Below are 70,679 nucleotides of genomic sequence, written 5' to 3'. Positions count from 1 at the left end.
TCGAGGAGCTGACTTGGAGGAATATTAGTGACAAGAAACACAGGGAAAGCTGGGATGGGCTTCAAATTAACAAATTACAACCTGAATAAATAAGACAACTGTGTCAAAGTAGGACAAATCCTGCAAAAATACAAAACGCACAGTTACCCATATTTATAGCCACAAACTAACCTTAAGTGCAGGTTTTCCAACTCTGGAAGGACAGAAAACGTACAAATGCACAGAAAGCACATGTAAACTATTATCTGATATTTAAAACAAAAACTATCTCCACACCAGCTCACTGTTTTCCTTTCGATTTAACTTTATACAAAAAAAAAAAAAATCAAATAATGGCTCAGAACACACCCATCAGTTTTCTAGAGTTACTCAGCGAAACACTCATGTTGTGGACTGTGATGAACATGCACATTTGAACCTACATCCAGCCTTCTTGTTCATAAGGTGAAAAAACCCCCCACAGAAGCAGAACATATAGGAATTTTACCATCCAACCTTTTGAAGTTGAGATGCTCAAGGTCCCAGTCCCGCTTCTTCTTTTGGTGTTGAACAGTGCATGACATAGAAGATCATAGTGTGATATTTGTAACATTTTCAAGCATCAAATGAAGAATCTAATGCTCATTATTCACCTGGACTGCAGGGATGAAAAAAACAAAACAAAACAAAACAAAAAAACAAAAAGAAAAACAAAACAAAACAATGTCTCAATGACAGAAAAATTATTTTTCTCTCCTATTTCTTTGAACCAACTGCTAACCCAAACCCCCCTAATTCTAAGGTTAGTCACAATTTTTTTAAAAAATGTAGTGACATTCCCCCATTAATTAATCGCAATTAATGTGACTAAAACTGACAGCCCTAATCCTAACTATATATGAAAGCTGTTAACCTCATTTGAAAGGTTAAACATGCTTTGCAGCTTCAGTTAAAATTGATTTGGCGGAAAATTACATAAATAGTAGTATTGGCCTTCATTTATCAAACAAACGTACGATGGCGTCTGGCGTTATGAACAACAGGATCGGCATTTATCAGTACGATCATGGTCGTACGGAAAGATGAAATCTCTCCACAGGTCTGACATGGTTTACACAAGTTTGAGTCACTCCGCCAGGTTTTCCAGCGGAGTGATTAAAATAAAAATATTTTTCGAAAGTTCGAAAAAAATATGAAAGCAATATAAAACAAAATATAAAAAAATATTGTTTTGACATACTGTATATTTTCCATTTGACCGTAAATTTTTATTCTTATCAAATAAAATTAATTGGAAAATAGATATACATATAATTTAACGTATGTATGAAAGAAAATTCAAAAACTGTATCACAAATGGATGCAAATCTGAGAAAATGTGCTTTGGATCATAATAGTTTTTAAATTTCCCTTAGTAACTTTTTTGTATTAGATTAAAACTCTACCAACTCTGTTAAAGAGTGTGTAGAGTGCGACGGGTGATGTTTTGGAAAACGGTCAGCCTCCAGGAAGAGCGTGTTTGGAACGGAAATGTCCGGGACCGTCTGCAGTAGGGCTGCACGATATTGGAAAAAACTGACATTGCGATTTTTTGGGGGCTTTGCGATATATTGCGGTATATATTGCGATATTAAAAATGTAAGAATTTTCACCAGATGACCTGAATAGCTCCATTTGAGGAGATACGTGGTGTTTCATACCGCTTGTCGAGCGTGTGGATCATTTTTTAAAATCCCTCTTTAATGATTCACAGTGTGCAACGGCACCATGACTTTCGCTAGGTAAAAATCATCATACGGTGTTATGCCAACAAAGGCTTCTGCAATTGGTTTTTGAGGAGATGAAGTTTCACCTGGGGTCTTTGGTTTTGCACTGGAAATGCAGGAGCTTGTGATGGCGTTTGAAATGGTCCAACAGGTTTGACGTATTACCTCGTGTTGAGGCAACCACGACGAGGCACTGTCAGCAGAGAACGTTTTTTTGTTCCGTATCGTCTTTTTTTTTATAGTCGAAATACTTCCAAATTTCACATGTTGACCTTATTTTGGGGACTAAATCCTTCGTCGCTTCCTCCTGCATGTCGCCTGTGTTCAGAGAGTAGTCTGAGAGTGCCCCCCCCCCTCCCCGCTGTGGAGGAGGGAGGGGGCCGGTGAGTGCCGATTAGGAGGGAAGGAGAGAGAGCGGCTGTGGGGAGCATGGAGGAGCTTGCTGCTCTTACGAAGCAAAACAAAAGTTAAAAATAATAATAAAAAAAATATTGCACATCCTGCGATGTGACTATTGCACGTGCGCACATGGCGATGGCGATGTTCTAACGATATATTGTGCAGGCCTAGTCTGCAGCCTCTGACCGGATGTCCTCTCCACAGTCAGAGGAGGTGCTGAACACCGGAGACGGGCGCATCGGCCTGCTGGGAGACTGGAGAGAGGTGCCCCGGTGTGGGAGTGCCATGCTGCTTCACTCTGGCTCTCTGCCAGTCTGCTCTCACCTCGCAGCCTTGATCAGATCAATCTGCCGACACTTCCCTTCGTATGTTTATCTATTGATCATCACAGTCCAGGATTCTTTTGGACAAAAAGAGCCGGTTTTGCAATTTTACACTAAAGATTCTCTGAAATGAAAGACAGAAATCTTTAAGAACAAAAAGGTTCACAAGCAACAAGTGAGGTTATAGGGAGAATTTAGAAATATTTTATTACATTTTTAGTCCTTGTAGCCATTTTTACAATTGTTTGCTTCACTTTTTAATGGATTTTTCTGCTTTAGATGTTTTATACACCTTGGCTGTGTTACAGCTGTTTTACTTAAGCAGGTATTTTTTTCTTTTTTCCCTGCTTTGTTGCATTAATTTTTTCCTTTTTCCTTTTATCACTTTTTCTTGTTTTTTCCTTGTGTACTCCTTTATTCCATTTTTTCTTATTTTTTATTCCTCTTTTCTTTCCTTTCTTTTACTTTTTCATTTTGTTCTGTTAAAAAAATGTTTGTACTAGAAATTTAGTTTCATTTCATTTCACCATTTTTACACTAATTTTCCAAAAATAATTAATAAAAATAATTAATAAATTTCAATAGTTACTTAGTACTAATAATGAGAATTTAGTTCAACTAAATTTTAGTTTTAATTCAAATGGGCTACTTTTCTGAAAATGGAAAAACCTTTGATGGAAGGAAATAAATACAATTGGAACACTTTTTAATTTTCCAAAAGGAGATGAAATAGTAGAAATGTTACTTGCTGACCAGAGTTGATTAGTTGATTCTTAATTTCTGAAACACGAAACACTCGACTTCATAGATCGATATCGGATCGATATCAGAGCCTCTGCACCTCCTTGGTTCCTCCTGAAATGTGCGTCACGGCTGTTCCCGTGTGACCTGCGGTGACGTGCCGCTCTCGTAGTCGTGCTCGTGTCTCCATCCAGCCCATCCCATCACCGCCGGGACGCCACGCTTTGTCGCTAATGGAGATGTGAACTGCATTTTCATGTATTGTTTTTTTTTTTTTTAATGTGTTAGCCAGTGGCAAATGTTATTGTTGACTTTTGATTTCTGCAGTGATTCCTAGTGTATACCTGAGTTTCTACAGTCGTTATACTGGAGTGTTTCTCTTTTCCTGTTTCCAGCTAACGTTCTGTGGTAGATGACGATGCTGTGATAAAAATCTGGGGTTGATTTTCTGTCTCTGTGATATGCAACAACTGTTCTCACGCATTCTTATTTTTTGAGACCCTGTAAAAACCTTCCTGTGCCTGTTGTTTTCTCTTGCTTTCCTGATTTTTTTATCTGAAACCAACCTTCTCCTTCCTTTATCCTCATCTCACCTCCATCCCAATCTTTTTCTTTTCTACGTCTGCCAGGTTTTTGCGCTGCTTGAACGAGTCACAACATTAACGAGTTTGAGTCAGTTAGCGGCGAAAAGCCACATGTCCTTGAGCCTCCAACCCATGTAGCTGCAAATTAAAAAAAGAAAAGAAAAAAAAAGATGAACCCAAGTGCTTTTGAACCCCCGCCTACTGTAGTCGCTGTCCTGTGCTTAGCTCAGCCAAAGCTACCTGGAAACACGGCACCCTCTCCCCCGGTCTCCACCATTAAAGAAGTGATTCTTGCTGCGGGAGAGGGCCGTCCTCCCTACACGTGCACGTGCACGTGCACTGCTGTGGGTGGACGGTGTCCACTCCCTCGAAGACATCGCTTCTCTTAATGGAAACTGCTCACTGTTTGAAAAAAAAAAAAGTAAAAAAAAAAGAAAAAAGCATTTCTGCGACTGGTCATGAAGGCAACACCTGGTGCAAAACAAACAAACAAACAAACAGAAGAAGTTTGTGCTGAGTCAGCGCTGTTGACTGGCCTGCCGGCTTCATTGGGCTGACGGACACCAGGCAGAGGCGTTCATGGCCGCGCTCCCGTTATCTGCCCACGCGTCTCTGCTTGTGTCTGACGGGGCTGCTGGCCCGGGGCCCCCCCTCACCCGGGCCCGCCCCCCCTCACCCTCTGCCATGTCTCCTGCAGGTGCCCGAGTGGACCAAGTGCAGCAGCCGCGAGAAACGCAAGGAGAAGAAGGTGGAAAAGTCGTTCTACTCGGACTCGGAGGGCGAGTCCGGGCCGACGGAGTCCGCCGACAGTGGTAACTGTGGTGGTGGTGGGGGGCAGGAGGGGCCGGGGGGCCGAGGGGGGGTAGCTGGTTCTGGGAGAGCCAAGTGGGAGTGTGTGGACTACGTCCCGGGTGTCATGAAGACTCGGCTTTTGGCAGACGAAGCAGTCGCTTCATGTTTGACTCCTGCCTCCCTGACCCCCTTGACCTCTGACCCCCTCCTTCCCCTCAGAGTCGGACTCGGCCAGCGGGTCGGAGAGCAGCAGCAAGGAGAGCGGCTCGGGATCAGAGAGCGAGGAGAGCGAGGAAGGCTCCGATTCCGAGGAAGAGGAGGAAGACGAGGAGGAGAAGAAGAAGAAGAAGAAAGAAACGAAGAAGCCCGTTCAGGAGAGTGAAAGGTAGAACAAAACCAGAACCAACGCCCGGGGAGTTTTCTGAAGAGAGCACATTAAATCACGTCTTCCAGATTTATTCAGATCCAGATCATGACCCATCGCTGCTGAATTCCTCTTCTCCACTCCTCCGTCTGTCTCACTCCATCTGATCGCTGTGTTTGGGTTTCAGTGAGCAGAGCAGCGAGGAGGACGAGCAAAAGCACGCGCCAAAGAGCAAACAGCGGAAGAGCGAGTCGGAGTCGGACAACGACGAGGAGAGCGAGTCTGAAAGCAGCCAGTCGGAGTCCGAAGACTCCGAGTCGGAGGTGGAGGTGAAAAAGAAGAAGAAGGTACGGATGAAGCCTGACAGAAGGAACCCCGTGGCACCACTGCAGCTTGAAACTACAAACGAGAAAAATTATGTTAAAAACTGATTTTTATGAAGTGATGATCCTGATTGGTCGATCTCTTTCCAGCCAGTTGAATCTAAACCTCCTTCGAAACCTGTGAAGAAAGAGAACAAGAAGGAGAAGAAGGAGATGTCTCTGCTCGACCTGGACGACTGTGAGTGTCTTCGTCTCCGGTCCCTTCTAGTTTAGCTTCTGGGACATTTCGCCGGATTTGGGATCAGAGAAGTGAACCGTTTCTTCCTGATTCTTCTCTGACTTGCTGCCCCTCCTCAGTCGAACCGGCTCCCTCCCCTCAAGTCACGCCCGTCAACAGCTTCCTGTCCAACAGCCTGGTGACGGACCTGGAGGGCCTGTCCCTGTCCGACTCCGTCCTTTCCCCGGCGGTACGTCTCGCCCCCCGCCTCCCCTCTCGCCCTCGGCTCTGCTCGGACTGACGGCCGTCTCTCTCCCCTCCCAGACCATCGCCCCGTCCAGCGCGCTGAAGAACTACGAGCTGCTGCACCGGATCACGGGGGGGGGGGCTGTCGGTGGAGTACTGCTTCAGCCGCCAGCCCTTCAGCCCCGACGCCAACATGGTGGCCGTGCAGATGCAGTTCACCAACAGCGCCACCGCCGACACCAAGAACCTGCACATCGAGGACGCCAAGCTGCAGTCGGGGATGAGAGTCAAGGAGTTCCCCGAGATCGGTGAGTGATGAGGAACGCCGGCCGCCGAGTCCTGAAACCTGACACCTGGACGGCTCTGAGAACTCGCCGGGCTTTCCACAGAGCTGCTGCCTGCAGGGGAGACCGCCACGGCCGTCATGGGCATCGACTTCTGCGACTCGACGCAAGCAGCAAACTTCCAGCTGTGGTGAGAACGACTCACTTCTGGACTTGATGTATTTTGGATTTAAGAGTCTGTTAAGCAGTGAAAAGCTTTCATCTGACTGATGGAATGTTCCGGTTTGGTCGCAGCACCCACACCAGGAAGTTCTTCGTGTCGATCCAGCCTCCGGTGGGCGAGCTGATGCGCTCCGTCTTCCTCACAGAGAACGAGTTTAAGAAGGAGCAAGGTGAGGCCGGCACGGGCGGGGCGGTGGAAACGGAAAGCCTGCTGAGCTTCTTCCTTCTTTTTCAAAAGTGTTTGAGAAAGTTCAGAAGATTTGTAAACAATACAGGACACTTATTTTGGTGGTTTTTTTTTATTTCTAAATCCTCCAAACTGGTGGGCAGCATGTGTTCTGAGGTGATGTTGGTTTTTCCAACATGGTGACTCTTTACTGTCGTGTCCCCCACATAGAGAAGCTTTTACAGAACCTGGGTAAGTTTTCCTCTATAGCTCCGTCTGTACGTCCACCTGCCCCCCCCCCCACCCCCCACCACCACCTCTTTCTTTTGGCCCCCCACCCCTCCTCGTTTCCAACCTGCTGCCCGGCCACCGATCCCGACTCACTTCTTGAGCGCCTAAAGAGGAAACTCCGGCTCACAGCTGCACCGCTCCGCCTGCTCTCACAGCCCGACGAGGTTCTACAGTGGACTTAGGAAAAAAATCCTAATTCTGATTTATTTCTCAGAAACACAAGATAAAAGAAAAATCTCCTGAAACAAATAATCTGAGATTTACTACTAAATTTTGACTTTTTTCTCAGAATTCTGAGTTTTTTTGTCCTAAATTCTGGGATTAAAATCAGAATTATCAGACAACCTAATCTTATTTGCAGCTTTTCTCTCAGAAAGTCAGAATTCTGAGTGATTTCTTGCTGAAGGTATTCTCGGATTTCTAGTTTCTTTCTCAGAAATCTGATTTAGAAAAAAAGTTACAAATCTCAGAAACAGTTCAGATTTCAGTTTTATTTCTGAAATCAGAGTCTTAATTCCAAATTGAGTCTTGGAATTCTGAATTTGTTCCCTCAGTATTGTAAGAAAAAAAAAATGAAATGATAAAAAATCAAGAATTCTGACATTAATGTCACAATTCAGAGAAAGTAGGGAACGGATATTTTTGGGGTTTGTCTCTCGACGCTCAGTAGGAACCAGACTGTGAGAGCAACAGTTCACTGTTTTTGTTTCTGTCTGAAACCGTCCGCTGCAGGAAGTATTTTACTGTTCTGATGTTTCCCACATTCTGAATCCAGTTTTTAATTTTTTTTAATGATTTACTGCCCCGCACACAGTAGTTCTTTCTGAATACAGTATGTGGAGCCCATGAGGAGCATGCAAGGTGGTGAAGCTGGTGTCAAATTACAAGATCTACAATCTCATTGCTCTTGAAAGGATGACGCTTCTACTGATAACTCTAAGACTTTCTCTTTCTTCCGAGAGTGTGATACTGCAGGGAGTAGCTCCCTGTTCAGCCCGACGAGCATTACATGATGTATGTGAACGAATTGGAGATTCAAATTAGACATTTTGATATTTAATAAGAAGTGGTATTGGTACTTGGTAGGTCAGTACTAGTATTTGTGCTTAAAAAATGTGGAACAATACTTTAAGCAAATATTCCAGATGTTTGCAGCATTGAGAGCTGATAAAGAAGTAGTGTCTTGACTCGTGTGTTCAGTGGGAAGCATCAGCACATTCACTGTTATTGGTGGAGTCAGTGAAGCAGAAGCCGAGGTCTGCAGTTCGTCTCCGGTACTCTGCATGTCCGATCTCCTCTCGTCAGTGACGTCTCCGCTCCCGGCTCGCTCTCTCTGCTCGCAGGTCAGCTGATGGGGATGAACGAGATCACGGAGAAGCTCACGCTCGACGCAAAGTGCCTGAACGAACACGCCATCGTCCAGAGAGTGACGGCTTCCGCCAACCTCAGCAGGGTGCCGTGCGGCTCGGACCGGGAGTGCAGGTGAGGCGTGCGATCGTCGCGACTGGTCCCTGTTTTTACGTGTTCATCAGACGATCTGACCCGTTTCTCCTCCTTTACTCTGCGACTTCTGATCTGCTGCTTTGACCTCAGTCCTCCCCTTCCTCCTCCTCTTCATCCTGTCTACAGGTTCGCCGGCAGGACGGTGACCAGCGGCAGCTTGGTGCTGGTCACCGTGGCGACGGGGGAGGACGGATCGGCCCAGCTGACGGTCAACTGCGAGAAGATGGTGATCGGCACCATGCTGGTGAAGGACATCCTGCTGGCTCTGACGCAGTGACCCCGCCTCCGACCCCGCCCCTCCCCCCTCGCCTCGTCCGTGTAGTGTCGCCCGCGTTCCTCTTCGTCCGTCGGGAAGTTTCCAGAGCGTTCGGAGCCGGAGGGCAGGAGAACGAGCGCAGCTCTGACGTTGTTCCATCCCGCGGGATTTAATGGGTCAGACTAGGAAACAAAAACCAGCAGTTCGTTCAGAAGCCCCGACATCCAAACTTCAACTCTGCTCTGAAGCTTTCAGGGTTTTCAGAGGATTTGGTTGCTCATTTGTCAAATTGAGCATATGATCTTTCCATTTAGGAACTAAAGCTTCCTCTAGAAAAAAAAAAAAAAAAACTGATTGTAATTGAACAAAATATCACAAACTGACAGTATGAACACGTCTAAATAATCTCTCTTCTTTATTTTGCGACTAACTTCATGCCTAAACTCACTGGAAACAGCAAAACATCTCCGGAATTTGAATGTTTGCACGACATGTGATAATTCTATTTAATTGAGATCAGCATAACTTGAAATTGTGGGCAGAAGGAGACAAGAAAAGCTTTGTGATGGGCTGTTGTTGCAAAAGTAGCCTGTTTAACCTTACAGTACCAATTTGCACCACAAGGTGGTGTCTTAAGTCACTGAGAATGAATAGAAGTGGACACTAGGCTGTGACATGTTGGACGTTTTTTTATTCAACCTCCACAGTCAGTGTTTGCGCTTTTACGTTTGCATGTCTTTCTCCCAATCTGAAACCGTTGCATCTAAAAAACAAAAGCCAGAACTAAAGCGACACGAGGTATTCGAAGGACAAATACTAAAGTGACGTAATAAAATATCTTTATCTCAAATTGATCTGTTAGGCAACAAATGAGCAACTAAATCTGCTGAGGAGAATCTGAAAGCTTTGCACTCACAGTTTAATTCAGTCAAAATTAAAGTTTGAAACTCATATTCAAAGTGATGAATCGCTTCCGCTTTTTAGAAATCAGTCCCTCCTTTTTTTGTTAAGTTTTAGCTTGTTAGATATTATTTTTCCCTCTATTTTAAAATGTTAAGAGTTGATATATTCCCCTGAAAGCAGGTGACTGTAAAACACATCCAGCTGAGATCAGTCCTGAACGTCTCATTGGGAGTCTCCACGGCTCTGCTGGCTCCCAGAATCCTCCACTTTGAAACAATAGATGCAGTGAACGGCTGATTGAACCCAGAGGAGACCGTCCACACGTCCATCACAGTCAAAACTGAGCGTGTATAAATGTTGTATTTCAACATGAAATATAAGATGTGGTGTGAGTGTGTGTGTGTGATGACACTGACAGACATGAAATAGCTGTTTTTTTTTTGTTTTTCTCACACCTTACTTGAAATTGTCATGAATTGTCATCAGAATGAGAAGTTATTGGATCAAATTTTTACTTTTGTTGCCTGAGGAAAAAAAACTTGAGCTTTGTTACTGTATAATATTTTATTATAATTACACATAAATTCACAGCAAGGAATTGCACAGATAATCCCCTTATGGTAGTTTTCTGTCATTTCACCCACATAACATGAAAAAAACTTAAATAAACATTTCCTAGGGAACTTCCTCATAGGAAAATTAGCTGACCTCTGAGACTCTATCTCGCCTTATGAATGGCAGCTTCTTCCAAATTTCTGGTCAGAATTTCATCAAATTTTGCTTTGAAACTGTGCTGACTTCTAAAATTTGAAGTAAAGTGTGACTGACAGTCCTTCACGTCCCTTGATTACAGGCGAAAGCTCATTTTTTGGACCCTGCTGCGTCCGGCAGCTGCATGTTTCTTAACTTTTTATCTTCTGTTGAAAAATGTAAGTGACACACTCTAGTAGGATGACTGCTGGCCAATTTTTGTTCCACCGTTTGACTTCTCGGTTCCGATGTTTCATGTCGGAGGTGTTCTGCCATCGATGTAAAAGAGAAACCGCCGGGTTAAAGATCCACCGCGTCACAGCTCACGCCGGGCCTTGTGTCATCCGCTTCCAAATATCCAAAAGTCGCTCTATCATACCCTGTGTGTGGTTGTGAAATGTGATCCTGAGGTATTACAAGTTTATTTATTATACAAATAAAAGTACGGAAACCGTCTCTGCTCCTGTTCAGTGAACGTCGTGAAACCTGTGGCTGTGTATGAGGAGGCGTTACGGTTCCAACATCTCCCTGCTTCAACACACCTGAGTCCCATGAAGTTTCCTTCACCGAGATGAGCGGAAACCTGATCAGGAACCACTCATCACAATCAGCTGTGTTGAGAACATAAGTTACAGTTGTGGCAGGGCAGGGGATTTTTAGTTTATATGTGCAGACAATGCCACCTGGGGAGTTTCGCCCCAGGAAATAGTTAGGCGCATGGGTGCAAAAACTAGCACAGGTCCCACACAGGTTCATTTTCACAGATATTTTTGTCATATTCCAGATGTTGGTTAAGTACATAAGTTGTTCTTGATTCTTGAACCTGGACCAGACAGCCAGCTGAGGCCAGAACACTGGGGATCCCTGCTCCTGTATTTGGTTTCAAAAAGGACAGAAAATGCATAACTCATAACAATATGCATTAAACTACATTTAGTAATAATTCTGTTATTTCTGATATGAAACAACTTTTCTTTGTTGCTTTTCTATCAGAAGCTGCACATCTGATATTTGCTCTGTTGGACTGTAGCTACACACACATTCTCACTGTAATTACTGAACGGGTGCAGGAAGCCTTTGGTTTGTCTGTCAGACTGTATACGTAGAATATGAGCAACACCTCTGGACAAAATATCCTGCAGTCTTGGTCAATTTATAATGTTCTTTTTTTTATTCTTTATTTGCATATTTCCTCAATGCACATGAACACACATACACACACACGCACACGCCCACACACACACACACACACACACACACACACACACACACACACACACCTTTTTTTTGCGGGGGGGGGGGGGGGGGGGTTAATTGAATTGTGCCTAGAAATTAGCTTGTTTTTTCTTTTGGTTTAACCAAATTGTGCCTGGAATGCAGCCCTCTTTTTTCTTTTTTATCCTAAATTTGTTGTGAATTTTTTCTTCTTTCCCTCTGTCTTCTTTTTCTCCGTCCCCAGTTTCCTTTCGATTTCATAATTTCTGTCCAACTGAGCGAACTGGACAGAAATCACTTCTTCCAGCTCTTCCGGCTCTTCCCGCTGCAACACATGAACAGCTTCCTCCACCAGCTCCACCGGCTCGACTTTTTAACTGGCTCTACAGTCTCTACTGTCTCCACCGGCTCTACCGGCTCTTCTGTGTCCACCGGCTCAACTGTCTCCACCGGCTCTACCGGCTCAACTGTCTCTACCGGCTCTTCTGTGTCCACCGGCTCTACTGTCTCCACCGGCTCTTCTGTCTCCACCGGCTCTACTGTCTCCACCGGCTCTTCTGTGTCCACCGGCTCTACTGTCTCCACCGGCTCTTCTGTCTCCACCGGCTCTACTGTCTCCACCGGCTCTTCTGTGTCCACCGGCTCTACTGTCTCCACCGGCTCTTCTGTCTCCACCGGCTCTTCTGTGTCCACCGGCTCTTCTGTCTCCACCGGCTCTTCTGTCTCCACCGGCTCTTCTGTGTCCACCGGCTCTACTGTCTCCACCGGCTCTTCTGTGTCCACCGACTCTACTGTCTCCACCGGCTCTTCTGTGTCCACCGGCTCTACTGTCTCCACCGGCTCTTCTGTGTCCACTTGCTCTACTGTCTCCACCGGCTCTACTGTCTCCACCGGCTCTTCTGTGTCCACCGGCTCTTCTGTTTCCACCGGCTCTACTGTCTGCACCGGCTTGACGATCTCCACCGGCTCTTCTGTTTCCACCGGCTCTACTGTCTCCACCGGCTCTACTGTCTCCACCCGCTCGACTGTCTCCACCGGCTCTACTGTCTCCACCAGCTCTTCTGTGTCCACCGGCTCTTCTGTGTCCACCGGCTCAATTGTCTCCACCGGCTCGACTGTGTCCACCGGCTCTACTGTCTCCACCGGCTCTTCTGTGTCCACCGGCTCTTCTGTGTCCACCGGCTCGACTGTGTCCACCGGCTCTACTGTCTCTACCGGCTCGACTGTGTCCACCGGCTCTTCTGTGTCCACCGGCTCTACTGTCTCCACCAGCTCTACTGTGTCCACCGGCTCTTCTGTGTCCACCGGCTCTTCTGTGTCCACCGGCTCAATTGTCTCCACCGGCTCGACTGTGTCCACCAGCTCTACTGTCTCCACCGGCTCTTCTGTGTCCACCGGCTCAATTGTCTCCACCGGCTCGACTGTGTCCACCGGCTCTACTGTCTCCACCGGCTCTTCTGTGTCCACCGGCTCGACTGTCTCCACCGGCTCTTCTGTGTCCACCCGCTCGACTGTCTCCACCGGCTCTACTGTCTCCACCAGCTCTTCTGTGTCCACCGGCTCTTCTGTGTCCACCGGCTCAATTGTCTCCACCGGCTCGACTGTGTCCACCGGCTCTACTGTCTCCACCGGCTCTTCTGTGTCCACCGGCTCTTCTGTGTCCACCGGCTCAATTGTCTCCACCGGCTCGACTGTGTCCACCGGCTCAACTGTCTCCACCGGCTCTACTGTCTCCACCCGCTCGACTGTCTCCACCGGCTCTACTGTCTCCACCAGATCTTCTGTGTCCACCGGCTCTTCTGTGTCCACCGGCTCAATTGTCTCCACCGGCTCGACTGTGTCCACCGGCTCTACTGTCTCCACCGGCTCTTCTGTGTCCACCGGCTCTTCTGTGTCCACCGGCTCAATTGTCTCCACCGGCTCGACTGTGTCCACCGGCTCTACTGTCTCTACCGGCTCGACTGTGTCCACCGGCTCTTCTGTGTCCACCGGCTCTACTGTCTCCACCAGCTCTTCTGTGTCCACCGGCTCTTCTGTGTCCACCGGCTCTTCTGTGTCCACCGGCTCAATTGTCTCCACCGGCTCGACTGTGTCCACCAGCTCTACTGTCTCCACCGGCTCTTCTGTGTCCACCGGCTCAATTGTCTCCACCGGCTCGACTGTGTCCACCGGCTCTACTGTCTCCACCGGCTCTTCTGTGTCCACCGGCTGTACTGTCTCCACCGGCTCTTCTGTGTCCACCGGCTCTTCTGTCTCTACCGGCTCTTCTGTGTCCACCGGATCACCTGTCTCCACCGGCTCGATTGTCTCCACCGGCTCGACTGTGTCCACCGGCTCTTCTGTGTCCACCGGCTCTACTGTCTCTACCGGCTCTTCTGTGTCCACCGGCTCTACTGTCTCCACCGGCTCGACTGTGTCCACCGGCTCTACTGTCTCTACCGGCTCGACTGTGTCCACCGGCTCTTCTGTGTCCACCGGCTCTACTGTCTCCACCGGCTCTCCTGTCTCCACCGGCTGAACCACTTTCACTGTCAACAGAAAATGTAGAGTCACAGTAGTGAGTTTGAGGGGTTTTTACACACTGTTTAAAATAACAATCAGCAAGTCAAGCTGCTCTGATCTGCTCTGATTTTGAGGAAACAATCAAATTGAAACGTGTGTTTGCGTCATGCAGGTTTGGTATCGAACACCGTCATCTCACCTGGCTCCACCCTGTTTCGCCCCATCGCCGCTTTCGCTCTGGCCGCTCTTGGTCTCTGCACATGTTCTCCTTCAACAAAAGAGAGAAATCAAGAAAGTCAATTTTACATACAATTTGAGAGAAAAAGAAAAGATTTTTCTTCCATGATTAGTTTCCTTCGCTCAGGAGGAGACCTTACCGGAGTCGCCAGCCATAGTCCATCCACGACATCCTTGAGACCATAACCCCAGACCCTGTGGCCGCAGCTGGATGGTTTCATCCCCTGGGTCTGGTTTTGGGCCGGTGGACTGGGAAACTCTTGATTCTGCAAGAGATCAATCAAGGAAAAGCCTCATTATCACCATTCAGATGCAGCAGCACATCACAAAAAAAGGCAGGAATTAATTCATTTCAATTAATGCGATTAAAACTGACAGCCCTGATTAAAGCATGTGTTCTCATTCAACAAAAGAGAGAAATTGAGGAGGAGACCTTACCAGAGTCGCCAGCCAGAGTCCCTCCACGACCTCCATCAATGGGCTCCAGCAGTTCAACAGGCTCTACCAGCTCCAGTGGCACCACTGGTGCTGCAGGCTCCAATGCCTCCACCTGTGGCGCTGGTACCAATGGCTGCACTGGTTCCACTGGTTTGACATGCACCACTGGTTCCTCTGGCTCCACCAACTGAAGCACTTTCCCTGTCAACAGAAGATGTAGAGTCACAGTAGTGAGTTTGAGGGGCTTTTATACACTGTTTAAAATAACAATCAGCAAGTCAAGCTGCTCTGATCTGCTCTGATTTTGAGGAAACAATCAAATTGAAACGTGTGTTTGAGTCATGCAGGTTTGGTATCGAACACCGTCATCTCACCTGGCTCCACCCTGTTTCGCCCCATCGCCGCTTTCGCTCTGGCCTCTCTTGGTCTCTGCACATGTTCTCCTTCAACAAAAGAGAGAAATCAAGGAAGAAGTCAATTTTACATACAATTTGAGAGAAAAAGAAAAGATTTTTCTTCCTTGATGAGTTTCCTTAGCTCAGGAGGAGACCTTACCAGAGTCGCCAGCCAGAGTCCATCCACGGCATCCCTGTGCCCATAATCCCAGACCCTGTGGGCACAGCTGGATGTTTTCATCCCCTGGGTCTGGTTTGGGTTCGGCGGCCTGAGAAACTCTTGATTCTGCAAGAGATCAATCAAGGAAAAGCTTCATGATCACCATTCAGATGCAGCAGCACATCACAAAAAAAGGCGGAAATTAATTAATTTCAATTAATGCAATTAAAACTGACAGCCCTGACTAAAGCATGTGCTCTGATTCTACAAAAGAGAGACATCGAGGAGGAGACCTTACCAGAGTCGCCAGCCAGAGTCCCTCCACGACATCCTCCAATGGACTCCACCAGTTCAACAGGCTCTACCAGCTTCAGTGGCACCACTGGTGCTGCAGGCTCCAATGCCTCCACCTGTGGCGCTGGTACCAATGGCTGCACTGGTTTCACTGGTTTGACAGCCTCCACCGGTTCCTCTGGCTCCACCGGCTGAACCACTTTCCCTGTCAACAGAAGATGTAGAGTCACAGTAGTGAGTTTGAGGGGCTTTTATACACTGTTTAAAATAACAATCAGCAAGTCAAGCTGCTCTGATCTGCTCTGATTTTGAGGGAAACAATCAAATTGAAACGTGTGTTTGAGTCATGCAGGTTTGGTATCGAACACCGTCATCTCACCTGGCTCCACCCTGTTTCGCCCCATCGCCGCTTTCGCTCTGGCCTCTCTTGGTCTCTGCACATGTTCTCCTTCAACAAAAGAGAGAAATCAAGGAAGAAGTCAATTTTACATACAATTTGAGAGAAAAAGAAAAGATTTTTCTTCCTTGATGAGTTTCCTTAGCTCAGGAGGAGACCTTACCAGAGTCGCCAGCCAGAGTCCATCCACGGCATCCCTGTGCCCATAATCCCAGACCCTGTGGGCACAGCTGGATGTTTTCATCCCCTGGGTCTGGTTTGGGTTCGGCGGCCTGAGAAACTCCTGATTCTGCAAGAGATCAATCAAGGAAAAGCTTCATGATCACCATTCAGATGCAGCAGCACATCACAAAAAAAGGCGGAAATTAATTAATTTCAATTAATGCAATTAAAACTGACAGCCCTGATTAAAGCATGTGTTCTGATTCAACAAAAGAGAGACATCGAGGAGGAGACCTTACCAGAGTCGCCAGCTAGAGTCCCTCCACGACCTCCATCAATGGGCTCCACCAGTTCAACAGGCTCTACCAGCTCCAGTGGCACCACTGGTGCTGCAGGCTCCAATGCCTCCACCTGTGGCACTGGTACCAATGGCTGCACTGGTTCCACTGGTTTGACAGCCTCCACCGGCTCTCCTGTCTCCACCGGCTGAAGCACTTTCCCTGTCAACAGAAAATGTAGAGTCACAGTAGTGAGTTTGAGGGGTTTTTACACACTGTTTAAAATAACAATCAGCAAGTCAAGCTGCTCTGATCTGCTCTGATTTTGAGGAAACAATCAAATTGAAACGTGTGTTTGCGTCGTGCAGGTTTGGTATCGAACACCGTCAGCTCACCTGGCTCCACTCTGTTTCGTGCCATCGCCGCTTTCGCTCTGGCCTCTCTTGGTCTCTGCACGTGTTCTCCTTCAACAAAAGAGAGAAATCAAGGAAGAAGTCAATTTTACATACAATTTGAGAGAAAAAGAAAAGATTTTTCTTCCTTGATGAGTTTCCTTAGCTCAGGAGGAGACCTTACCAGAGTCGCCAGCCAGAGTCCATCCACGGCATCCCTGTGCCCATAATCCCAGACCCTGTGGGCACAGCTGGATGTTTTCATCCCCTGGGTCTGGTTTGGGTTCGGCGGCCTGAGAAACTCTTGATTCTGCAAGAGATCAATCAAGGAAAAGCTTCATGATCACCATTCAGATGCAGCAGCACATCACAAAAAAAGGCGGAAATTAATTAATTTCAATTAATGCAATTAAAACTGACAGCCCTGACTAAAGCATGTGCTCTGATTCTACAAAAGAGAGACATCGAGGAGGAGACCTTACCAGAGTCGCCAGCCAGAGTCCCTCCACGACATCCTCCAATGGACTCCACCAGTTCAACAGGCTCTACCAGCTTCAGTGGCACCACTGGTGCTGCAGGCTCCAATGCCTCCACCTGTGGCGCTGGTACCAATGGCTGCACTGGTTTCACTGGTTTGACAGCCTCCACCGGTTCCTCTGGCTCCACCGGCTGAACCACTTTCCCTGTCAACAGAAGATGTAGAGTCACAGTAGTGAGTTTGAGGGGCTTTTATACACTGTTTAAAATAACAATCAGCAAGTCAAGCTGCTCTGATCTGCTCTGATTTTGAGGAAACAATCAAATTGAAACGTGTGTTTGAGTCATGCAGGTTTGGTATCGAACACCGTCATCTCACCTGGCTCCACCCTGTTTCGCCCCATCGCCGCTTTCGCTCTGGCCTCTCTTGGTCTCTGCACATGTTCTCCTTCAACAAAAGAGAGAAATCAAGGAAGAAGTCAATTTTACATACAATTTGAGAGAAAAAGAAAAGATTTTTCTTCCTTGATGAGTTTCCTTAGCTCAGGAGGAGACCTTACCAGAGTCGCCAGCCAGAGTCCATCCACGGCATCCCTGTGCCCATAATCCCAGACCCTGTGGGCACAGCTGGATGTTTTCATCCCCTGGGTCTGGTTTGGGTTCGGCGGCCTGAGAAACTCTTGATTCTGCAAGAGATCAATCAAGGAAAAGCTTCATGATCACCATTCAGATGCAGCAGCACATCACAAAAAAAAGGCGGAAATTAATTAATTTCAATTAATGCAATTAAAACTGACAGCCCTGACTAAAGCATGTGCTCTGATTCTACAAAAGAGAGACATCGAGGAGGAGACCTTACCAGAGTCGCCAGCCAGAGTCCCTCCACGACATCCTCCAATGGACTCCACCAGTTCAACAGGCTCTACCAGCTTCAGTGGCACCACTGGTGCTGCAGGCTCCAATGCCTCCACCTGTGGCGCTGGTACCAATGGCTGCACTGGTTTCACTGGTTTGACAGCCTCCACCGGTTCCTCTGGCTCCACCGGCTGAACCACTTTCCCTGTCAACAGAAGATGTAGAGTCACAGTAGTGAGTTTGAGGGGCTTTTATACACTGTTTAAAATAACAATCAGCAAGTCAAGCTGCTCTGATCTGCTCTGATTTTGAGGAAACAATCAAATTGAAACGTGTGTTTGAGTCATGCAGGTTTGGTATCGAACACCGTCATCTCACCTGGCTCCACCCTGTTTCGCCCCATCGCCGCTTTCGCTCTGGCCTCTCTTGGTCTCTGCACATGTTCTCCTTCAACAAAAGAGAGAAATCAAGGAAGAAGTCAATTTTACATACAATTTGAGAGAAAAAGAAAAGATTTTTCTTCCTTGATGAGTTTCCTTAGCTCAGGAGGAGACCTTACCAGAGTCGCCAGCCAGAGTCCATCCACGGCATCCCTGTGCCCATAATCCCAGACCCTGTGGGCACAGCTGGATGTTTTCATCCCCTGGGTCTGGTTTGGGTTCGGCGGCCTGAGAAACTCCTGATTCTGCAAGAGATCAATCAAGGAAAAGCTTCATGATCACCATTCAGATGCAGCAGCACATCACAAAAAAAGGCGGAAATTAATTAATTTCAATTAATGCAATTAAAACTGACAGCCCTGATTAAAGCATGTGTTCTGATTCAACAAAAGAGAGACATCGAGGAGGAGACCTTACCAGAGTCGCCAGCTAGAGTCCCTCCACGACCTCCATCAATGGGCTCCACCAGTTCAACAGGCTCTACCAGCTCCAGTGGCACCACTGGTGCTGCAGGCTCCAATGCCTCCACCTGTGGCACTGGTACCAATGGCTGCACTGGTTCCACTGGTTTGACAGCCTCCACCGGCTCTCCTGTCTCCACCGGCTGAAGCACTTTCCCTGTCAACAGAAAATGTAGAGTCACAGTAGTGAGTTTGAGGGGTTTTTACACACTGTTTAAAATAACAATCAGCAAGTCAAGCTGCTCTGATCTGCTCTGATTTTGAGGAAACAATCAAATTGAAACGTGTGTTTGCGTCGTGCAGGTTTGGTATCGAACACCGTCAGCTCACCTGGCTCCACTCTGTTTCGTGCCATCGCCGCTTTCGCTCTGGCCTCTCTTGGTCTCTGCACGTGTTCTGCTTCAACAAAAGAGAGAAATCAAAGAAGAAGTCAATTTTACATACAATTTGAGAGAAAAAAAAAGGTTTTCCTTCCATGATGAGTTTCCTTAGCTCAGGAGGAGACCTTACCAGAGTCGCCAGCCACAGTCCATCCACGGCATCCCTGAGCCCATAACCCTAGACCCTGTGGGCGCAGCTGGATGGTTTCATCCACGGGGTCTGGTTTGGGGCCGGCGGCCTGGGAAACTCTTGATTCTGCAAGAGATCAATCAAGGAAAAGCCTCATTATCACCATTCAGATGCAGCAGCACATCACAAAAAAAAAGACAGAAATTAATTAATTTCAATAAATGTGATTAAACCTGACAGCCCTAATTAACACTAGGAATACCAGGATTTTCTGGCCTCCCTCGGAAACCCAGATGGGCCAAGATGGTCCAGTGCTTTTGAATACACAAGTCGTTGTCCTACAGCCAGCCACCTTTCATTTGTAAATGCAGCCGATACCTTCCAGCCAGTTGGTTCATGCATACCTCTGAGGGGGAGGGGGAGGCATGAAAAGAGCCAGGAACTACTTTGAGATTTCCTCCTGAGTTTGGCAGAGAAGATTCTTTCCAAACACAATGAACTTTTTTACCCATCACAAATTGTGATGTAACTCCCAGGGTTTGACTGGGACCCAATTGAGACTGACAGGTTTCCCACAATCTCCATTGTTTGGAGTTTCTTTGTTGCAAACTGCATTTGGTCCTACAATCCAGGCAGGCACATCACCACAGACAAACAACTGTTCCCAACAAAGTCTCGCTGCTGTTTCTTGCAATACATTGCAACAAAACCAGACAAGGTTGGGATAAAGTTCTGGGTGGCATGTGACCTGAAGACTAAATATGTGTGCAGCATGAGCCCCTATGTTCGGAAAGACCCCAGCCATGCCAAAGGGGTGAGAGTGGAGAAGATGTGGTGATAAAGTTGATGGAGCCGTTTCTGGACAAAGGCAGAACGGTAACAACAGATAATTTCTTCACGTCTCTGGCACTCGCCAAACAACTCCTCCGACGGAAGACCACCATCCTTGGCACAATGAATAACCCCCGATGCACACTGGATGCGGTCCGGCTACGGAACGGCTCCGGTCCGGACACCGCAGCTAATCCGTAGTCATTAAAATCAATGCTGTGATGCACACCGGCCGCGGTCCGGCTGCGGTCCGGCTCCGGTCCAGCTGCGGAGCCTCTGCGGAGCTCCGGTCTCTTTCCGCAAAGATCCTATTTTTCCGCATGCCGGAGCCCTACCGCGTCAATTCAGACAGAAGCAAGTTGGGTGCAGGAAGGAAACGCGATACGTGTTCCAAAATAAGTCACTTCAAAACAAAATCTGTCGTGTTTTTGCCTTAATATTCCATTGTTTTACTTCTTCTGGGAGAATACAGAACAAACAACGTCATGTAGTCATTATACGCATTAGAAGAATGAACGGTTTTGCATTTCGTCACTGCTGAAAAGCCAAATGACTCCAAAATGGCTCAAAACAGCTCTGTGACCGGAGCAGCTCCGTGTTGCCAGATTGGGCTGGTTTGTTCCAAATCAAGCGTCTTTTTTGAACACGTCGGACGGGTTGATGAAATGATTATGTGTTTATGACGTGTTTTTTATCATACAAATACGGTTTTAATGTGCATTTTCAACCCAGACGGCGGTTTGGCTGCTTTCTATTGAGTTAAACGGGTTTCAAATTGTCTACGGGGGATAACGACAGATCTGGCAACCTCCTCCGGCTTGACTACGGAGACACCGCAGGCGGTGTGAATCACAGTGCTCCGGTGTACCGGGCCGGAGCCGTACCGGAGCCGTTCTGTAGCCAGACCGCATCCAGTGTGCATGGGGGGTAAGACTCGTTGGGAGCTGCCCTGATCAGCCAAGCAGACTGAATTCTGTGCATCATCAATATGTCACAGGAAGAAATGAAAAACATAAAGGGCGTCGACCTCTTACTTCAGTTTTACATTAGACGCTGATTCCGTGTTATATTTTCTGTAAGCACATACAGTACCTTGCAAAAGTATTCATCCCCCTTGAATTTATTGACCTTTTGTTAAATTTCATACTGCAAACATAAATATATAAAATTGCCAAATCGGCCAGGAAGGAAGATTCTTTCCAAACTCAATTAATTTTTTGTAATCCCAGGTTTTTCTTTAATCCGTGTATCATTCGTTCAATTGATATTCAATTTAGATTCAAAAAACAAAATGTTGAAAAATGAGTCGTTTTTCCTTTTTTTGTTTTTAAAATAAAAACAAATAAATGAAATTTGGTTTGTTTTTCAATATCCCGTTTGTTAAGATAGATCAAATAAAGGGAAGTTGAAATACGGCCACAGAGCAGACTTTAATGGGATTTTTCAATTTTTTCGATCTCCGTGACCCGGAAGTTCTATCGTCTGTGTTTTGGTTTTTGTCGGCGGGAAAGTGGGCGGGTCACGGGACCCTATGGGTCAGTTTAAGTCCAGCACACACTACAGAATGATCAGGCCGAATTTTGCCCCGATCTTCTCCTCCCGACCGAAGCCGACCAGGTCCGACTGTCGGGAGTATGATATGAGTTCGGGTCTGGTCTTCGTGTAGTGTTCAGTGTGTTCAGAGAGATTTTTTCCAGTCGGAGCTTCTCGGGAGGCGTCGGAAGGGGAGATCATAGATAATGAACATGTTTCATATTTCTGATCGCAAATCCCGTGGTGTGTGGTGCTCTGAGAGGCGCTGATCAGCTCCGAGCTGACCTGTCCACACCCTCGAAATAAAGCTCCCTGATTGGCTGGTGCTGCTGCTTAAAAAAAAAAATCCCCTCTCAGCTGTCAGAGATGGAGACATACGTGAAATATATTCACTATATGACAGTGAAAGAGAAAAGTCAGAACTCCTAAACTCAGCAGTGCAGATAGTGAGTGGTTAATCCTCAATAACTGGATCAATAATAAGGGAAAATTCATTCATTCCCTCTGTTCATTCATTCACATCGGTATCACTCCTTCAGCGCAGACACCCCCCCCCCCCCCCCCCCCCCCCCCCCCATTTGTCAGAAAATGTAAATGCTCTAGTAGGCTACTGAAGAGGGAACCATAGTTTGAGATCATTTTCATATAATTTACCCTCCACATTAGATAATAATTCAGCTTATTAATGTGTGCGTTTTTTTTTTACTTGTGGAGCAGTAGAATAAAGTTATTAGTAGCAGTCTGTGGTACTTTTTTAAATCACCAAATATCTTAAATCATTCGTTTTGTCCCCAGATTGGATAGTTTACACCAGAATAAAATCTCATTGAGCTTTGCTAAGTTTCATTATACGTCGCTCTGTCGCTCTGAAGGCAGGGAGTCAGGGAGGGTTTTTTTTCATGTATTTTTTTCCTCATTCTTCCGTGATGGTCAATAATGTAGATGAATTATTACTTTGGAATTATTGCAGGACTGGCGATGCAGATGAATGAATCAGATTGGAGTTTGGGTCTGAATGGAGGAAATACAGTTTATCCAGGAGCGATCCAGTTATTGAGGATTAACCTCTCACTATCTGCACTGCTAAGTTTAGGAGTTCTGACTTTTGTCTTTCACTGTCATGTCGAGAATATATTTCACGTGCATCTCTCTGACAGCTGAGAGGGGATTTTTTTTTTTTAGCAGCAGCACCAGCCAGTCAGGGAGCTTTATTTCGAGGGTGTGGACAGGTCAGCTCGGAGCTGATCAGAGCCTCTCCGAGCACCACACACCACAGGATTTGCCATCAGAAATATTAAACATGTTCATTATCTATGATCTCCCCTTCCGACGCCTCCCGAGAAGCTCCGACTGGAAAAAATCTCTCTGAACATACCGCACACTACACGAAGATCAGACTCAAACTCATTAGCATACTCCCGACAGTCGGACCTGGTCGGCTTCGGTCGGGAGGAGAAGATCGGGGCAAAATTCGGCCTGATCATTCTGTAGTGTGTGCTGGACTTAAACTGACCCACAGGGTCCCGTGACCCGCCCACTTTCCCGCTGACAAAAACCAAAACACAGACGATAGAACTTCCGGGTCACGGAGATCGAAGAAATTGAAAAATCCCATTAAAGTCTGCTCTGTGGCCGTATTTCAACTTCCCTTTATTTGATCTATCTTAACAAACGGGATATTGAAAAACAAACCAAATTTCATTTATTTGTTTTTATTTTAAAAACAAAAAAAGGAAAAACGACTCATTTTTCAACATTTTGTTTTTTGATTCTTAATTGATTATCAATTGAACGAATGATACACGGATTTTCTTTCCTACTTATGAAACTCTTCCCCTTTTCTCCTGATTTTCAATGCACAGCTCAACGGCCACTCACTGGCCTGCTTTTCTTTTGTAAACGCAGCCGATACCTGCCAGGTTGTTGGCTCATGCACACCTATTGGGGGGGGGGGGGGAAGAGCCAGGAAGGAAGATTCTTTCTCCAAACAATGGATTTTTTTTTTTTTTTGTGGTGGGGGTTTGGGGGCCAGAGTGTGAGGGGGAGGAAGGCACTTCAGTGCAGGAGGTAGCCTTATGAAAAGGGCACCTCAAACCTCCCCTCAACAGAAGGACTGATTTTGTGGCACAGAGAAGAGTGTAGTTTTGCGTCTGTTTCTCTGCAAGATCATTGGGACCATTGCAGACCAGCTACATCTGTTCTAAGATTGGATTGCACTCAGATAGACTCTGTTTAGTCATTAGCTCAACATTTGATCATTGAGGAAACAATCAGACAACTTTTGAAGCCACTATGAGAAAAGAGGGTGAATAATATTGCACATCTCACTTTTCAGGTTTTTATTCCTAACAAAAAGTTGAAAATATTGTATAAATTTCATTTCACTGCACAATTGTGTCCCATTTGATGTTGGTTCCTCACAAAATATGCCAATTTTATAACTTTATGTTTAAAGTATGAAATTTAAGAAAAAGGGCAAAGAATTCAAAGGGGGTGAATACTTTTTCAAGGCACTGTACATACTATGTTATAACAAATATTGTTTTCATACACAGGACCCATAAATAAACTGGAAGAAATATCTCTTATTTTTGTAACTATGAAATACACACACTAATAAAATGTGCAAACTCCCCAATTCTCATGCAAACTGATACCTTACATCCACAACAAAGTTTTCTCTTCTGAAAATGGTAATTTGTGTCAAACTGATACAAACTATCACATGAAGAGAGTTTTAGAAGCATCAGCTGAACATTGGCGTGTGTGCTCCACTTCTCCCTCTGTTTGGGCCACATTCCCGCATGATGCATTGTGTAGTGGCTGCATTTACAAATGAAAGGTGGCCGGCTGGAGGACAACGACTTGTGTATTCAAAAGCACGGGACCACTGTGGCCCCTCTCTGGGTTCTGGGAGGGGTTGGGCCAAACTGGCCCCTGCTTGGTAAACCTAGTGTTAAAGCATGTGTTTTGATTCAACAAAAGAGAGAAATCGAGGAGACCTTACCAGAGTTGCCGGCTGGAGCCCATCCACGGCATCCCTGTGCCCAAAACACCAGACCCTGTGGGCCAAGGTGAATGTCCTCATCCAACCGTTTCTGCAGAGGGAAAACAGAGAGATAAATATGCATTCTGTAGTCTGGAAGAAATGTGACACTCAGAAAAAGAGTGCTGGTCTAGTTTCTTCAAAGATAAAGCAGTTCTGAGTTTATTTCCAAGTAATTATTCACATGTAATAATTGTGTTTGTAAGAACTGAATGCTCTTGTCTTACCAGTGGCCTGTAGGCCTGACCAGGCTGGGTTGAACTCATGTTCAGGAGAAATGAGTGGCTCATAATAGTTGGAGAAAAGTCTTCAAAAGACACAGAAACACACCAAACCTACGCTGCTCGACTCGCTGGACTCGCTAGACGGACAGAATGACCCTGTTTTCCCCTGGTCTCAGAGAACCTCAGGGAAATTTAAACTTCTGATGACGCCAACAGTCTGTTGCCATGGAGACACCCAGCTGTTCTGCGCATGCTCCGCTGGGTAGCACGTGCATAGATTTATACAAATTCAAAAAGTTCTTATTTGTGGTCTATTAGTGTGCATCTAAATATGTTTTCACTCACCAAAGCTGCGGACTCACTTTGAAGAAAGGCGCACGGCGGTTCTTTTTTTCAGATAAACTTTGACGAGCTTCATTCATGTTGATTTCCGACTGTTAGCCTTAGCTTTAGCGTCTCCCTCTATCTGTCAATCACTAATCAGGACCGTCTGCGATCAGGACCCGCCTACATCTGCAGCAGCCAATCAGATCTCAGTTTGGAAATGACGCTGCAGTCTCAGCCCCACTTGTCAAAAAAAAAAAAAAAATACAAATTGCTCTTTCAAAGTCATTTTAAAACAGACACCATGCAGGTTAACGTTTTTCAAAAAAAATAGACAGGTTGTCTGATTTCTTTAACCCTGAATAATCATCCTAAGGGTTTTCCTCAAACCTGTCAATGGCTCAAGCAGTGACCTCTGACCCTGTACAGTCTTGGGCAAATCAGTTTCCTCACACAGGCCTGAATCACATGCATTGCAGCATTATCCGGAAACGGTTGACAGGTGAATCTTCAGGCCACTGCTCAACTACTGAAGATAAAAAAAATAGAAATTTATTTTGACAAATTTAAAACTGTCGTTGTGTCCTTGGGCAAGACACTTCACCCACCTTGCCTATGTATGAAAGTTGTGTGAGAGTTGGTGGTGGTCAGAGGGGCCGATGGCGCAGATTGGCAGCCTCGCCTCCGTCAGTCTCCCCCAGGGCAGCTGTGGCTACAGTAGTAGCTTACCACCACCCAGTATGGTGTGAATGAATAATGCAATGTAAAGCGTCTTTGAGTGTCCAATAAAACGCTATATAAAACCAATGCATTATTATTATTATCATTATTTTATTCAGAATACAAAAATACACATCTCAGTGACTCCAAATCGTAATAAATAGTTAACCATGCCTCCTAACCATAAAAAGGCACAGAAAACAGTCACTTCGTAGTCATAAAAATGATCAACTACTTTACCAAAAACCATCCAGATAGTAAGACAGGTGACGACCGTAACATTATATTCCAAATGTGAGAACACAAAACACGTCATATCATTTAACCTTAGGCAATACATTTGCAAATATTTGTTTAAACCTACATATTTTGGCAATCTCGACAAGCAGCAGAGTCAGCAACGGAGGACTGAATCTGTTTTTTTTTTTTCAAGAGTGCATCAGCATTTATTGTTAGAACAACTAACCCTGTGCACATCAGCACCCTCCCCGGAGGCGTGCAGGCCAGGCCCCTTCCTCAAAGGTCTCCCTGACCCACAGTGCACACAGAAATAAAACAAAAGAACACAAAACAGGTGGCAAACGGCACACAACAATAAACAAAACACAACCATAACAAAAGGAAATGCAGACAACCCCAAAAACACACATAACAGGCCCGAAACCGCCCCCAAACTCAGTCCCGTTTCCCAGGGAGCCACACGTAGGCGCTCTTTCAGACGCTGGAAGTAGTCCAGCTCGGGGCCTGCGGCAAGCTCTGGTTCCAGTGGTGGCCCAAACGCTAAGTCCACGGGGGTCCGCTGTTCCCGACCAAAAAGAAGGGCGGCCGGCGTGCACTTGGAGGAGTCCTGTACCGCGGATCGGTATGACCAAAGGACCAGGGGCAGATGGCGGTCCCAGTCTCGTTGGTGGCGGCTGGTGAGTATGGCAAGTTGTGTGGCCAAGGTGCGGTTGAAACGCTCCACTAACCCGTCGCTCTGGGGGTGGAGCGGTGCGGTCCAAGTTTTCTTCACTCCCAGCCGCCTGCAGACCTCTGCCATCACCTGGCTCTCGAAGTTCCGCCCCTGGTCACTGTGGAGCTCCTCCGGGACGCCGAACCTGCAAAACATCTCCTCCACCAGCAGCTCGGCGGTTGTGGAGGCACTCTGGTCAGGAACTGCATACGCCTCGGGCCACTTTGTGAAGTAGTCCATGGCGACCAACACATGCTGGTTTCCGGAGTCAGTGATGGGGAATGGACCCAGGATGTCCACCCCGACACGCTCCATGGGGGCCCCCACCAGATGTCGCTGCAGTGGCGCTTGGGAGCGTTGGTGTTGCACTCTTGAAAAAAAAAACGGACTCCGTTTCTTCTTTCTTGCAACTTTTATTCTCCCCGGAACAGTAAATTGATTTTCATTCTTACACTGCAGCTTCACAACACAGGAGTCGCGTTCCCTCCTTTTTTCTGCCACCCCCATGGCAACCGACAACAGACGTAAAGCAAAATAGTGTCGTGCATATCCAGTAAAAACAACTTAACGACAACACAGTGTTGCACAATATCTGCTGCACAATTTACACATTTTTCCAGGTCGCAACACCCTCCCCCACTAAAAAAAAATAAAAATGTTGCCAAACATTTCTTATTTTTCTACACACAAAAATAATAAAAATGCTGCACATTAGAACATAGAACAACTTTTCAGGCTGCGATTACACAAACTGTATTGTTACAGAGATTAAGTGTTACTGTATGGGGTTGTGTGACTCTTCTGACTCCATTACACTCAGAATAAATGGCAATAATACAAGATCACAAAATCACAGTCCACTTGTATTTAAGGATAAGCAGTCATCGAAGTATTGGCGGGCCCCCCAAATCCTCAGAAAGGGACAAGGAAAATACCATTTCCATCCTTATAACATGTTCCTCAACATTTTTTTCAATGCCACACATCTTGCATTCCTGTATAAATCCGCACACTCAACAATTTAATCATCATCGAGTTTTATCTGATTTATCACAGTTCTTTCAGTAGTCCCTCTTACCCACTTCTGTGCTATTTCTCTTCAAAATAAATGCTCAGAATAACAGTTTCTTTATCCTTAATCTCTGTGTTAAACTTATGCAATCCTGAAATGTATATAATGCTGAACAACACTGTCTTACATCTAATACTGACCATGAACTAGATCATTTTCAACCCTTCAAACGCCACCCATGAGCTCATCTCCCTCCAAATCGTGACACTTATGTGAAAGGATACATGACTGAGGAGATGTCGGGGTCATGGCTCGTGGTTGAAGATCTTCTCACGTCAGTCCCACAGGCTTCCAGCAGGTTATAGGTCGGCCGACCAAGCTGATTTCATTGATGTCAGATTGCAGAGAAATTGATTATTAAGGTCAAAATAGGATGGTTAGTTATAAATTGAGGTTAAATTTCTGCACATTCTGTGCAGACTGTTTTTTTTAAGGGCTCTTCTAAACCCTGTTCCCCGGCACCCGGCCTCTCTGTGCTGGACCCTGGTCGGCTGTTCCTGAGGCCGGATTCTGCTCTTCATCTGGTGCCTGGTTCCATCGTCCGAGTCTCCTCTCATCAGCGCTGCGACGGTCCTATCAGGTTTTTGCAATGGATGCTTAAGTATTGAGGGATGACTGGTCAAGATAGACTTTTATGAGTGCACTCAAGGTTACATTTATTTCTTTTGTTTCCTGAGATCTCAGTGTTTTTTGGGGGGATTTGTAATACCTTTGTTTCATATTTTTGTGTGTTTTAGCTGATAAAAGAATCACAAGAAAGGAAGTCATTCCTTTGCCTTGACATCAAGACAAAGAAGCTTCAGAGGAACGTGAGAACAGTTTATAAAGATCTGCAAAAGCATAGCTGAAAACATATTGCAAGCAAAAAATTATCCCCTGAGACAAAAATGTAAATACTGCTAAGGAAACAAATCAGCAGCATTGAACCTGTTTTGTGGCTCTTTAAATGAGAAACATCCCATATGGCGAGCACTCTGGGATGTATTTCTAAAAACCATATCACTGTAAGGGGCACGCAGGAGGATTAAGGCAGTGAGGCATGACAGTGTTAAAAATTATATGTCAATTTACATGTACAAGGGAGCATATTTGAGCCTAAAGAATAAATATCGTAGGGCCTATCTAAATCATCGACTCACAATTGGAGGAAATAAAAATCCAGTACTTCAGTATAATTTAATTGTCACCTTTCTTTTGCCAAAATAGTTCATCAATTGGAGAAAGGAAGAAGAATACATATTTCTATTTAAATTTCAATTTGTTGTCCTGTGCTTCATTTGGAGTGAAGTCTATGCATCATATTACTTTATGATAGCCTCCACAACCAGCCTCCTCATTGAACCTAGATTTCAATAGCCCTATATAAAGATATTCAGATTGCTTATCAATAGCACTACCACTGTAGGGGTACAAAGAGTAAAAATTTGTTTATAAATATGAGAGATTGATCCCTTGCAAGTTGGAAGTTTCACTAGGAGAACATCGAGCACAGAGTCCTCTGGTAGACCCGGGAAAGAGGGGAAGGCTTTCTTTCAGGACATGGCAGGAGGAGATTACGATGTAGCACACGTACTCTTCCATCCCCCTGGGATGGTTCCACCACATACACTGGGCTGTCAGGGCCTTTTCTTTCTTTGACCACATAGATCATGTCTTCCCAGTAGTTGCGCAATTTTCCAGGGCCTCCTCTGGGTGTCAGGTTCCTTACCAGGACGTTGTCACCAGGCTCGAGTGTGGAACTCCATGCACGCTGATTATAGTTTCTTTGTCCCCTTTTTGCACTCTTTTTCATGTTTTTCATGGCGATTGAGAAGGCTTCTTCCATGGTTTGTCTCCATTTCTCTGCATAGCCACTGTATGACTGGCGACTTTCTTTTGTTCTGTTTTTTGGGGAAGAGTAGGTCAACTGGCAGGGTTGGTTCGCGTCCAAAGAGAAGGAAAAATGACGAGAAACCTGTTGATTCGTGCACTGTCGAGTTGTATGCATGAACCACTTTTTGGAGGTGTTCTTTCCACTTTGACTTTTGAGTCTCCTCAAGTGTGCGTAACATACCAAGCGAGGTTCTGTTGAAACGTTCTGCTGGGTTTGCTTGTGGCTGGTATGGGGAGGTACGAGAGCGGTGGATCCTAGAATATCTTTGGAGCTTTCAAAACAAGCTGTTTTCAAATTCTCTTCCCTATTCATGGTGGATTTTTGATGGGAATCCAAAGCGCATGATAAAGTCATCGAAGATTTTTCGTGCAGCTGTTTTTCCAGATTTATCTCTGGTTGCGTATGCTTGGGCATATTTGGTGAAATGATCCACAATTACTAGTATGTACTCCTCCCCTCCCCTGCATTTTTCCAAATGTAGATAATCAATGGAGATCATCTCAAAAGGTGCAGAAGTCTCAATGGTTTGGATGGGTGTTCTTGTTGTTCTGTTTGGCTTTTTCCTCTTTAGGCAGCAACTCTGGTGACATGATGGTCAATTTCTTGTCTCATCTTGGGCCAGAAAAAACGTTCTCTGGCCAGTGCGACCATTCGATCTGCTCCTAGTTGTCCCATCTCTTCGTGGAGATGTTTGTAGATCAGATTTTTACGAGACTCAGGCAGAACTAATTGACTCCTGGACATTGTTTCTCTTCTCAGAATCCCATCTCTATCAATCTGCTGTCTTGGCCATTCCCGGAGAAGCTCTCGGACCTTCTCATTTTCTCCCAGTTTCTGTTTGTGATGTAACTGGGCATGTGTTTTCTTCAGGGTCAAGACTCTTCTTATCACTGGCTCTGATGATTGAGCAGATCTGATGTCCTCCTTTGTCATTGCTTTAATTGGTGTGGAAACAGTGCCCTCTTCAGGTATTGCATCTGGATTGCAGGTGACCGCTGAGATCCAGTTGATTTCTCCCCTTTCTTCCGCTCCCATGGCATGACTAATAGATTCCAGGACTTCCTGTTGACAATCCTCCGTGCACTCCTGAATGAGTTCTTCAATGGTCTCTTTTGGTCTCCTCGACAGAAAATCTGCATCCCCATTGGATGATCCAGGCCTGTATTTGAGAGTGAATCTGTAATCAGCCAGTTCTGCCACCCAGCGGTGCCCTGTGGCGTTGAGTTTCGCTGTTTTGGTGACACATGTCAGGGGATTGTTGTCACTGTACACTGTGAAATGGGGTGCGTGGAAAAGGTAGTCTGGAAAACGCTCAGTTACTGCCCATTTCAGTGACAGAAATTCAAGCTTTCCAGAGTTCAACTTGTAGTTCCTCTCTGCAGCTGTTAAAGTTCGGGAGCCATAAGTGATCACTCTGAGCACACCGTCCTGCCGCTGGTATAAAACTGCACCCAGGCCCTCCTCAGAGGCGTCCACATGGAGTACAAAGGGTTTTTTCAAGTCCGGGTATGCCATGATGGGTGGGTTTGTTAACTGTGTGACGAGGTTATCCAAAATGTCCTGGTGTGCTTCTGTCCACGTCACTGGATGAGATGGTGCTAACTGAACAGACGTTCTGTTGACTTTGTTTGTCTCGTGGTTTTTTTTCTGTTCAGACTTTGGTTTTGCTAACAACTCATACAGAGGTTTGGCTGTTCTTGAGAAATCTGGGATGTAAGGGCGGTAGTAACTGAGGAATCCCATCAGCTTCCTCACCTCTCTGACAGTTTTTGGTGGATCACGTGGCAAGGCTTGAACTGCTTCTATTTCTTTTGGATTCATCTTGTATCCCTCTGCTGAAACCACACGACCTACATAACAGACCTCCTGTTTGAAAAAGTCCCATTTTTTTGGACGTAACTTAACTGCTTCTGACGCTGTAACACTTGCCGCACATTTTGAATGTGTTGCTCAAAGTCACAGCTGAACACCAGCACATCATCCAAATAAGGAATGCAGATTTCATCTTGTAGGTCACCCAGACAACTTTCCATGTAGCGCTGAAAGGCGGCGGGTGCATTTGTCAGGCCAAATGGAATCCTCACCCACTCATACAGCCCCCACGGTGTGATGAATGCTGTGCACTTCCTACTTCCCTCACTCACGAAGCCCTGGTGGTAAGCTTTTCCCTGGTCTAACACGGTGAACCAGGAATGTCCTCCCAGGTTTTCTAGAATTTCTTGGATGCGGGGTATTGGATGGCGATCAGGTACGGTTTTCTCATTCAGCTGTCTGTAGTCTATGCAGAGACAGAGGCTTCCATCTTTTTTTCTAACCCACACCACAGTAAAAATATAAAAAATACTTTTTTTCCAACATTTTGAGATACTGTATTTTCCATGTGACTACACATTTTTATTCTTATAGAATAAAATCAACTGGAAAATAGATATAAATAAATATAAATTAACATATGTAATAAAGAGAAATCCGAAACTGTCCTCTCCACAGTCAGAGGAGGTGCTGAACACCGGAGACGGGCGCATCGGCCTGCTGGGAGACTGGAGAGAGGTGCCCCGGTGTGGGAGTGCCATGCTGCTTCACTCTGGCTCTCTGCCAGTCTGCTCTCACCGGCTTCAGGTGCGCTCATGTTCACCTCTGAAGACTGCAGGTAGTGGGAATGGCCTCACTCAAAAAAAAAAAAGTCCACACCAACCAATAAAATCACAGCACAAGCATGCAAATAAAACAAATATAAAAACACAATAAAAGAGGTCCATAACCCCACAGTAAAGTTTAACAACAAGAGAGATCAACTATTCAATGAAATATAGCTTAGGAATCTGAATTAAACATGTTTCTTAGCAACTAAACCTAACAGGCCGCGAATCCACCAGAGACAGACCAGACTGGACTCAACAAATACAAAATATCCAAGACCTGCTGCTGTTCTCCCCCCGACCCCCCACTCTTTAACGGTCTGCCAGGTAGCCCCACAGGTAGCCCCCCACCATCATTCCTGCAAGAGTGGCGAAGAAACGAAGAGCTTGTGTTGGAAACCTGTTGGTATAAAACATCAGGAGCGTAACGAGCTGCTGAAGCTGCAGAGATGCTCCCCAGCCCAGCTGAGAGAAGAAATCAGGCAGTTCAATGACAATGAGTCGCCAGAATTTGAGAGTCACTAAACTACATTTATAAAAGGAAAACCATTATTAAATACAGTATCTGGAAAATTAAAAAAGCAACGGGAGACTTCAGAGACTGAAATAAATGAGCAAAAAAGACTTACAATATTTTAGTTTATGCAATAAATAAATAAATAAATAAAAATGTATACACTGGATATGTAGTTATAAGAAAAATATGCATTTCGAAGGAGTTTCAGCTTTCAATAACTCTGCTGGTAAAACCCTGCCATTGAGCAAGAGAGCAGTTTTAACAGCTTGTGCACAAAGACGCACACGCGCTGCTGTGGAGCTGCTTCAGACGCTCAGACCAGCGGGGGAAATGCTGCTGTTCAGCCTCAAAAAGGTGTGTGACATTAATTTGGCCTGTGCAGTTTTACACAATATTGCATTGGCCGATGGAGTGACTTTCAATGCGCCGGCGCCACGAGAGGACCCGAACCACTTCTGAAATGTAAATATACTCTAAAGTTTAGCAAATGATTTATTTAATCAGTGATGTGATATACCAGTAGCCTCGAAATAACAAATCAGCAGAAGGGAGCTTAAACACAGACAGTGGACGTTTAGTGAAACATTTTATTTAGACTTCTCTAAATTGTCATTCATTTTGTTCAGTGTATTATCGATGATTGATTCTCTGCAGTCTGGTCACTACTGCCAGAAAAGGGCAGATTTCTGTTTGTCAGTCCAGGATGTCCGCCGTGGCGATGGCCCACCTCGGTCCAGCCGACTGAGGGGCCTGAGTCCCGGCGGTGAATCCACATTTTCACAGCACTATTCGTTTCTGTCACAGAAACACTGTTGAACATCAAAATCTCTTCAGAAATTCTTTAATTGTCTTCATGTTGCAGCTTCAAGCAATATACGTAATCGTCTCGACAGCCGACCACGAGCGAGCGTCCCCACGCCACAGGCGAGGAGAACAGCTCCCCAGGCAGCCTGTGGGCGGCCAGCATCCGTCCGTCCCGTCCATCCAGAACCCAGACGGTGCCGTCTGTAGACGCCAGGCCCACCAAGAGGCCTCGCCGTCCCGCCGCCGGGCCGTCCAGCACGCAGGGAGAGCCGTAGACTTTCCCCGTGGTCTGGAAGCTCCACAGCAGCGCTCCGTCCGAGCCGTCCAGGCAGTACAGGCGGCCGTCGTGGGAGCCGCAGAGCAGGCGCTGCCGGTCGGGGGTGAAGCAGGGCGAGGAGAAGACCGGACCCTCCGTCAGAAACTGCCAGCGCTGCAGAGGAACAGGAGAGAGAAGCACTGAGCTCCTCAGCCGGTTCTGCTCGATGAGCTGAACATATTAAAACTGGACTCATGAAGTCTAATTACTACCACTGAGACACTTTTGAATTATTTTTTAAATGCAATTTTAATTGGTTATGACCATTTTAGCTGTTCTACCACTGATTTTTAGCTTACATTGCTTGTCTGTTTTACTCATTTTGACTATTAGTTCTTTCCTTTTCTCATTGTTTTACTTTTTAATTCATTTTTAAAAGCCATTTCAGCTGTTATTGCCTTATTTCACCAGGTCTTTAGCCATTTTTCGCGCTTCACTTGTTTAACTTACTTTGCTATATTAACTTTTCACCTTTATATACCCTTCATTATTTATTTCAGTTACTTTACCTTCTTCTCCCAGCAATTTCACTATTTTAAGTCAATTTTCCCCCTTTTTACCGTGTGAACTGCTTTATCCCATTTTGGCTGTTTTGCTTTAGTTGAGCCATTTCTTGTAGTTTTTAAGTTTTCGGCATCACTTTCTATTGTTTCTCTAAACCAGTGGTGTTAAACATCTCAGTTCAGGGGCTTGGTGGCTTGACAGGCCTGATTGGAGCCTCTTTCGGGACAGTTCTGGCCCACAAGCCTGATGTTTGGCACCCCGACTCTACACCTACAAATAAAGAAGCAAACCAGCTTTGTTGGTAGTGAAAAAAACTTATTCCTATTTTATCCAGTACTTCTCTTTATTTGTCCCCTTCAGAATGTCAAGCAGCCACTGCAGAGTCGAGCCCTGAGCTGAAACAGTCCAGGTTTAGCTGCTCACCCGTTTCCCCGAGCTGTCAAAGCAGCAGATGTTCCCGTCCACCGAGCCGATCACCACGTGTTCGGAGCAGCAGTTTGGAGATGAGAAGAAGGGAACGTTTCTGCAGTGAGACCACAGAACGTCTCCAGTGTCCTGGAAGAGAAGCCAACCACTGTAGACGCCTGCATTTCCCTGCCGGGTGTTAAAAGTGGAGAGTTCCTTCACTCACCAGGTTGAGACAGAGCAGGCGTCCACCCAGCGACGCCACGTACAGCCGTCTGTGGGCCGGGTGGAGGCGAGGTGACGCAAACACAGCGCCGCCGCCGCAGTGACGCTTCCAAATGCACTGACCAACCTAAAAAAATACAGCATGCAATCATGTTTTCTGCTCAAACTCACGAAAACGTATCTCCTCAAACAGCACTATTGCCTGGTTAGCAGGTAACATGAGTGAAACGTGTGTATGCTTTAATTCTTCAGTTTTTCCTCCATAAAAAAAATGCTATAACCCTTAAATCAGGAGTGTCAAACATGTTTAGGATATCCTGACTGGGCTAGACAGGTAAAATAGTGTCATAATAGGTTTTAAATCCAAACTTCAAAGTTTTTCTTTGTTGTGACCGCCGATTATAAGTGATGGTAATGTCCATATTTTCATAAAAAATTACCAACACTGGTGACAAATTTCAACATGATGTCAATTTTAATGAAACCTTCTGGGTTAAAATGCAGTGAAATAGTCCAAAAAACTTCTATAGCTGCTGCATGATGCATGTTTTTATAGACTTTTAACAGGTAACTTGACGGTTTGGCTGGATTGGAGTATCTTGTTGGTCAGTTTTGGCCCAAAACTCCCCATGAGTCTTTGGCTCAAATCCCTCAAGACTTTGTGTCAATAGAAAACAATACATCGGAGCTCAGATGGAGTTCCACAAGGCTCCATTCTGGAGGCTCTACTACTCATATTTTCATGTCTGCATAAACTTAGATTTCAAAAAACAGACAAAAATCCATGGAAATGACATTAAGACAAATAGTGGGCAACATCAATCACACCCACCTGTGGATTCAGGGCGTAGACATGCCCATCATGTGAGCCCACTATCACCAGGCCGGTGTGAGGATCCACGGCCGGGCTGCTCTTCACAGCGTCTCCTGTCTCAAACGTCCACCGCGTCTCTCCGGATTCAGCGCACAGGAAGTACACGCAGCCATCGTAACAACCTGGGACAAATACAATCAGACTGAATACTGGAGAAAAGATGAATCCCAGATGTTAAAATAATATATTTGGAGGAACTTTGCTGACCTAAAATGACCAGGGTGCCGCAGTGAGACACGGCAGCAGAGGCCTCGATCCGGTCCCCGAGGACTCGCTCCCACAGCAGGCTGCCGTCGGACAGGGCTAACGCCTGGACCCTGTGGGAGTGGGAGCCGATGAACACAGTGGCTCTGGCAGCATCCGTCCCCTGACCTGTCCCGCCTCGGACAAGCAGCACCGGGGAGGCGTCCACACATTTGCCTGTGTCCGAGGACCAGCTGAGACTGAGACCCATGCTGGAATTTCCTGTTCTCGCTGTTTCAGGATGCACGTTTGAATTCACTTCACCCTCCCGGATGTTGAATTCCATCATATCGCCGGCTCGTCTTACGACTTTAAAACCCAGTTTCTGGGTTTCAGTCGAGTCTCTGCGCTCTCTTTTCGTCCGGGTCGCAGACAGAGGATCAGCAGGTCGTTTTCTCGGCTCAGACGGCGACGAATTCTCACGTCGAGTCACTCCGGTGACGAGACGCAGGACGTCAGAGAAGGTCCCGTCCAGGATAACTTCCAGAATGTGAGGTGAGCTCGCTCCAAAAGCGGTGAAGATGTCGTCGGTGAGGCTGAGTGCCTTCAGAGAATCTCCTCCACTGAACAGGAAGTTGGACTCTTCGTTAACGCTCGCCTCTCCAGGCAGACCCAAAGTCTTCTGTTGAGCAACGATTTGAAAACTTCAGAATGCTGGAAACAAAGTGGCCTTGCTTCATTAAGGTAAAGTTACCTGCCACAAAGCCTGAAGACGCTGCTTGAGCTCGCCGGCGTCTCCTGGAGAAGCCTCTGGAGTCCATCTTTCTCTTTCATAGATTTCCATGAGCGCCTTCAAGTCGACTTTGCCTGTCAAACACCGAACATCAATGATCTGACGGTGAAGGAATGAGCTGCTGCCGCCTCTGAAACTCACCGTGAGGATTCAGGCTCAAGGCCGGAACCAGAAGCAGCACGTCAGGAACGCTGTGCGACGGCAGCAGAGCAGACAGCTGCCTCACCATGACCTCCTTCAGGTGGTCTTCTGCTGCGCCCGCCTCCTCCAGGTGGTGTCTGCCGGAGGAGGGAAGGTTCTCCTGGTCAGCTTCTGCACGCTGCTGCCTGGAGGAGATGGGAGCTGCGACCACGAAGGCGATCAGTCGAAAGCCTCGGTGCAGAGCTACAGCACAGGACTCCACCTGCGGCAGACTGAGCATCACCTGGAGGAGCGCAGATTCAGAACCTGTCGTTAGTATTAGTCCGTAGGTTAATATCTCAGACATTGTGTGTTTATTTTGTTCTTTTATTTTCTAGATTCTGTCTGTTTCTCATGTCAATAAAGTTTTCCTCTGACAGCGTTGTCCGTGTGCTGCCTTACCTTTAGTGTTCTTTCACAAACTGGCACTTTGCTTTGTGTATTCCTTCAACATTCAGAACATAAACTTGATTATTTACACCATCTATACACACAAAGGTCGTACTTGCTGCACGCCGTCCAGGTTCACTCGTTTTCCGTGGCGTTTGATCATCCTGTCCCTCCGACCGAGGTAGAACATGTGTGCGTCCTCCACCTTCACCCAGTCGCCGGTGGCTCTCATCGTCCCGGGGACGAGCTTGTCCTCATCACCCAGGAGACACACTCTGTCCTCTCCACCTGCGTTGAAAACAAGACGGTTTAAGCTTCAGTTGGATTCACTGACCTCTTCTTCTTGAGAAGTCTGTCCCACCTATGAACACCTGTCCTTCGCCGTCTGTCACCAGGCAGCCGTCTTCGCCTCTCACCTCCACCACTGTGTCCGTCAGCGGCGTCCCAAGAGGCACAGAAGACAATCTACTGCAGGGTGAGTTAAGCTTCTTAGCTGTTGAACATTATAAAATCCAGAGATGTTAAAAGGAGACCGCTGACCTGCTGCTGGAGCTCAGCAGAGACGGTGGGATTCTGTAGCAGGAGGCCCAGCAGGAAACTTCAGTGACCCCGTAGATGTTGTAAATGTGGGTTTCATTGTCCTGGTGTCTCCAGCTTCTCAGCAGGGCGGGTGACGGGCAGACTTCTCCACCCAGGGCCAGCACTCGCAGCGAGGAGCCGGAGGACAGCACCACCTCTTTCAGGACTCGATGACCGAAGCGCAGCAGCAGAGTGGGCGTGACCTGAAATGGAAACGACCCAATCAGACGAAGAATCCCAGAAAAAACACAGATGATGCTGAGCGGGCGCTCGCCTGGAGGACAGAGGTCTTGTGATCTTTGAACAGGAGCTGAGCCAGTTTATTGGGCATCTTCTTGATTACAGCGGGAACGATAAGGAGCCGAGCGCCGGACGACAGAGCCAGGAAGATGTCCACCACGGAGGGGTCAAAGGTTAAAGGGGAGGCGAGGAAAACCACATCATCTGCACTCATCTGAAACAAAGACCTGAACACAGAACAATAGCTTTCATCTCAACAAATATCCAAACAGCGAGACAATAAAGGAAACAGATATAACCTTACTGACCTCAAATGTAAAATGTTGGGAAGAATGCACTTGTGTGGGACTCTCACGGTTTTTGGAAAACCAGTCGTTCCAGATGTGTGCAGCACATATGCCAAGTCTCTGTGCTTGAAGCCCTTTTCCAGCTCAGTGCTGCGGCTGCCTCCTGCCAGATCTCCGGTTGGTTTCGGTTGCCCCGGGTTGTTCTGGCCCTGCTGCAGCCGTTTGATTCGCACCAGGGTCAGTTTGAACTTTGGCAACTCCAAGAAAACGTCCACTGTCACGTGATTGAAGAGAGCCGTCTTAAATTGCTGGATGGAGTGTGGAAAGATGGGTAACAGCAGGAGAGTTTTGATAGAAAATAGAAAATAATTACTTCATTAATCCCAGAGGAAAGCATTGCTCCAAATGAATAATGCTAATAATGCAAATAAAGCTACATGTCCAAGAAGACAGGATAAAATTAAATAATGCTAAATATTAATTATGTACATATTTTATGGTGATTAATATAATCACACAGAGAATGATATTAACCAAAACACAGCAGACATTATGTCCAGGGAGGAGTTTTAGAGTCTTGCTACCACAAGAAGGAAGGAGCTCCTGGGGCGCTCTGTAGTATACTTGTATGTATTATATGTTTCCGTTCAAATCTTTCCATAACATTCAGCTTGTATGTGAATCACTGGATGAACTACAAGACTTATAACCATGACAACAACATTGCCAAGTCTCAATACAGAACAGTATGTCAAAACAGCTGGCCAGCTGGCAAATTCAGTTTGAATTTTAACAGCTGCCTTCTCCAGGTTTTGATCTGAAGAGCGATCAGACCTCCGGCACAGAGGTGCATTACAATAGGAAATGCGAGTTTTGCGTAGTTTTACACCACTGATACAGATTTAATATTTCTTTAAATCAAATTCATAAAATCAGTCAAAAATTTTCGACCCTTTTATTTTTTGGTAACTGTAGTGCCTCAGCTTCATAAGAGGAAACTGGGAGGTAAAGCTACTGGTACTTGTATTTTTGAAAGCAGAGTCGGATCCTACAGCAGTAGTTAGAAATCTTGCCTCACAGCTGTCAAGTCAGAAGTCCAATTTCCAAATCCTTTCTGTATGGAGTTTGCATGTTCTCCCTGTGTGCATGTGGGTTGCCCCCCACAGTCCAAAACCATGCAATGTGAGTTTGTGTGACGTGTGTTCAAGCCAGGTCGTTTTGTATGAAGTTTGTCAGCTCTCAGTGCACCTGCAAAGACGGATAGATATTCCAACCTGCAGCAGGTGAGACGCCACAGCGCAGTACTTGAGATTTCTGACTGTGGCATAGAGGTTTCCATCAGCTTCTGGGTCCAGTGGAACATAAGCAGCATCAGACTGCAGGATCCTGATGAATAATCGAGTCGTAAACATGATTCATGTAGAACTTACACCAAGCAGGGGGTTGTGTGCGACTTACCCCAGGATCCACACAGGCGTGAGCACATCCTCCCCGCAGTACAGCCCGATCCCTCCCCCGCTTTGAGAGCAGTTGTCGAGCAGAGATTTAGAGAGTTCTCCGGAGAGTTCGTCCAGTTGTCGGTAGGACAGAGACACGGGGATCCCGGGCTGAGAGTCGCCGGCGAAGGTGACAGCCACCCGGTCAGGGTGCAGCGAGGCTGCCGCGGACACCAGCTCCTGCAGGGTCCGTGCAGACATCCTCACCAAGCATTCTGCACAGAAAACCCCCAAATAAAGACAAACAGAGTCAAATAAATCAAATGTTTTCTCATCGTGGAGAAAGTTCTGTTTTGTTTGGCTCGTGTTTGTCGCATACAAATGACGTAGCAGTCATACTTCAAGGGCTAATCTTAAACTCGTAAATGTAGCGTTTAGGATTCAAAAATGTAAAACGTGATCTAGCACAAAATAAAAAAAACTGGTATTGATTTTTATAAGAAAATATAAGTAAATCTGTTTACAATTGTTGATTTTTTTTATCTCTAAAAACCACAGAAAACAATTTTTTTGTAATGATTTGGAATATTTCCCGTTAGGCATTGAAGGCACCATGTACCCCCTGACCAATCGGATTTCAGCATTTTTGAACGCGAGAACTGTCTTTCCTGTTTAAAATCTGAAGCGGTCTTTTCTCTGCTGCAGGAACCAGACAAGCGTTTTTATAACATGTCGGGATTTCTAAGGCGCGGTTTGAGTAAAAATGGATTCGCTTTCCAGCTGTCCCTGAACCGGGTCATAGACAAGGTGTGTTCGGCTCTCGGGTGGAGGTTGTATTGATTAGCATTAGCAGTGAGGCTAGCTAGCGTGGGCTCAAGTTGATTGATAAAATTCGCTTTCCCTAAACTTTCGTGTTTTCTTATTTTCTCATTAGTATTCGGGACTGGACTGCAAAGATGGGGACCTGGAGGTGGACTTGGACGAAAACTTTTCATGTGAGCCTTGTGTCATTGAGACAACTATGTCCCCATCAATGCATTGCTTTCTCAAATAATTGCATTATATTATTTACATTTGTCCACTGAAAGAAACCAAAGGCTCTGCTTTCTAAGAGTCACAGTCTCTTTGTACAAACCTCACTGGACTCAGAGTCTCCCTCTGTATAACTTGTATTATCTGTGTGTGAATGTAATAGCGACTGACGATGAGTAGTTTTTCTTTAAAGGGTTCTGCAATATCAAACTGTACTTTGCAGATAATGATACCACTTTGTCTAATGTGTTTGTCACACAAGTGTTGAAATCTGGAAAGAATTTCATATGGCTGAATGCATAATTCAACCTCTACCTAGATGATCAACATAGATGCTAACAGACAGCCATATTTCCATGTGTACTGTAAGTTTTTATGTAGTATCCATACTTAAAAACATACCTGTTTCTTAAGGCATGCTAGACCCACTGACACAGCGTTGTTTTGGCAGTACCATGTACTGTCTGTATGATTTCTTCTCGCTTTGTTATGTACTTTACAATTTTTTAGGATCTCTTATCTTATGTGTTACATGATCTGTTGAATGTTCTTTTGTCTTTATTTCTCTGATCTTTATATGATTGTTTCACCACTGTGAAGCACTTTGTGCTGATCTGTGAAAGGCGCTATTTAAATAAGTTTTACTTACTTGCTTACTTCGTCAACGTTGGGGAACCTTGATGTTTATGTGTCTCATCTGTTTTAGGTGAAAAACTTATGAAATATGTGAAGAAGGCCAGAAAGAAGCTGGAATCACAGGTTTGTGTTCACATTTGTCATATTTTATTTATAAATGAATGCTAAACTGTAGGAGATTTAGTTAACTGATTTCAGTTTTCAGCATTGTTGTGGTTCTGCTCTACAGTATACATTTGGTATCTCTCTACTCCTCAGAGCGTTTCAGATTTGAGAGAGGAATCATTGACAGGTAAGGAATAACAACATAAATGTCCTTCATGTTGTTTGTGTTTTTGTTTTATGCTTATACTTTTACATGTTTTCAACAGCACAAGAGATGACAGGAGACTTGGTAAGTTCTCATGTTTTCCAAACCTTTTACACAAAGCAGCTTCTAAATGGTCAATTACATCTGTTGTGATTTCTACAGCTGGATCTCACATTTCGGGATCCTGAAGCCGATCTGAATGTTAGTTCAGTCAGCAAGTTGTCTGTGGATGAGAACGGTAAGAAATATGAAAACATGAGGGAGGCATCCTTGAGAGGAGGAAACTGTAATTAACAGTTTGTTGTTTCATCCCTGCAGAGACGACTGGAGTTGAAGTGACACAACTGACAATAAGCTCAGTGGATGAGAGTCTGGAGCGATTGTCCCAGGTAGAGTCTCAGCCCGAGGACCAAGACGAGGACCTGCAGATGTCCCTGAGCAGTCACGGCAGCTCCCTGTCAGACCTCTACCCTGACATGATCGGCCGAATCAAGACAGCCATGCACAAGCAGCATGTCTGCGACGCCGCCGGCGACGTGCTGAAGAGGTACCATCGATTCAGGAAGAAGCCCAAAAGAAACTACATGAATAACACGGTGGTTCTACCGAACACGGCAACAAGAGAGAGGAGTGACAAACAGCGACTGCAAGAGAACTGCAGCAGTCCTGTGAGAAGGCAGATCATGAGTACGGAGGCGAGCCCCAGGGCGCCGCTGCGTGGTGTGCAGCCGTCTCCCAGGAAAGAGAGCAGCGCCTCACGAAGAGCGCAGCACAGACCTATCCTCGCCATGAGTCTGGATTGTCCGTTCCTGACCCTTGATCCCCAAGAGAGCTCACTGAACAAGACTATCACAGTCATGAGACAGTCCCCTACCAGACAGTCCTGCAGTCCTCGCCGTTCCACACAGAGCGCAGCCATGAGCCCGTCGCTTCACCGTAAAGCCTTTCCTTCTCCGGCACGCTCAGTCCAGAGTGCTGGACGATCTGCATACGCACCAGAAACAACTATCTTGAGTGAGAGTTCTGATATCTGCAGCCCTCGAGTCAAACAGAACAGCTCAGATGGAAGGATGATGGCCAACCTCAGCCGCTCGCCTCACACATCCTGCAGAAGCCCCAGACAGGATTCAGTGGACTTTCCCTGGAGAGCCGTCAGGAGGTCCAGCTCGCTCTCTCCCAGTCTGTCTTCCTTTTCACAGAGGCTTACTGTGCAACGATCGAAGGCTTTCACTCAAACCTCCCAGCAGGCACTGGGGCCGTGGCCTCGCTCTCCTCAGCCAGTTCGCTCTCCTGCAGCCGGCCGTCTCCTCTTCGATTCCTCTCTGCAGTGGCTCCCCGCCCCTCTCTCGCCGCAGCAGGTCGACGAGGAGTACAAGAAAATCTTCCACAAGTTCATGTGCCAGAAGAAGTGGGGCGGCGCCCCCGCCTCCCCCTGCTCTCTGTGTGCCGGGACCCCCCAGACCAGCAGAGGACACTCCTCCTCCGTCCTGTCTGCTCTGGCCCTGTCGCCCCACGGCTCCCTTCACAGGAAGCGCCTCAGGGAGTGGGACTCTGGCAGCCGCCGCGAGGCCAAGCACTTCAGGAGAGAGTGCTCCACGCACTCGGACCACAACAGGAAGATGCTGCGGCGCCGCCTCTACCCGCCTGAGTCCGAGTCGCCTCGCTGCAGCCTCGCCTCCAGCTCCAGGAAGCGTGAAGAGTTTCAGAGGTTTGTCTCCACGCGGTCTCGCGTACATCCAGAAGCAGTGATGACTTTGTACTGGCCTCCACCTGCAGCTGATGCTTCTGCTCTGGGTAAGCACAAAATTCAGAAGAGAGTGAATACTTCAATACCAGTTTTTCTGAAGGTTCTTGCCACTTGCTGATACTGAGCACCAGTGACAGTAAATCTCTATATATGCACTCTGTTAAATTACTAAAATTGTGAAATGCATTAAAACAAAGAAATTAAAAACAGCATGAAAAGGAGAATAAAGTCAAAAGTTTATGAAAATGAAGGTAATAAGTGAAATGTGTTTATTGAAAGCCTGAGCAAATAGTAATGTTTTAAGTCCCGATGTAAAGAAGTGAGTCAGCAGGAAGTTTTGTTCCACAGCTGAGGAGGTAGGAACTAAAATGCTTCACCTTGTTTCCTCTGACCCTGGTAACACTCAGTAAACCTCTTCCTGAGGGTCTCAGTGTTTCAGATTCTACTAATAATAAATAGAAGATGTATTCAGGCCCGAGACCTGATCAGATTTTCATTTCTTCCTGAGTTGTTGAAGTCGGTGTTTTTACAATCATCCTTGATGAAGACGTGGTTCACTTCTCCACCTGGTTCCAGTGACACAGCAGTTTGACAGAAAACTCATGTTTTCACCACTTCTCGTTCACTTGCCGTTTACCTCATCTTCAACTTTTCCTTCATTCACAGAAAGCGATGAGGATCAGGAATAATCCAGCTGACCCCAGTGAAGAAACGTGAGATACAGACAGACACACCATGTTTCTCTGTTGTGTTATTGTGAGCTGCGTTTGGTAAACCTTGTAAATGTTGTATTATTTGAATTTTGTGTGGAATGTTGAACCCATTTAGACTTAAATAACTGTCGTGTCCTATTTCCAAATGCATCTGTTGTTTGACGAGTTCCTGAGACATTTAATGTCAGTTTATTGGCAATATTTCAGGTATAATCTTTGCAGTTTTCACTTCTGTGTTGTTGGAGATTATTAATTTTTTTTGTCATCAATAGTTAACAAGGTGAAACCTTAGTTTATTCTTTTAATGTTTTTTAAAAAAAAACAATAGAACTAATAGTTATAGTCAGTTTTACCGATTAAGTTTATTGATAAGAAAAATAAAGCCTGTTCCTTTTCTTGATGAGTTTGTTTCTTCCTGGATATTTGAAAACTTGAAAACAGGAACTAAACTTTGGTTCATTTCGCTCCAGGCAGATGAGTGTTGGAAGAGATCCGCCATGGCAGCTTTTCTCCTGGTCATCTCTGCTTCTCTTTAAAGGACGTGGAGTCGGTGCCGGAGATATCAAACATTTTGGTTCAAAGTTCACCTGCAGCCCAATCTGAAGTGGGTTATTAACAAGACGCAATAATAACCTTTTAAAGTTGAAGTTTTTCCTTTGTTGTACTGCTGAAAATGGCTTCAGTCTCGACAAGAAACCTCCTTCAGTGATACGAAATGCAGTAAAATGTCCCAAAACGTCTCCTTTAGCCTTTTTTTAACTTTACAAACGCTTTGCTGAAATATATTAAAATATCTGTATTCCTTGAAATGTTTATGTTTTGCATTTGTGTTGGAGCCGCTTGCGGCCTGATTTTGGTCCACAGGCCTTAAGCTTGACACCCATGCTCCAGATGCAGTTCAGAAATAGTTTCTACTTTTTCAATTGGAAACAGACAAAGTGTGCCAGATGCGGATCTCCTCTTAAAGAAACAAACAAAACAACTTAGTAGTTTGTCTGGGAAATAAACTTTAGTGTTTTGGGTGTTAAATTACCCAGTACCTCAAAGTGCTGCATCGTGACTGAACACTGTCTCTACTGCAAGTTGTTCTAATCTGAAGAAAAAAAAACAAGACTGGATTTCTTTGAGTGCTTCCTGCGCTACTCCACCACAGTGGGGCGCTATAACACCACGGACTGACTGCAGTTTGAGCGTGAGAACCTTTTGCAGGTGTCTGAAAATGCTTTAAAAAAATCAAATAGCTGTGGATCAATATCAGGACGATATTGAGTTTTTGAGTTTTCCTCGAAATCACTCAGTTAATACAAATTAATAAGCACATTCTGACAGAAATGAACACGTGTCTTTAGTTGTTTTTCTTGGATGAAACAAGTTATTTGATGTTTGCTCCCATTTTTGTGACACATTTTTTTGCACGTCAACCCTGCCATCATTATTCATTATTCATTATTGTCGAATAGCTTTTTTAAGTTGCTAATTGAAGGCATTTTTCTAGGGGCGGCTAAAACGAGGTCTGGGTGCGTCTCTACCTCAGACCCTCTCCAGGCTCTTCACACCATCTGGGGCCTGTTCGTACTTCAGCTGGTGGCCTGCATTAGGAAGCTCTGGAGAGGCTCTTGGTTGTGTCGGATCTGTAGGGAGAGAGGTAGGGGTGAGCAGTAATATGCCTCCTTCATGTTGGCTTAAAGCACCTCCAGTGTTTTGTTGACTGTGGTGAAACAGAATTCTGCTCGGCGGAGGAAGGAAAGGCATGATTAAAGTGGCTGGAGATAAAAAGCAGGGCGTGAGGGTGCAGCCTGCTAACTGCTGAGTGCATCACATCATTACCTGCTTCACCATCAGCGCAGTGAGGACGATCAATACCGACTGCAGGGATGCAACAATTACCTCAATCAATTCACATTTTGTTTAAGAGAAAACATGTTTAATGTCCTTCTTTAGCAGGAAGATAGAAAACATTCATCAGTGCAATGGAGCTCTGAAATCACTAATAATGTAATTTTTGGCCATTTTCAAAGTAATAAAACCAATAATGTCCCAAAATGGTAAAATACTATGTTTTTACAGCTATGATAGGGTTTTTCAGAGTCCATATCAACAGTGAGTGACTGGGAGCACTGTCCTGTTCCTCATGAACCAACTGCACAAAACCTGCAGAATAAAAAAAGAGATTTACTAGAAATGCAGTGCTGTTTATACATTATGTTATTGTATTACATTTTAATAGTTTTAATGCAACTTCAATCGTGTAATCTAATAACTTATTGTTTGAAATGGATAGATCACATATTATCCTATTGGAAAGTTATGACTTTATGGGTTTTATAATACAGCAAGATGCTCAAATTATTGTCCAGTATTGCATTATTCCATTATTGGTTGTTAGAAGCTTCTACAATGTTTCCGTAGTTTGCTGTCTTAAAGTCTTTGAGTTCATTAGTGAACACATTCATTTGCATCTACATTCGACGCCTTTCTGCCACACGACTAAAGACCAGGAGCTTAACCTGCAGCTTTAACACCCAGAGACAGAAAATGTACCCTGTTTTCCTCCCATCATGCAGTGCAAGAGAGGGAAAACTCCACCCCCCCCCCCAATGCTTGCTGGGTTCACAGCTCAAAGCATCCAGTGATTAGCGCTGCTGCTGTTTTGCCTGTTTGGATCTGACTGGCTCTGCAGTGATCCGTGAAAAGCCCCATTCAAGCTGCCGCTCGTGGTCCGGCGGCTGCAGAAAAGCACCAATTTCATTTAATTGCACAAAGATAAGAGTTATAGTGAGTGCAGCGTGATGCACCCCGGTCCCACTGGCATGGCTGAGGCGTGAGTCTCCCACTGCCCCATCACATATTCCTCACTGTCTGGAGCCACTTGGGTTTGTCGTCCCAAACAATAGCGGAGTATTTAAACATTAGTGTTAAATGCTTCCACGGTTCATTCATGCCGAGGAGAGAGACATGGCGGAGGGGCTTCCTGCTGCTCCTGCCGGACGTCACCGTGCGCGATGATTCATGCGGCCACTTTTCTCGGATGAAGATCGGGGGGAACATGACTCACCGTCACAAACGCAGCAGAATAAAGAAGCAGCATCACACTCATTTAAGACGGATGGCGGAATATCAGGCTGTGACGGAGCGCAGCGGGCTTTTAGCTTTGTTTGTTTGTTTGTTTTTCTCTAACTCTGGAAGTTACAGAAGGGGGAACTCAAAGTCATGAAACCATGGCAGATCCAAAGATGAGAATAGTTGGAGTGTATTGTAGATAACTTCACCAGAAGTCACTGGAGGGCTCAAGAAAACAATCGGTGCAGAGGTGATCAAACTTAGATTTATACCTGTAATGAGACAGTTCCTGGACTCTTCCTCTGAGATGGAGAAAATGTCCAAAACCTTCTCTGGAGGCAGTTTCCTGCAGCTCTTGGGTGCGACAACTCTCACTCATTACTACAGCATACAACACAAAAGTTTTGCTGCGTTTTGAATCTTCATTTACCCGAGAGCAGAGCTCAAGGCTACAGAACAAAACTTGGCAACAATGCTCTGAGAGCAACCATTTTGTTTTTATTAGATTAATTTTGTTGTGTTTGATGACATTTTTTTTTAGCATCAGTCCTAAATAGATAAAGATATTGGAATTTGATTGTTTTGTTTTTCTTTTTTTAAATTGTAATTGATGTTTTCATTCTACCTCAATCATTTCAATTAGTTCTTTTCATTCGTTGCCAAAATCTGTTTTATTTATTTTCAAATTCATGGCCTTTTTTTCCTCCAGTTTTTAATAATTTTTCACAGAAACAAACCTTTCATTATTGTTCAGCGTGGCATTTTGCAGTTTGTCAACTTTTTCAATCAGTTGGTTAATCAGAAGCCATTTCTTTTTCCATGTTTATTTTTATTTTTTTTTCTCCAGTGCGTGTGTCAGGCGAGCTCCTGTGCAGAACATGAAGGTTGGAGACATGGTAACCAGGCAACATCTCCAGCCTGCACTGATTATTCGGATTGGGCTACAGCGGAGTCCTTCCTGTTAAACATGGATGTTCCTGCTGCGAGGGGATTTTATCCTACCCAGGAAAAACTTTCAACGCAATATCTCCCAAGATGATGAAAATAAGTTGAAGAAATTTGAAAAAAGGACGTGTCGACCACAGAAAAACTGCAAATCTGATCCTCAGTGACGCCGTCGTGCTGAAACACATCAGACAGTGAAAGGGAGAGCTGCCGAGCTGCATTCTGAAACTGATTTTCCCAAATGAAGAATATCAAAAGGAAAGGAGCAATTTCTTGTTCTCCTCCTCTATCTGTTCTAAGATGCTTCTGCTCGGTAACAAACGTTTGCATTTCTTTTGTGGACAAGACGAGGCCCTGGCCCTCACGTCGGTGTCAGGTGATCGCCATGTTTGCTGGTGGACCATGATGCCCTCTTGGTGGTGGAGAGTGTTTCTACGCAGTCCCTCCCGAAATATCACCTCGACTGCCACCGAGACGAGCCTCACAGTGTGAAACGTCTCGGGAGCCCTGAGAGGCCGACTGGAGCAGCCTCTCAAGTCTCACTGTGACAGACCTGCTTCTCAACGCAGACGGTCGAGCAGTTCTAGTTCAAAGAAACTTTGTCTTTATTAAAGCAACGAAAGATACAACGCAGTCGAAGCTGTTCTATTCTAACTAAAGTAGCAGCAGCAAACCAGAAAACTATTCAACCCAACCCTTCCCAAACAGAAAAAAACATTTCAGAGTTATTTGACTGATTAGTTTGACCGCTTTACTTTTTTTTTTTTTTTCTTCTTTTTTTGGCAGATCATGTTGCCATTTGTATTGAATTGACCTTTCCCCCTCTTTTGTCAGTAAATGAATTAAAAATGAACTATCTTTGACACAATGTGACGCTCTGCAGATCCTTGAGTCACAGTTTCAGGTCAAACAGAGCACTTTCTCTGTTTGTTGATGGAAAAGTTTCACTGCTTTGTTGGGACTGTCTGTTTTGACGGGATAACATATGCCGACATGAAATCCACTCATTATCTCCAAATGTTCACTGTTTGTTTTTGTTCACATGGCCTAGGAATGAAAATAACAGCCCTCAGCTGTCAGGTTTTGTGCTTTTTGTCAGAAGGAAGCTTTCATTTTGCCACCCAGAGATTTATTTTTGCATGGTGCCAAACAGTATGAGTCACTGAGCGCTAAATGCTCGCTGATTTGAGCCTTTTAGTGGACTTTGGTGACAATGAAGGAAACATTTGTCAAAGCCAACGTCAGCCTTTCAATGCAAAATGCTTTTAATTGGTACAAACGACACACTTTATTTGAATAACTTTGTTTATCTTCATGAAATGATCCCTCAAAGCTGTTGTGAACATTTCTAATAATATTTTTTTCAATGAGCCCCCTGTCCTCTGCATCAGTCACTGAAACGTAAGCAGACAGGGGGAGGGGAAAAAAAGAAGGCGATATGAATGTGGCCATTGTTGCACGGCTGCTTTAGTAGCTTACTTTCACTCTACTCTGTGACAGATTTATGGAGCTGCTCTCTATAAACCTCTTGGAAATTATTCAGGAGCAGCTTTTCAAATGTAGAGAGAGGGAGAGAAACTGGTTTACGTCTCATCTCAGGATCCTCTGGTTGACCTCATTGTTTCCTCAATATCTCATTTGCCCTAAAGACTTTAAGCTAGGAGGAGTCTATGAGCGTCTGTGGAGAACTTCCTGTTTTACAGACACTGGATAAAGGAAAAGAAGAAGACTTCCCTGATCCTCCAGAGATATTAAACGCTCTGTCCGGTGCACACAGCCACAGGTGAAGCTCCAGTCATATGAGTCCGGTGATGGGCGGATTTCCTCCTTCTGCTTCTTCAATATTCTTTATTTTATTTTTTCTATTGGATGTGGACTGTTCCTCTCCTTGACATTAGTTCATAAAGCACTAATAGTGAGCCTGGAGCGTCTTCCTCTCACTGGCTGATATACCTGAGCTGCACTGAGAGAATCACTCACGGGTTCTCACATTAGCTTAACTTTCCAAATCATTTGAATTCAGGTGTTCCAGTCACTTCTGCAGCTGAACAGCTGCCTTGAAAATGGTCCACAATTGCCATAAACTCTCCTAACCCTCATGGAGAACCGGGTGAACCATCCTATACACATTAAATCCTATCGCTTAAGAATGGGGGAAAAAGGCAGGCGAGTGAATACTTTTGGCAAAATAGTGTATATGTATAAATGTATTGCACTCGTCCATGAGGTCAGTTTGAAATGCTCATGAATTAACTGACGAGAGATTTCGCTCTGTGATTGAACATTTGGACACCGGGGATTCTCGCTGTGCTTCGGCGGAGCGTCTTTCACGGACTCGTCGGGACCCGGTTACGTCTGACGCACGGCTCGTGTGAAGGGGGTGGATTGACGGCGGTTACTCGAGCCGTGAATTAACACCCTTTCAGTCCTGACACACACCGAGAATTACAGCATAATGACAGAAACAGTTTCCTGCGCCGGCTTTACTACTCAGCAAACAATTAAGTGAATTAGCAGGGACTCTTTGCATAAGGCACATCTGTGAGCTTTAATGAGTCTAATATCTGTGGAAACACATTGCTTGATTGCAGGCTTCATGGCAGGAACGCTCTCAGCTCAAGAAACACACTTGGAGGAAGTAACTAGCCTTTGATTCAATGTACGGCCAAGATTCACATTATTGGCATCACTGTTTTAAATCACAGAAGTAACAAGTCAGGCAGTTCGTGCTGCTGGGGGTCAGTAACTACAGGTTTGAACTCGCCCTTGAAGACCATTGCATGATAAAATCTCTTCCACAACATCTTTGTTGCTTTCTCCACTATTTTATGAGGATTTATATAAGAAAAATCTAAAGAATTCATTTTTATATCAATTGTTCACATATATTCTTATTTTTTGGCCTGTAATGAAACTATGAAGCTGTTTATGAGCCAAATGTATTATGTTTTAGTTTCTTTCACCTTATAATTGGACATACTTTTTAATTTTCACTAAAAATCTGTTAGAATATTTGGAAAAAAAAGACAAATATGACACCTCTACCTTAATTTTTAGGAAGTAAATTTCAAAAAAGCATCATTGCTTCCTGCCAAATGGACTTAAATCCACCAATAACAGCAGAATAATGAATGACAAGCACCACTACACCAAATTTGTTTTTCATGGCCGACCATTTATTCGCAACGGAGACATTTATCATGACTAACACTGATTCATTAGCTCGTCTCACATTTCCTGTGCTGGGTTGCTCTTTTCCAGCACTGCTGATTGTTTGCTCATGTTTTAACCTTTCCAGATACATGATGAGTAGTTTGAAACTCATAAAAATCTTAACTGAAAACTGACTTGTTCAAGCAAATGTTTAAAGACTTATTGATATTCCTCCAATTCTGTTTGAATTTTTTTATTTCAAATTGAACAAATTTGAGGCAAAGAATGGAAATAATTAATGGAAAAGGCTCTGATAGTATTATGGCTCTGTTCACGTGACAGAATTTCCAGCGGAAACACTTCATTTTTGCATTTTTGTTTCAGAAAAGTTTCACTTTTTTTTTTTCACAGAGACAGCAGAAACACTGAAAATGATGTAGTTACCATGCCAGGCCAGGAGGTGGTGCTGCTGCTGGTGTTTGTGATGAAATAACACCTCGTGTACACAGAGAATTATATGTGACAAACATGTAATGGTGAGAACGTGATGCTCTGATGGACAGATGAGGAAGTGGGATGTCTGTTCTGCTGTAACGTCGTGACTCTGGAAGCGGCCATGTTTGTTATTGTCCATCGACTGGCACATAAACTTAGCATTTCTGCCTCCTACTCGGGACATAGCCTTTCCAGAATGTGTCATTTTTGGCTATTCAGCCCCAACATTTTCATAAAATTGGATTTTCATTGACTCCAAACACCCCTGTCATATAAACTGACTCCCAAAGTGCAACAAAAGTTTAGCTTTTTCACTTAAAATCATTAAATGGAACCTTAGTTTGTGCTTAGCTCAGCAGCAAAGAATGTGTTTTTAGAATCCGACTGAAGTTTAACCTTGAAAAAGGCTCACGTTGTTCAGATTAATGTGGGAAACGATAAGATTAGAAGCTGCAGACTGTTTCATCCCGACCCACTGAACCCAAAGTGCTCCTCCAGAAAAGCTCCTTTCAAGCAGTGAAAAGTTTGTTCTTTTAAATGAACTCTGCATGTGTACGGCTCCGCCAGACCTCGCCTCGAGTCATGGTGGTTTGATCTGACAGACAAAGTGTCAAAGCCAATTACAGCTGTGGCAGAAAGGTTACGAGGTGACGATTAGTGGGGATGAGTCTCTCCGTTTGAAAAACACTGATTCCTGAAATCTGATCTAAAAATAAGTGCTTGTGAGATCGCACCACTTTCATCACCTTCTCCTCCCTGGATAATCCTGTTAAAACTCTCATGGACCCTCTATTATGTTCTGTTCTCACTATCAGAGAGGTAGTTTTAACAATTTAGGTCTAGTCTCACCTGCGATTTGACTTCATTCAGCAATACATTTCTGAAAAGTTGGGCGAGGATTGTTTGATTTAACCCAATTAAAAGAAACAATGCCAGTGAAATAAGCAAATACTTGAAAACACTGCAGATTTTTTGAGAACAGATTAAAAATGCATGTCATTTACAATGTCTGAATTAGGAAATAGCTACACTTCAGCACCATGAAGCACATGTTGTGGGTGTCGCTGGCTTTTGAACTGAGCCACTCAGAAGCTTTGTTTTGTGCTAATTTGCTGAGCCGAGAAATACAAAAAAAGAAAATGATTTCAATCTACTAGAGTGGTGGGGAAGACTGTGTGCTTCTAATGGTCAGACCTTGAACCCTTTGTCCGGGAAATAAAGGCCGGCAGTTTGCTCAGCAGCTCAGGACAATGCAAGGGCCATGGAAACATATTCTATTACAGTTCCACTTCTGCTGAGCCTTCACTACAGCCACAAATTACAGCCTTTCACAGGGAGGAACCACCACTGCAAATTAATCCTCAACTACAGTTGCTTCTTTTAGTTGAAGGAACTTCCAATTCTCAAAGAGCGGACTGGGAAAACAACTCTTGTGTGCATTTAAGTCATATTTAATTGTCTAAATGTTGTTAGTTATGCTCTGTGAAGTGAATATTTGTTTAGTTAGTAAGTTAAGAATTTGTGTAACTTATAATCAGCAATGAAACAGATGAGATTTATCCATGTTTCTTCAGCGCTGATAATTCATTGGACATCCTGTGGACACAGTGGAGGAATTAATATTTCTAAAGGCCCATTTAGCAGCCAAGGATTTCAAGTGAAAACGGAAAGGTTTAGTTGTGTTTTTTTGGTTCATTTTAAACAAAAACGTGTTCGGAGCCACTTATAGCAACTTCAGGAAGCAAACGAGTCGCTGACAGGCTGACGGTGGGCCTGTTAGGCTGCCTCAAAGGATTCATTGTGATCTGCCACGTGTGTTTGGACTTTTATAAACAGAAAACGACGATCAACTCAATCAACATGCATAAACTCACTAACCAGCTCACCCTCTCCCCCGTTCACCAGTTAATCCAGAACACCGGCCGGGCGGCCGCTAGTAGTCTGCCTCTGAGCTCTTTCAGCAGCTGGCTCCATCTCTCCTCTGCAGTGTTTGTTCTCTCGGAATTTTTATTTTAAAAAGTGTTTTTCAGCCACCATCCAGTTCTTCTGTGAGTTTTTGACTGTCCTAGTTCCTGTTTCCGGTCACGTCATCTCGTCACTACGTACCAGGGAACACATGCACGGAACAAATAATCCCCCGTTTATTCCGCTCGGCTGGCAGGCAGCGTATATGTGAGACACGGAGTGGATTATCGATCGGCATAGACGACCTTGTACAATCCGATCAGAAATACAATCCGCTCCGAGTGAAGCGTATCCTCTTAGTGTTTATATGAACCATTTACAATCCACTTCTCCTTACAATGTGATTACATGGGGCCCATGTAAACCTGGCCAGTGTGAAGAACACACGCAGATGGACCTGCTCCGTCTCCAGAGGAAGACCAGGCCCGTCATGGACCAGGTCCTTCTCCTCAAACATTTCGAGGTGAGAAGTTTCAGCAGGATGTGGAAGAGAGGCCGAGCTCAGCAGGATTCGCCAGGCGGGTGCTCACTGGGACCAGAACGCTGATCCAGCCAAGCTGGTACCAGCTGTAAGCCTGTCCCTCCCGTTGGACACTACCAGCGAGGCTGAGAAGGGGGATCTGTCCGCTGGCCATCTCAGTTCCTCCATGATCTCTCTCAAGTGGGGCGGCTGTGGTTCAGTGGGGAGAGCAGTCGTCCTGCAATCGGGAAGTTGTGAGTTTGATTCCTGTGTTCCACTGTCTGCATGTTGAAGTGTCCTTTGGAAAGACACTGAACCCTGAGTTGAATTGGTTTGGGGGAGCTCTTAACCACAATTTCAGGGACAGTTAGAAGGAAAACAAATAAAAGCCATTTATGTAACTCAAATATTAGGTTTTCCCTCCACAAATAGGCCTATTTTTGAAAGTTTTTGAAAATGTAATCCTTAATTTAATGAGGGCCTAGTTCTGCCCCCCACCCCACCCCCAACCCTGGGCCCGGGACAACAGACCCGTTTGTCGGGCGTGCTCACCACACACAGGTGAACAGGTGACTGGCGAGCTGTCCAGCGTGAACCCCGCCCTCACCCATATGAAGCTGGGATTGGCTCCAGTCCAGTCCTTCTCTTGGACTTGATCATTTTTAGCATTGACAGTCTCCAGAACAACAATCTAACTTGGTCGACCATCCATAAAATGTGTGTTCTTGCTTTTGTTAATGTTTGTTTTGCGTTGTTCCCTGCACTGTGGTTTCATGCAAATCAGGAAGCTGGAGGAGTTGTGATCCGCTGCAGCCCAGTCTCCAACGATACACAAACATGTCTGGTAGAGCGTCTCCATGTGCTTCAACAGAGAATGCCTGTTCATTTCAATCGAATCATCTTCTGCTTTTCAGGCTGTGTCTTGTGCCCGACTCCATCATCACCGAAAGATGAAGCCGAAACTAATTTGTCACTTTAACATCGAGTTAATCCCACCACTTAGTATCTATTTACTCGTACGAGAACTGCATGGGCTTTCTCACGCCGCTAATAAACTGGAAGTAATGAGCTCCTGGATGCTGTTTTTAGCGTGCCAGTCGTGCGTTATGAAGACACAGTGCGTCAGTGCTTTTATATCCTTGAGTGGCATCAACAGAGAGGCATTGCAGTCGAGAACGCCACTCACAGGCAGTTTGAAAACCTGGATTACACAGTCGACTAATTAGAAAGTTGCGCAGTTCCTTGAGTACGAGAAAACCATGGATGAATCTCGAAACCATCCAGCGGAAGAGGACGCGGTGTTATGTAGAGACCATGTAGTCAAAGTTAAAGGAGCTAATCAGCGTTTTGCTTCATGTCAGGATTCATGGAGAATGAGGACACATTTCACAGCTCTTAGCAGTTCTGGTTTATTTTAAACATTCTCAACCATTTCATCTTCTAAGCTGAGACTAGACGTTCATTCCTGACCATGGTATTTGTAGATTAGCAGTGATATATTTGAGCAGACGCTTCTCTTACTGGATGTAAAATGAGAACCGTTGGTCTTCAGGTGGCCGGAGGTTATGAGAGAGTTAATCGTCCACAACAACTTTAAAATCTGACGAACCACAAGGCTTTGCAACAATCAAGGGAATCTCTTTATTGCTCTACGCGCTGCTTCATATATTCACCAAATACTGCAGCTATGACTGTACATTAAATAGTTTGCTGCTCAGTTTTAATCTTTGTTTTTGTCCTGTCATGCACGCAGCTGAGCACACACACAGCAGTGGAACCAGATTATTCAACAACACCCTCTTTTCTGCACCTGACAGCTGTGAACAAATAAAAGAATGTGCAGTGGAGTGTAACATGGGAGGCAGAAAGAAGCTGTTCACATCATGTGTGACACTGTAATGCTGATTATAATAGAAGCTAAAGAACATACTAATAATAACATCTAAAAACATGTAAAGCAGTGTGGAAGATGGATGGATTTACATCCACCTAACCAACGTTCTTTTAACACCATGAGATGTTAAAGATTCTACAGGCTGTTAGCAGTGATACAAGCTCTACCTCTGGCTGGAGTCATGACGACAAGAACAAGCAAAATGAATTTACCTGTTTTCAAACGAAAACGTTCAGAGTGTCTGTTCACATGGCAGTGGCTCGAAGTTTTTGAGAACAGCTCCCAAGGTGAAACTTTTCAACCCTGTCACCATGTAAATGGTGGAAAATCCAACTTTTTGAAAACGCCACAGTTCTGTTTCCGAGGAAAACGCAACTCCTCTGAAACCTTCTGCTCATGGCGCTATGGACCAGACACCCGATATCGGAGCTGGTGCATCCCGACCATCACACCGTTCAGGAAGTTGCGATGTTTCTATTGCAACAATTAGAGTTTAAATTCAAACAATCTCTGTGAATTCTACGCAACAACACAGTTTGGTCAAGTCGGGGTGATTTGATCAAATCGCAAGGTTGCACAGAACTCACAGGGCTTGGCTGATTTCAGATGGATTGTTGAGATTGCAACATCGCAACTAGCTGGAGCAAATGAATGATGCCTGTTTTGTAAAACAAACCAAAAAAAAATTGATAATCGACAATGATATGTATCATCTCACATATTTCATAACATGGTGGGAAGTTTTCAAAAAGGAAACCAAGCGTTAAACTTTTTCATGGAGATGTCTTTTAGCTTTCGGATCACTAAACAGTTTATTGGGGCATGTTGTTCCATCAAATTGTTCCTCCCAACAACCAGTACTTTCTTTTCCAACTCAATATTTTAAAATGTTTTATTTGGAGATGTTCCTGGCGCTCTCTCTTAGCCATCATCATCCCTAATTGGGCTTAATTTCTTGCAGCTGTGGGTATCTCCTCCATTTCCTGCATGCTCTGCACTGAGAGATAATAGCGTCAAATTAATTTAATAGAACACACATTTGATCTCCGAGCAGATATGTTCCCTTTTTGCTACGTGCACATGAAAAATGTACAAAACAGTCAATTGCAAATTAAAAAAAAAAAAAAAGCAAGCATAGGGTTTGAGCGTTTGAGTGAAAGCGGGGAGTGAACGTGTGGATGAGCTGCAGCTCGGCTTTACAGCGAGCATCGCTGTGCCTGCTGTGAGTCAAGCCCAGCAAAGTGTATCAAACCCCATTAAAAAAGTAGGTGTTGAACTAATCCTTTGCTCGGCGCAGCCAAAAGGAAATTGTGTACAGAGTCGTGCTCTCCATCTTCCCGACTAAAGGCTCTCATGCAAATCTCGAGGTGTTTAGGCCAAACATCGCAGCTGAAAGCTACAAATCCATTAATTCCTGTTGTGGACGGGCTGTGGGAAGCCGGGATCTCGGAGCAGAGCGTGTAAAATGAGGCCTCTGTCTTTTTATGTGCGATAGAGTTTCTCACCTCTTACCGCCATTCAATAGGATTAGAAGGAGAACCGGTCGGCGGTTACTTGTTTGGCTTTCCCCCCGCGGAGCCAATTCTCACTCTCCCAAGACGTATGGCCGCTCCAAAGCCCCGGGCTGAAACACAATCTCAGGGCTCTGCGCAGCAAATCACAGGGACTCTCAGGCAAACAATACAGCCAGGTACTGTATGTGGGAGCAGGGAGGGCTGGATGCATACGGGAGAGTGGAGGCTCCGGACTGTAATGGATACATGCAGGGTTTTGACAACTTTGGTATTGAAACAATATATCAGCTGTGGAAGAAAAGGCAGGGCAGTGCGAGGATGGAAAAAGTGGAGTTTGTATATTTTCAAGCAGGTTATTAGTTTGGTGGTGAAGCAGCTCCTTCTGACATGAACCTGAATATGAAGCAGGGGGGTATGTCTGACACTGAGGTCCTGTGTTCTGTACACTTCTCATTTTGGGTGTTGGTTAACACAGCAGCAGTGCTCGGCGCCACTGAAACAGCTGCCAAGGCGGAACTTTAGGACAATGCTGAACGGCGGAAAACCATACGGCGAGGTCAAGTGCAGCTTCCTGGTTTCATGCTAAAAACAGGCAGCAGCACCAGTTTGTGGCCTGGCATGCTAACTACATCCCTTTCTGTGTGTCTGCTGTTGCTGTGTAGACAGACATCATTTTCAGAGCTGTTCAAACACAAAACTTGTCTGAAACAAAAACGCAGTTGTCCAAGCTGGATGCTTCTTGTGAGGATAATCCTCCCTTATCTAGAGATATGAGACCTGAGCTGCTTTTTTTGTGTTTTAAATAGATCCCTGCTCACAGGATGACTGTGGTTCCCTCTGAAATGAGCAGAATGTGTTTTTTTTTACAGTCTACTATCACACACTCAGACATCACAGGGAAGCAGAGTGTAGGGGTAAAGCTGAACATCAGGAGATAAGTCAGAACAAAGTGAGCTGTCCCACGGTGTCAAAACAAGACCTCCCCATCTCACCCCTACAGACACCCTTCAGACTCCGTGAGATTAAAAACAGAGACTCTCTTAGACAAAACTATCACCCGACCTGCCCTGGCAGCGGGGCTTTTTTCCAGTATTCCAGCTAAAAGATCCTGCAGTCCTGTGATGGAGGAGAAAGGACTTAAATGAGTGTAAACCAGAGAGATTTAAAGTCGTACTATTGTCTTGAGTCATTGCAGTGTCACACAATGATTTATTTCTACTGCAGAAGACCTGTTAACTGTAACACATTTAGGGAAATGGATTTTGTAGTTGGGATTCATCTTAAATATACACAATTTATTCCATTTAATGAGCTTTTGCTGCTTTATCTAGCTTCTCTTGTATTGAAGGAACTTGCAGAGAGCCTGAGGGATTCATGCTGTTCCTGCATGGTCCAGACTGTGGCGCTCGTGAGCAGGAACCATCAGATTGGATCCCGGCTGGCTATGACCGAAGGCAGGCTACAACGTCAGGTCAGCATTTCAAGAGAAAACACTTGTTTTTTGCATGTCTTTTCAAAGTTTCACATTTACACAGAAACGTCTTGGAAACAATGTCTGTTCACATGGAAACGGCAGAAACGCTGAAAATGATGGTAAACGGGGCCTCAGTTTATCAGACCCTATGTGTGGTGTCGTTCGTTTGTCTCATTCAATGCAATGACGGGTGCTGTTCAGTGGAATTAAGCAACCCTGCTACACAGCACTTGTTTCCAATCCTTAACAGGGTCGACCTAAAAACAGAAGGTTTCAAACACCCATAGACTCTGAAAGTTTGGGTTAAATTTCTTCTTTCTGTAACTAACGGAACCTTCACATCAAAGTGCTTGATTTCTTGATTTCTGCATAATCTTCTGTGATTCCCAAGTGAAAATCCACTTCCGTCGGATTCGGGCTGAACATGCTGCTGTGAGTGAGCCAAAAGAACATTTTTCATTTCAATAACTTTCTTCTCATCCTATGATTTCAAAGCTGAGCCCTGTTTCTTTCTTGGTTTTGACACTTAGCTGAACAGCCCGAACTTTCCTCCAGACAAACAAACCTCATTCCAAATTCTGCTGGAGATCTCGCAGTTCCCAGAGATACCAGACATGTCTGCTTGAATGCTGTGGAAATGCGTGTGAAATGAAAAACACCTTCAGAAATGTGGGCTTTGAATATTTCACAGCTTTGAAGCTTTGAGAAGCAGAAAACTTTAGCGTACTTGAAGTTGTCTGGGTGGAATGAGGGTATTTTTTTTCACTCCATGACAACCTTAAAGATACTGAAGGACAAAAGAGGGGGATATATCTTAAAGGAGCTGCGTTTCCGTCACTTCTTTTAACTCGACTGGAGGCGACGGTGGATCTAGACTCCTCAAAGGAGGAATGTTCTGTGAAGCACACTCGCCCACTTTCTGTAGAGCTCCTCAACAGCAACGTGATCTCGTCACGTGGGAGCCGACGCTCTGCGTAGGCGCTCTCCCTCCGCCATGCTCGTCCGACGCAAAGGGCTGCCGATTGGCAAATTCTTAGGGAGGGAGGGAGGAGGGGGGGTAAAAGGTTGATGGGCTCAGCATGTAGATTAGTGTTTCACAGTGGAAAGATAAGTGAGGAATACAAATAGAAGCACAGAGTGATTACAACATTCCTCCAATGATCTGCCGGACAGCTGAGACGCTCGCCTGTGCGTCAGGGGGTGTTTCGATTCGTGGAATGGGCTGTGACAGTGTTGCGTTCGGGGTTTCAACGTGTCTTTTCTCATTGCAGATCTTAACTGATGGGTTTTTTTTTTTTTTTTTTTTAATCATCTCCAATGGAGATTCATCAAAGCTGCCTCGTCAAGGCGGCAAAGTGACCAGAACGGTCAGTAAGTATGACCACGAGCACAAAGCAAACGGACAAACTCAGCCGTCACACAACACGTTCAGCAGAACTCAATCTCCAATATATACACCAATTTTCTAAAGCAATTTCAGTTAAAAGGTGAAGAGTGATTACATGGATTGAAAACACTGTTTAGTTAACCCCTTCACATCACAGTAGCAATAAATAACTGCAGAATGGGAGCTATTGAGAAAAAAAATATAAAGCAATTCAATAAAATGCACAAGTAGCAAGAAATAATAAACAAAAAAATTATATTTGCACCCTATAAACATACACAAAGCCTTGAAAGAGAACATTTGAGACCAGATTTATTAACACTGAATATAAAATGCATGTTCATGAAACTGGGGCCTTCCGGTTACAGGTGATCAGCTGAAATCTATGCCGTTATTAAAGAGTTTTATGAGCATTGGGGTCCATTTACTCTCTAGAAATCTGCTAAAAGCTGTGGTTTATATGCTGATTTGCTTGTGTCCATCATGAATTGAGTGAATAGAGCGTCAAGTGCAAGAAAAAAGTTGATGGAGAAACTGACCAATTAAAGGTATACTGGAGGATCCTGCGAACCAATCAGAATTGTATGGTTCCAACTCGTAATTGGGCAGTCATAATGCCGATCAATGTGGGAATGGGTTTGCGTGATGACAAAGGTCGAGTCGCCGCCTCTGTGCGCGCTCTGGTTTTGAGCCGCGCATACATAGTGTAAACGTTACTCATATGTAATTCCCAAAGGGTTATTACTTACCGATGAAGAGTCCGACATGATTACAAATGTGTTTTAATCCTATGCGGAAAGACGATGCTCCAGCTGCGCGGACGTAAACAAACTGACATGCGGCTGACGTGCGCGCTCAAGACAGTCCTCAAGTGGAGAATCCTCGAATATGTCTTTAAATAGAGTATTACTGTAAATGAATCAGTGTTTTACTAAAAATCAATGAATGAATAAATTATGGAAAACAATCTGCAAGATGATCTGTTAAAGCAACACTAAGGAACTTTCAGTTTTCGTTGATTTTGGCGGAGCCAGTGGACAAAAGCGGTAGTGTTTTGCCTGAAGGAATACTACAGTTCCCATGAGGACTAGCGCATGACATCGTAAATTGCTGCTCCCGGTGGCATGCTGTCGGACTGAACTCGCCTACATTTGTTTCCAGTGGCTGTGTGAAGGACGGATAACGACGAGGTAATGAATCTAATGATGGCTAAACAATGTTATATCATGATGTGACGCATGCCGTAAAGCAGTCCGCACATTTGGGGTTTTTCAGTGTGCAGGGTTCCTACCACCCTCCTCACAGCTGCTTAGTCCAAGTGAAAGCAATACTGACCCTCAGGCTGGGACAGAGGGGTCATTCAACTAGTTGTAAGTCGATGTATCATCACAAAAGATATTAAACTATTTTATTAAGGTTGAAAAGTTCCTTAGTGTAGGTTTAAAAAGTCAAAGCTAAAAGAAAATGAAGAGCAGAAGCCATTCATAAAAGTTAAGTTCAGAGAGATTTTCAGTCAGTGAGCATCACTTCATTCGTATCATATCACTTCTTCCATGTGACCTTGCATGCTTTCAGTACGAGTTATGAAAAAAAAAAACATTCCCTTAATATGAGCGGTAAAGAAAAAGTTCTCTTCGAGTGAATGACATGTCTTTCAGCTGTTCTTCTCCCTTTTCTTTCCTATTATTTATCAGACTTTGTGCAGCAGTCAATAAAAGGAGCGGCCCCTGACGGACGGCAGCGCTGGCCCCTCATTTGGTAAATCAAAGCGCCGCGGTGACATGTGTGTTTTCACCTCTCGCTCCTGCATTGTTTCAGCTTTGCTTTCTTTGGCTGGCCTGCAGCCCGATGCCGCTGCGCCGTGGGACATGATGTCAGGGCGGACGTAGGAGCACCTGTTGATTTACGCACGGAGCCGGGGAACGAGCTGATAGGTTCCCGATCCCTGCCGGCTCTTACGTGGAGAGCATCTGGATGGAGACGCTCACAGACGTCTTTCTGACCGCAGACAGATTGAAGGATCTCGCCACGCTGTTAGGTGTTATTAAAATGTGGCAGAAGCAAGAGCACAAACAGTGCAGATACACTCCCTCAGTAGTCAGAGGAAACTGGTAGCCGAGCTGCTTTGGTTCCAACAGGAAACACCCTCCATTGTTCGAACATGGTAGATAACCCACACCCAAAGGCTGGCCTCGCATTAAAAATCAGTTTTGCACCATTCCTCACAGCCCGGACAGCCTTCTGTGTGTTAATATAACCCTTTCTGTCCCATTTCTCCTTCCACTCCCATTTAAAGCACTGACATTCGGACCAAAGTACTTCAGGAAGACCACACTGAGTAATCTACTCAAGGTTAGGTACATAGAGGTGGGGTGTAGTTTAGAAAAATAATCTAAAGAGAGACATATGTGTATATATATATATATATATATATATATATATATATATATATATATATGGAGAGTGAGAGAGAAAGAGGGAGCTTAAACTACAAAAAATTACTATCATTGCTAACAATAACCAAATAACTGCTTTATGTCTATGTTAATGTCTTCTGCCAATAAAAGGGAAAAAAGCATGTTGAAAATTCATCTGGATACGGCTTTGCAAAATCAACATCAACGACTGAGGCTGAAGGTAAAAACTTGAGGAAACTCTCTTGAGAATAATCTGTTTAGCTGTCACCTTATCACAGAGAGCGACCTTGTTCTACTTGCTCATGACAGTTTTTCATCCTCATGCTCTTCACATGAGTCAAGTTTCATTGAGTGGGACGACAGCTCATGGAATTCAACATCAATGCCTTTTGAAAAAAGCATGACAATAGATTTTCCTTCATTTCATAATTACATCTGAAGCAGATTTATGGATCTGAAGTGCTTAAATCACAGTACCATGTCATTTTAAACCGTATTCCCTTAAGATATGGACAGTAAGAATGGAACGTTTCCAAATTAAAACAATGATAAAACTTAGACTAAAATCGCTTCCATTTTTTTCCATGTGTCTTCAAAAATAAAGGCGTTTCATGTTCAGAAACAAAACATTAAGCAACAAAACTATGAATCATTTTGGAAATAATTTACCTTTGCCAGACGTAGAACCTTCATTTAGAGCAGATCTCTTGCTCCAGTCACTTGTTTTCGATGCCTCACCACACTGCTTTGTCCCAACCAGGCCACTAGATGGATCTTACTGTTGGATGACAGATAGTTGAGCAGAAGAATAAATCCTTCTGCCATGAAACTAACATCACATTGCGAATGAAAAAAAAAAATGTTTTTTTGTGTTCAATGAGTGAACCCTGCTGTTGTGAAGCTAACACCAGCATGACATGCGTCTCTTCTGTATGCTCTATTGATCAAATACAGGATATCAACACATGCGCTTAAAATTTAAAAACCAGCTCTTCAGCAAAACTTCCCTGACATCAGTCTGTTTCTGTGGTTTTGTGATTGAGCGTAGTTCCAGTGTTAATCCTTCACATTGGCACTAACTGGAATGAAGCTTTTCTGGCAGCAGGAAGGAGTTTGGTTTTAACGCCATTGTTCAGCAGCGGGCTGCTGGCTCACATTGTTCGTCTGTCGGGGAGGTTTGTCCATGTCAGTCTCATGTTTATATTCACTCCTTTGTGTCCCGCCGACGGCATGTTTAGGTCTCCCGGACAGTTGGCTTTGTCCACTGCCCATGGTTTCTCTCACTTTTCCCGTTCTGTTTACTTCTCAAGCCGTGTGACGCTTTTCTGGCCAACATTTACATGAGATCAAACAAAAACAGTCGTCAGAAAGCCCTTTCAGACTCACATTAACAGATGTAGTAATAAAAAATTTCTTTTTTTTTTTAAGAAGAAACAGCTCATGAATTTTGTATGAAAGGCTTTTTTTTTTTTATAGAAAGAGTGCGACAATTGCTGTTTACTGTTTTGTGATGGAGCCTCATGAAAGCCGAACGCTGGTGTGTTTACTGTCTGCGTCTCCGCTGTGAAATGGCTTCGACAAAGTGATAATTAAAACAAGAGGTCTTGACTGGAGTCCAATGGGAGGGTGGGGGGTGGGGGTGGGGGGGGGGGGGGGGGGACCTGAACTGGTGGGGGTGGGAGTGGGGGGGTCTGGGGGTTGAGAGGCTGATGTCACTGGTGTTTACGACATACCACGTCTCCCCGGAGAGGGCCGGAGTGACGGAGCTAATGGAAAAACTCCCAGGGACATCAAACCACACACACATTCCTGTACAGTCCAGGAAGCAAAGTGTCATGGTCAGAAAGGTCACCAAACTCTTTCAACGCAATCAATTTAATGACTCTTCACACCCCCAGGTGGATTTTACTAAATTTGGCCTCACTGCGGGTAAACTGACATCTCAGCTCATCCTCCCATGTTTGCATTGTTGTTGGTGTTCCTACTTCCTCTCTCTGTTCCTGTTCATCTGAACGGCGCGGACAAAACACTGACATCACTGTAATGAGCTGAGAATCACATTAAATCCTGATTTATAAAACTCATGTCCTGCCCTGGATGAGCTTGTGCTCACACAGATGTGTTCGGTTTAATGAGTTCGGATGATTTTCCTTCACATTTATCCTCAAAAGATCGACTCACACATCAATATGCCCGTCCAACCCTGTCTCCACAAAACTACGTTCATAGAAAACGAAACTGCATCCTCAAATACGTCGCACTAGAAAACAGATTTTGTCCCTAATTACATTAATCTGCAACAATTTTTTTTCCCATCATTAAATTGGTCTAAAACGGACTTTTTTTCTTGCTTTTCCGTGACCATGTTGATTGATAAGAATGACCCTGTGTGTTCTTCTAAAAGATGTTTTATTCTAGCACAGTTTCAGCTGTTCATTTGGTTTAGTTTAGTTTAGTTTATCAATTCAAAAACATAACCCTATTTTTTAAAAGCACAAGAACAAATCCATATTCATGATGTGTTCGATCACCTTGTGTTGTGATCGCATTGGGAATTGTAGTTCTTTCTTTAAAATAGCTGCTTTTCTCAAACAGAAGAGTGATCTAGAAAATGTTTATACATTTGGAGGTTTAATTTAATGAATAGCACTCTTTTTTTGATTGAATTTACAAATGAAGTTGATATAAATAGACGAAATAAATTTTTTTTAACACATATTATGCTACCCCTGTTCATGATAACATCAAGCCACAGCTTACATGGTAGTACAGTTCAAGAGCTTTGATAACAGAACGGAACAGTTGGTCGGGTGATTCCAGCATATTTCATCGTCAAAATACAATCTTTAAAAGAGGCACCAAAGTCAGAGTTCAAAGGTCAGCATCTCTGAGCAGGAGAAAATTCAAACTTCAAGACTGACATAATCTCAGTCCCCTGATTGATTCTTTTCGAATGATGGATCATGTTTAGTCCTATTACACATTTGTGTGTGACTGTGTGTGTGTGTGTGTGTGTGTGTGTGTGTGTGTGTGTGTGATTGACAGAGCTCTTTGGGCTTTGCCCAAGCAGTGTGAAAGCAAAATGCAAGTCTAAACCATTTATGTAGTTATAAGCACGTGTAATTTGACACCAGCATCTCCAACTTGTTTGCTTTGCAGGTAACCAAATCTAGACAGCTGTGACAAGATGACATCCGTTCAGGGAAGTGAGGTCAAGGTCAACTTCAGCGCCCCTGAGGTGTGGCCAGCGGTCAGACAGGTGGGGCGGAGGCGGCCATGTTGACTGACAGCAGGGTTTTAATGAAAGTAAGCTGGAGCATGTAGACTGCTTAAAGTTCATTCACGTTTTTTACTGGCATGATTGTTACATCAACAACCTCAACAGTAGCTCCGAAAAGTATTACGAACAGCGGTGTCACTCAATCTCCTTGTTGCATTGCTTGTAGCTTAATCTCCACCCTGAGCTGCTTAGCTTTCACCATGGATTTCACTGCCTTTCAAAGCCGCCCCACTTGTTCTGCTGACGTAACCCAATCCGCTGCTTTTCCAAACCGCTGTGCACTTTACTCTTTTGTGTCTCTCATGTCACAGGTCGGTGGCAGGAAATGCCGAGTCCGAAATAGGTGATGATCATTGCGGGGCGGAGGATTATTTTCCACTTCCTCCATCACCAAATACAGTAAATGAGCGACTGATGTGAATTCCCCCTGAAACTCCTGAGTGCTGCAGGACCGAGCGCAGCTGGAAATGCGCCAGCAGAGGATGGGAGCCAGGAATGCGAGGGGCAAAGTTCAGCAGCAACCGTATCGTCACCCCGTGGCCTTCTGTGGACGTACGGGACGCTCCTGTTGACATTCCTGAGCTGTCTGTGCTGAAAGGTGTTCAACACACACCATCCCACAAGATGGTTGAAACCAGGAATTTCAGCAAATGATTGACTGAATAACAAGCTGACGTGATGTGAAGTGGTTACTGCTTTTTTCCATTCAGTCATTCATGAAATGACAGCGACATGCAAGTCTGCAAGTCTGCACCTGAAGTGAATTATTGATATTATTTTATATTATGTACCATCTTTACACAGATGATACTATGTTGTATTGACCAGTAAATACATCAAATTTCTCAAAACTTCTGAAAATGTTTAACAGAAAAAAAAAAAAAAATCTTCGTTAACGTTCACAATCATTTCAGAAAGTGTAAAACCAGATGCGAGAAGATTTTCTTTAACATCCACATGTACATCATGGCACAACTAAAGTCTATGTTTTTAATTTAGGCTTTATTGGAAAAAATTATCGTATAATTGATTTTAATGACTGTCAGATTAATGAACAAGTTATTCAAAATGCATCATTAAAGCCTTTTTTTTTCAAGAAACAGAAGAGACATGAACACACATTGGTTTTAACGTCTTCTCATTGGCTGCCTGTTTATTTTATGAATGATTGTATGAATTTACTGGTTCCTTGTCCATGAAAGTTGGGAGCTGTTCCGCCCATACGGACCTATTTGTAACCGGAGATCCTCCAGTAGGAACCTGCTGACAGTCTTCATTATGAGAACAAAAGGAGACCAAGTGTTTCCCCTTGAAGGACTTCCTTGAGAACCTTTTGAAGAGTCATTGTGCCAAAAAGTCCTCTGACCGTGACTGAGCTGTGATTGTGGATGCATGGGACTGATGTTGGTTCTGTTGTGATACAGCATTTTACCTAACCGCTTGTTTTCTAGAGGAGCAGCACCTCATTAATCCAGCTTTTACTTGATTGATGAGCAGATTGAAAGTAGATTATCATGGTCATTGTTGCATTTAGACCTTTTATCTTTGTTTTAACTACAGCTGGTCTGACTGAGTGAATCAGACTGACCCACACTGCAATAATACATTTTTAAAATTACATCTTTTATCCTTTTTTAGTGATTATTGTCATTCAGATAGCAGGTTCAGGAACTCAGTAAATCATGTTTGTTCGGTCAAGCGTCACAAACTGCAGTCGCTGAGGTGAAAGCTGAGCCTGAACAGTGATATATTAAGAATGTTGCTGTTACAGGTCAACTACAGCCGCATCAGTAAATCATCCACGACAATCTGCATAGAAAACCAAATGCTCACTAGTCCGACTCATTCTTTATGTATTAAAATAAAACTAAGTTTAACTTACGGTGCAGCCGATAAGCTCCTTATGGGCCCTCAATAAAAACAGAAGAAAATAAAAAAGCCAGATTGAATGGTCATTTCACAATGTTTCCAAATATGAAAAATCGGATCAATATTAGTGGTGAGCAATTTGATCGGGTCATCCTGAGTTTGCAAGTCAGGCGTAAACATTCTAAAAGGCATATCCATTTGTGTATGTGCAAATAAGTATTCCCTGTTTAGAGAAACGGTGGCATTTTTGAAATCGTTGCACTCTGGAAGCAACTAAATCACAGAACATCTTTTCAACCCAGTTCAAACTAAACACAGAAACACTGCTGCTGGCTCCCCACACTTTTAATTTCTGGACCTTACGATATTTTTTGTATCGTACGCATTATTATGTTGTGTAAACTTTTCTGAATCTTTTCTTTTGCTGAACAAGGAATGAAATAACCAAAGTTGAACCATATCATGAGTAAATGAAATTCTGAAATCCCAAGTACAATTGTATTTAAATTGTTTACATCAGCTGTTGCCCTCAGAAAAACTGCTGTAGAATGATGGTTAAAACTGTATCATTCTAGTAGTAGAGTAATGCTCTCTGGTAACAACTGAATGAATCTTTCCCTTTTTTGACATTTATGCACTGTGGTGTTTGAACTTGGCCCAGATCTCCTCGGTGCGTTTGAGACATTTCTAAATGAGCCTAATGAGAACATGACGTGCAGCACAGACAAAGATGGCTCTGTTACACACAGTAATGTGATTCCTGCTGCGCTGAGGGAAGGAGATGAGCTGACGTGACCCGTCTGAAGGCATGTGAGACCAGTTTGAGGATTAACTATCCATTCTTCATGCCCATTACAGTGGCGTTCAGTTGTTGATTTATAAAACATATTTCTCAATAAGATCATCCCAGTAAACACAAATCATGTTTGGTGGAAAGTTTAAAAAAAAAAAAAAAAAAAAAAAAAACTTTTCCACCTGTCGACCCCCTGACACCTGCATAAATAAAATCCAAACTTTGGGTATGCAGCTTATTCTTCCGCCCCCCAGGATTTGGGTAAAGTGGTTGCATTTACATAAATAAGTTTGCAGAGAGGTAGAAATGAAGCAGCTCAGCACTTTGAATCATTCATGCAAAGTGAGTTCAGAGCCTTCGAGACGCTCCCAATTTCCTCACTTCTCCGTCTTTTCCATCTGAAGTGAATGACCCCAAAGAAAAACAAACTGCAGGGCTGCAAAATCTGAATAAACCCGAGCTTCTGGACATGGAGGGAGACTCGAGAGGAACACAAGTTATTCTGATCACCTATTCTGAAAGAGAATATCGAGCAATTGAGAGAAGCAACAGATCGGAGACTTTTCCACAAACCATTTCTGAAAATGAAGCTCATTCCGTCTCGCTCTCTTCACTGTGGTGTGTGTATATGTCCACGTCGGCCTGATTTATAACGCCTTCCTCCAGATGACATGCAGCCAGGCCCCATTGTGAATGCTGACCTTTCTCTGCACAATCACACCATTTCCTTTGCTTCCTGCGCAGCCTACTATAAGCCTCATAAAGTTTCTGCAACTTGGTCTTTCTTCTTTTTTTTTGGTCTGAATTAGTAAAAACAAAAATATTATGCTCAGAAACTTTATTGTTCATGTTACAGCAGGATCTGCAGAAAAATAAATGCCTCGGTCTTACTTCTGAGTACTTTTTAGCATTCTTCTGACAAACTAGTGTTTCAAAAAAAACTTCACCACTTTTGTGCTTTATCATTAAAAATTACAGCATGAATACTAAAATATCTAGATGTATTTGTTCATTTGTTTCTTTTATTTAAATGAGAATAAAAACTTAAGCGTAATGCTGAGGTTCTCCTTTTGGACACATTACAAAAAGAACAATGACAGAAATTCCTCATTTTTCTTTCTTTCGTTGCAGATCCGCTTCTGATCGTGTGTGCATGCAGCAGACTACATTCTAAACATGATTAAAGTATGACTGATACACTCATGAACAGTGAGTTGGGGTGTGTGGCAGCACACACCAGATACTCCTGGACTGTATTCTCCTGGA

At 44.6% G+C, this 70,679-nt stretch overlaps 3 protein-coding genes and 1 long non-coding RNA gene across 5 annotated transcripts in view; 2 read left to right on the top strand and 2 right to left on the bottom strand.

Moving 5' to 3' along the window:
* LOC115391969 (uncharacterized) overlaps positions 1–2,415 on the bottom strand; it is an 18,684-nt gene extending 16,269 nt beyond the window's left edge. The window contains exon 1 of the long non-coding RNA XR_003931804.1: positions 2,347–2,415. This is a non-coding gene — a long non-coding RNA (uncharacterized LOC115391969). The remainder of the gene's footprint in view (positions 1–2,346) is intronic.
* Positions 2,416–5,847: 3,432 nt separating this feature from the next.
* Positions 5,848–8,508, top strand: LOC115391967 (AP-3 complex subunit beta-2-like). Its single transcript, XM_030096402.1, has 5 exons — positions 5,848–6,042; positions 6,124–6,208; positions 6,313–6,410; positions 8,041–8,179; positions 8,327–8,508. The coding sequence occupies exons 1-5, from the start codon at positions 5,928–5,930 to the stop codon at positions 8,475–8,477; spliced, it is 588 nt and encodes a 195-aa protein (XP_029952262.1). The 5' UTR covers positions 5,848–5,927; the 3' UTR covers positions 8,478–8,508.
* A 25,147-nt stretch (positions 8,509–33,655) lies between these two features.
* Positions 33,656–40,625, bottom strand: aasdh (aminoadipate-semialdehyde dehydrogenase). 2 transcript variants are annotated; one of them, XM_030097093.1, is made up of 14 exons: positions 40,292–40,625; positions 40,108–40,219; positions 38,855–39,141; positions 38,581–38,773; positions 38,268–38,509; positions 38,089–38,195; positions 37,843–38,015; positions 37,299–37,581; positions 37,119–37,231; positions 36,389–37,046; positions 36,140–36,303; positions 35,309–35,434; positions 35,101–35,232; positions 33,656–34,287 (listed from the first exon to the last, which is right to left on the bottom strand). In XM_030097093.1, exons 1-14 carry the CDS (start codon positions 40,528–40,530, stop codon positions 33,895–33,897), a joined length of 3,222 nt encoding a protein of 1,073 aa, XP_029952953.1. In that variant the 5' UTR covers positions 40,531–40,625; the 3' UTR covers positions 33,656–33,894. The 2 variants fall into 2 exon arrangements, with proteins under 2 accessions (XP_029952953.1, XP_029952954.1); XM_030097094.1 differs by having other exon boundaries at positions 38,089–38,192.
* A 336-nt stretch (positions 40,626–40,961) lies between these two features.
* Positions 40,962–48,685, top strand: LOC115392476 (uncharacterized). Its single transcript, XM_030097095.1, has 9 exons — positions 40,962–41,076; positions 41,204–41,264; positions 42,008–42,060; positions 42,196–42,229; positions 42,309–42,331; positions 42,410–42,485; positions 42,566–44,041; positions 44,661–44,707; positions 48,615–48,685. The coding sequence occupies exons 1-8, from the start codon at positions 40,999–41,001 to the stop codon at positions 44,681–44,683; spliced, it is 1,824 nt and encodes a 607-aa protein (XP_029952955.1). The 5' UTR covers positions 40,962–40,998; the 3' UTR covers positions 44,684–44,707; positions 48,615–48,685.
* The last annotated feature ends 21,994 nt before the right edge of the window (positions 48,686–70,679 follow it).

The sequence above is a fragment of the Salarias fasciatus genome, chromosome 7 (assembly GCF_902148845.1).
Source record: "Salarias fasciatus chromosome 7, fSalaFa1.1, whole genome shotgun sequence".
Lineage (NCBI taxonomy): Eukaryota > Metazoa > Chordata > Actinopteri > Blenniiformes > Blenniidae > Salarias > Salarias fasciatus.
Note: the sequence above shows the minus strand (reverse complement) of the source record. Positions and strands in the feature narration are given on the sequence as shown.

Excerpts from the sequence above, each read along its gene's own strand:
- LOC115392476 (XM_030097095.1), top strand. The coding sequence starts at position 40,999 with ATGTCGGGATTTCTAAGGCGCGGTTTGAGTAAAAATGGATTCGCTTTC. Across the intron at positions 42,230-42,308 it reads GAGAGAGGAATCATTGACAG|CACAAGAGATGACAGGAGAC; the intron begins GTAAGGAATAAC and ends TGTTTTCAACAG. Across the intron at positions 42,486-42,565 it reads GTTGTCTGTGGATGAGAACG|AGACGACTGGAGTTGAAGTG; the intron begins GTAAGAAATATG and ends TCATCCCTGCAG.
- aasdh (XM_030097093.1), bottom strand. The coding sequence starts at position 40,530 with ATGTCTGCACGGACCCTGCAGGAGCTGGTGTCCGCGGCAGCCTCGCTG. Across the intron at positions 38,774-38,854 it reads CCCAACATTTTACATTTGAG|GTCTTTGTTTCAGATGAGTG; the intron begins GTCAGTAAGGTT and ends TTCTGTGTTCAG. Across the intron at positions 37,047-37,118 it reads GTCTTCAGGCTTTGTGGCAG|AAGACTTTGGGTCTGCCTGG; the intron begins GTAACTTTACCT and ends GTTGCTCAACAG.
- LOC115391967 (XM_030096402.1), top strand. The coding sequence starts at position 5,928 with ATGGTGGCCGTGCAGATGCAGTTCACCAACAGCGCCACCGCCGACACC. Across the intron at positions 6,209-6,312 it reads GCAGCAAACTTCCAGCTGTG|CACCCACACCAGGAAGTTCT; the intron begins GTGAGAACGACT and ends GTTTGGTCGCAG. Across the intron at positions 8,180-8,326 it reads GGCTCGGACCGGGAGTGCAG|GTTCGCCGGCAGGACGGTGA; the intron begins GTGAGGCGTGCG and ends TCCTGTCTACAG.